The sequence below is a fragment of the Taudactylus pleione genome, unplaced genomic scaffold (assembly GCF_031769625.1).
Source record: "Taudactylus pleione unplaced genomic scaffold, aTauple2 ptg000256l, whole genome shotgun sequence".
In the NCBI taxonomy this organism is placed as follows: domain Eukaryota; kingdom Metazoa; phylum Chordata; class Amphibia; order Anura; family Myobatrachidae; genus Taudactylus; species Taudactylus pleione.
The window spans coordinates 12,417,415-12,489,461 of NW_028284658.1; the positions used below are offsets into that span (position 1 = coordinate 12,417,415).

The 72,047-nt window shown below is 44.1% G+C and overlaps 1 protein-coding gene across 1 annotated transcript; it reads right to left on the minus strand.

Annotated features, from left to right (window-relative positions):
• Positions 1–34,482: 34,482 nt before the first annotated feature.
• Positions 34,483–53,734, minus strand: PIGT (phosphatidylinositol glycan anchor biosynthesis class T). The gene is made up of 12 exons (XM_088480657.1): positions 53,495–53,734; positions 47,406–47,583; positions 46,515–46,642; positions 43,925–44,025; positions 43,741–43,827; positions 43,381–43,468; positions 42,657–42,754; positions 41,861–42,029; positions 41,215–41,415; positions 40,733–40,898; positions 40,360–40,443; positions 34,483–35,947 (listed from the first exon to the last, which is right to left on the minus strand). The coding sequence occupies exons 1-12, from the start codon at positions 53,679–53,681 to the stop codon at positions 35,695–35,697; spliced, it is 1,740 nt and encodes a 579-aa protein (XP_088336783.1). The 5' UTR covers positions 53,682–53,734; the 3' UTR covers positions 34,483–35,694.
• Positions 53,735–72,047: the final 18,313 nt, after the last annotated feature.

Consider the following 72,047-nt stretch of genomic DNA (forward strand, 5'->3'; position numbering starts at 1 on the left):
CACTGTGTATTTGCAGATTTCCGGTACCATTGGTGAGAAGATCGCAACATGTGTCTGCAAACTATGGACCATAGAGAGTTAAACATTGAAATGTACTCTGTAATGTAGCCAGCTTAGATTTATTATGCAGCGGAAAAAAGGACACAAAGGGCTGTTGGAGGCTGGATTGTGTTCATACGAACTGACCTATGAACTATACTGTAACAGAAGAACCAGGAAGAAGAACCAATGGAATCATGCCAAACTGTTCTATTGTATTGCCTATCTGTGTAAGAGTATATATGTGGGCTCTCTAAACCTGGATGCCAGTCTGCTTGCTTTGCTGCTGACGGAAGTTTCTACTTTGATGCCGGTACCTGGGTCCAGAGCGCATGCGTATGTAACAACTGTACCTTGGGTCTGTATAATTTATTTGCGCTAATTGTATTTAGAACACAGTGTGTAACCATCTGTGTTTATATTGAATAACTTTTTGTGCTTTGGAACCACACTCAAAGTCTGAAAGCATTTATTTCTTGTGCGACTCATAACGCTAAATAGCGACAATTTTAGAAGGTATAGACAGGCAGGAATCGATAATTATCTACCACCATGTAGTTTTTCAAAACTTATTGCTGATTTCATTCTGAGTGCTGGGGGATTACTTTTTGTTGTGTCTTGTATAGAATAACCCCTCCCTTCCATGCACCTGAGTGGTGTTACTGAAGTGATCTCTCTTTCTCTCCCCCCCCCCCCAAAAAAAGTGCAATTTATTGTAAACAAATATTTTCACCATCATTCCATATTGGAATATTTTATACTTATCAGCTTGGATAGAAACATCATAATGGTATAGAGGTCCTATATTCCGCAAATGTTACCAAGAGAGGGATTCCAAAGGCACATGTGCAGTCTAGCTGATCGTGCATGCGCAGTAGTGAGTACAAACCTGAAAGTGTAGTGCAGGGGTCAGGGAACTTTTTTACCTTTTACCCCAAAATATATTTAGACACGCCGACGTTACCCCCTTGATTTGAAAGGAAGGAAATCATATAGTAGTGCCCCCATAGTTATGCCCCTGTAGTAGTGCCCCCAAATAATGCCCCTGTAGTGCCACTTGTACAAAAAAAACCCACTTACCTTAAACCCCGCTCCTGCATCCGCCGCCGTCTTGGCTGCTCCTCAGAACTTTGGGAGAAACATCATGACGTCTCTCCCATAGTACGCATGGAGAGAGCCAGAAGCTGGAGTTCAGAAGCGAACTCCAGCCTCCGGCTAACTCGGCGCTGCAGGGAAGGAGCCGGGCACCAGCTGATAATAACATCTAAGTGAGCATCCGGCTTAGAGCCTCCCTGCGGCACAGCCGGGCATGCATATGAATCATTCTATATTATAGAATGATTCATATGCATGCCCGGCTCTCCGTCCATTACCCATAGGAGTGTCATTTTTACCCCATGTGGGGTAATTTACCCCTTTTCCCTGACCACTGGTGTAGTGATCACATTAGCGATTACCTCTTACACATCTCAGGAATGGGCTCCTTTCGGATTTATTATTGTCATGACTCGGTCCCGATGATTGACGAATAGGGCCCTAGGAGTGCTAACAGTGTACTAATGCACAATGGGAAGCAATCGGGAAGCCGACTGCCTATATACCGGCAGCCGGCTTCCCGGCTGTCTTATCCCGGCAAGGGTGAAATGCCGGGCGTCTAGATGAAGACGCCCGCATTTCCCCGACGCCGGGAGACCGGCGCCCGGCATCACGATCGTAGTGATGGCGGGTGCCGCGAGCGGACAGCCGCGGGGGGGAGGGTTAGGTTTAGGGCTCCCGGGGGGACTTAGGGTTAGGCCCCCCCCCCGGGAGGGTTAGGCTAGGGGGAGGGAGGGTTAGGCACACCCGGGGGGGACTTAGGGTTAGGCACCCCCCAGGGGGACTTAGGTTTAGGTAGCGGGGAAGGGGGTGGTTAGGGTTAGGCACTTGGGGGGGGGGAGTTAGGGTTAGGCACCCCTAAGGAGGGTTAGGTTAGTGGATACTTACCTATCCACGATCGGGATTTCCAGCGCTGTCGGGCTTCCGCTGCGTCGCACTCTGCTCCTGTCAGGCTGCCGCTGACGGGAATCGAACCGGTATATCATACCCATTCCTGCACAATATGGGATTTGTTAAAAAAGATCAATCTTTAAAAATAAGCTATTAAGGCTAACTGGAGAGTTTCCTGGGTACCAGTCAGCAGCATTCCCAATGTCAATTACTAGAAGATTAAGCAGGTTGGGGACAAATCCTCCCAGACATAGCCCAATACGATGGTATTTCAAATGGCAAAATGTAAAAAGACAAATCATACTTTTAGTAAAGTCCAAGCTTTGCTTTATGTCTATCCCTTTAGATAGCCCCTTCCAGCAGCTGTGGTCCAAAATGTTTAACTCTAAGTATAGAAAACAGCAGAAGCCAAATGGCAACATGTGTGTAAAAAAAATTAAATACCTTTTAATAAGAACAATAATATAGAGGGGTCTTATTTGGGGTAAGTAGTTGGAAGTATATTGTAATCTGGATCGCAGGCAGAACAAGTAGGTTTTTTCTGACATCAAATATGTGGTTTTATATTGTATTTGTAATCTATTTGTGTTATAAGATACTGTATGTGTGCCACATAGACTATATTATTTGTGACTCTATAATAGGCCCTTATAAATGGGTGGTGGGCCATGTGTATCCAGGTTTTACTCAGCGAAAAAGTACAAAATATATACTAGATGTGAAAAGTGATTCAACAGAGTTAATAAAGAGTTAATATAGCATCTGTAATAACCGTCTCTGCAGTGCATAGCATTCCAAGAAATAGTTTTGAGATAAATTCTAGTTATGTATGGGCACAAACTGCAGGGGTGTGAGGTACAAACTCATTTTTAGTACTTTTTCTATGGTTGTGTTACGTTTGGATTGGAATTAACATGACATGCACTGGAAGCTAAACAAAAAGAGCAGCTGCATCATTTCAGCAGTCTCAATTTCCATAACAGCTGCATTTCAGCACCAGGATACTTCCCAGCTGTGGCCATGGGTGGCATATATCTTTGTTTCTGGTCTTGACCTGGCTAAATAAGTGAGATTCAGCTGGAAAAGGTGACCACTCTGCATTGAAATTTGGAGGTAATGTGCTGCCACAAGACAATTTCCCAGAATACTTTGGGTCTTTTTTCGTAACCATCTCTGTTAATATATATTATAGCTAAGACTATACTTTTTATAACCATTACAAATATTTATGGGGCACATTCTGGAAAGAAATGTATAATAAGTTATGAAGTTACTATGGCTATTCCAAAATGATCTCCTTAGTCCTTGAAGCAAAATTTGCTACATGTTTGTTGGTATGATTGAGTGAGCCATTAAATTGTTTCATGGCCAAATATATGCTGTATAAAGTGAGTGCACTGATTGAAAAACTAAAAAAGCCAATACTCTTCTCAGCGCTATCTACAAATAAAAGTGCAGTCTGGTAATCTGTACCCCTCATGCATAGTCTTTTCTTATAATGAATTAAAATATAGGTACTGCAACTGCAGAACTACTTGAGGATTAGGGATGGATGATCGGACAGTCCGATCTTTTAGATCGATACTTGCAAATCAATAAGGTGTGAATATCATTGGGGGAAAAACAATCTTTGTTGGGAACTTGGGACAAACAGCTAATTTACACATGCACACTGGAAACCGTCATTGAAGGTATGCAGTAAAACAATAGTAGTAGCAATGGAAACAGTGAAAGCAGGGCAATCATCAATCTGGATGTTATATCGCACTGGCTGCAGTGGAGTCACTGGGGCGCACAATAGATCCCCTGTTCAAAAAGGTGGCATGGTCTCGTTGGGAGGGCATGGCCTTGTGGCACACCCCCTGTTTCATCACTCTGGGGGCATGTCCAGAACTCCCAGAGATGCCAGACTGACCCCAGAGACTTTTCCTGCACTGCCGACTGCTCCTCAGTAACTGGGAGCCTGGCGCTGTAATGTGTTGTTAGTGGGCAGCACCCGGCTCCCTGTCACTCAGGAGGAGCCAACATTTTGATGTCACTACCTCGGAGGGTGACACTTGGTGCGGTCCGCACCCTTGCACCCATTTAGTGACGCCACTGACTGGTGGCATCAATTGGACTTCAGACCAAGATTGAAAACTAAATACTGAATTTCCGATATTCGGAGCCCATCCCTAAAATTGATAGATATTTGATATCAAATTATTGTATTGATCTGTTATACAGAACAGACAATAACAGATGTGCACAGCTGCCAGAAGATTTGCTGGTCCCAGGGGTGGGGGTTAAATTGTGTCAGAATCCAATTATTATATCACTATGTTTATGAAGTGTGTGAAAAAGCCATAGAATACAGAGGAAACAGAAGCAAACACATGGAGAACCAGTGGCGCCTGCCGGGGAAGGGGGTTCTGAGTGCCAAGAAACTCCACTTAATAGACCAATTTATTTTCTTAGATGGGGCAGTAGTTTCTCTGGGCCTGATTTAGAGATGGACGCAAATCCCGTTGCGGCTGCAATCCTGTACGTAGAGGTTGTACAAAAATATGCAAATGTCGCAACCGCTGGGATTTGTAATGAGACTCCCCTAGCTGCATCTCAAGTCCACTGCTTGTGTATACAGACACACCATCATCCACAACATCAATATTCTAAGCAACCTTACGATTGCTCACAATGTCTGTCGGAAGTAAGCCACCGAAGCCTTAACCACTGAGTAAAAAAAGGTAGCGATACACCTGCGTTTGAGTCGTTACTCCCCCGTTACCTCCCACAAATGCTCCCTGATTGTCAATCACTCTGCATCCAAGTCCTCATTGCAAATGCTGTTGGTAATGAAACTTAGCACATGCGCAGTCCGACTCTTATGCATGCCCAGTACAAAAATAATTGCTAGTCACCACAAACATCAGCTTTGCATCCACCTCTGAATCAGGCCATCTGTCTTTAGACTAGCCGCGCACTAGAATCGCATAATTTTGAACCCACCTTCTCCCCATAGACCTGCGTATTGTGGCATTACACTATGGGGGGGACTAATGTTCTAGTCTAGTGGACGGTTCTCTAACTATTTACTACAGGAGCAACTTCCTGCTTGTGACCTGTGCAGGAAGTTCCGGGTTCCTCCTCCCTGCACCCGGAAGATTAAGAGGACCCAGGAGGGCCACGGGCTGGCAACCAGGAGACTGAGGTGAGTGGAGCTAGTGCTGGGCGACAGCGGGGCGGTGAGGCGTCACATAGGCAAACGCAGGGGGAGTTTCCGTCTGCCTGGAAACCCCCCTCCCCAGCACACACATGACCACAGTACAAATAGTAATATAATTAATTTTTCTAGTGTTGCATGTTCTTCTCAGTATCACAAATGAAATAATTAGCACCAACTGTGGATCTTTTAACATGTATCAGACAGTAATAAATAACCTGTGCACCATCTAGGAGATCTGGAAAACATGCACTGTTAGGGATGCACTGCTATAGAGCCCAATATGTACATATATGTCCAGGGCAGTGCTAGGTTCTTCTTCTGCTCCTCCAGGCTCCCAGACTTGCTCCAATAGTCTGGAATGGTGCCCACCAGGGGCAGAACTATGGGAGACAATGGAGGCGCCTGCCGCCGGGCTCCAGCTCTGAAGGGGCACCTTCTCCATTGTCCACAACACATTCACCCCACTTAGTGCTGTAACTATGTACCTAGAGTGTACTGTCATGGCCGCCCAATACATGGCACCCCTTCCCGGCAGCTGAGAAGCCAGCATACACTAGTGGAGAGCTCAATGTTAGACCATCAGCTGCTGCCTCCTATCTATGGCCTGTCTGCATGCGAATTGCTACATTACAGTGTCAGCGGCTGTGAAGGGGGGCACCAAATTATAACTTACCTCCGGGCGTCTTGAATGAACTTACGCCACTGGTGCCCACCTCTAAAATAAAAACATCCAGCTCAGGCAGGATGGCCCTACTGGCGCATCTAATGGCTTACTGTGATCGCTGGTCCTGTATATGCTGGAATTATGATACACAATACACTTTGTGTGACGCATAATGAAACTGGTTGAGTACTAATTCTGCCCTCTTCATGGACTGGCCACATTCGCTCTAAAATCAAGCATTTGGAACCCCCCACTCTAGAAATCCTGCATTTGCCACTGCGTCAGGAGCATGATGCAGTACGAAACCCATAGGCTTCTATAGGGTAACGCCAGGTTTTCACTCTTGTGATTGTCTGTCTGGTATTTTGCTTTAATGCTATGCTCACTGCTGAAAACTGTAATTTCCCAGGTTGCACCAAAATACCCAATTTGATGATATTAATAGCATTTGGTGGCTGTCATAATGGTCCAAGGAGCATCCCCTATAAATGCTTACATGGACATCACAGAACATAATTATTTACATTATAAAAAAATGTAAATGAACCACTATATTCATAAGAATATCAATTTAAAGGACTTGATTTTGGTAAAGTATCCTTGCAGTTATGTGAATTCTAACACCTGCAAATTCAAGTTATTCCTGAGATAATATCCTAGGTTGTAAGCTTCTAGGAGCAGGGTCCTCCTCCCTACTGTCCTAGAGCTCTCTTCTCTAGCTCTTCAATGACAGCCTTCACCTTCCCAGCTGTACTGTGTATGGAGAATTGTGGTGCTAATTGTTACTTGTGATCTGTTTATGTTTTGGTTACTGTATTGTAATTTTCTGTGTACACTGTACTGTCCTACTATTAATGTATGTACGGCGCAGCGGACCACTTGTGGCGCCCTATAAATAAAATGTAAATAATAATATTAGCAAGGCTGCATTCAAATAGTAATTTAGGGAATAACATTGTATCCCAGAACTTGTTTGAGTACAGTGATAAGGAGTCACATCAGTCTGTCCCAATAGGGTGGAGACACATTCACCTCACAGGGTTTCACAGATTTCACCTAACAGGGTGACACCCATTTCTCCCTTCATATTTTTTGTCTTTCTTTTTTTGTTCCCACTTAAAAATGTGAAAACCTGATCCTATACTAATAGCCCTTGGGCTCATTATATGAATTGTCTTATATTGTTGTTGTATGCTTCTTTATTTGTACTTGATCTGTTGTTTTATCTTGCCCTTTGTACTGGCATGTGAATTTGCATGTACATGTATGGATCTTCAATAACATAAAAAAATAAACAAAAAGAAGTTAGAAGAGAACGGCATTGAACTAATAGCTAAAAGGTAAAACAAAGTGAATGTAAACCTGAAGGCAAAGACTGGGTACATAAAAAGTCAGCACAAAGTTTACATTTGTTGGATAATGTTATATGTGTGGATTCAAATATCAAACACAACCTGAATTTTCCTTAATATTTAAGACACAATCAGTTCTCACACTCATATTTCCATATGGTTAGATTGTTCTTTGTCTTGCACTTGTGGTTTGTGGATATGGATTATTTTTCAGTCATGGTTCCCACATCTAAAGAATGAGAATAGTGTCATTTCCGGATGCATGTTAATCTTTTCACGGTTGGAGTGCCATGCCATCATCAACATCTAAATGCCTGGAATGTTACTTACCACCCTTCGGACATATCCCTATTACTAAGTAGTCTAAAGTTATGCCCACAGCACTGTATTATTCGTTTAGGAGATTTCAGGGCCCCTGATTACAATAAGAACATGATAAAGTACAGTAAATGCAACTGAGGTAGACCTGGCCATGGCCACATATGCATATATATCTGTCGGAAGCAGCATTTCTTGCAGGTGCTGGAGGGCTGGTGAAATAATACACAATGATGGTGATGAGTGATGGCGTTAACGCCTGAACAGACGCCTTATAAGACTCAGGCACTCTTTATAACAAAGCAGCCAGAGGCCACTAATGACACATTTAATTATAATAAGAATTAAAGTAATTGAAAGATATTGCAAAAGCAAGCATATTTCTGCACATAAGATTGCAAGTTGCATTTGCATTGGCAGTATATGTGGCTATTTTCCGACAATGTGTATCATTAGTGCCTACTTGCATCTCAGTGTAGTAGGTGCAAAAAGTTTAGCTCCTAACCGGTGCATTTGCAAATATTTGCAGATCTGGAAGGTCTCACTATCTCACTAAACTTTGCCTATGTGAGAATACGGCTCAGGATAGCGACATTTGTGTAAGCCCGTTTCCTGAGCATGGGCAATGCAAATGCAGATATGGTGATAATCATATTACTTGTTCAGCTGGTATGCGTTTCCTACCGTGGTGCATATGAACCCGCTATCTTCATCGTGGCAGCTGCTGGCTGCTTCTGGGTAGGCAATTACTTCGCATCACTCCCTTTGCTGCTGTGTCTCTACGCATTTCACCTAATTAGAGCTTCATCAGGACATGTCCTGACAAAGTCCTAATTGGGTGAAATGCGTAGACAGATGGCAGGGAACACAGCTGGTGCGCTGCAGCAACGTCCAAAAAAATCACCAAGCTACAGCAAATGTAGAAAGGCACATCCACTAAAAAATTTAGCTGCAGTAAGCGGCAAAATATGCAACCACAGCAAGTGGTAAAAGATGCAGCTGCAACGAGTGGTAAAAGACGCAGCACTGCACTACCCAGACCGCCGTAAGGTGGGAAGAACAAAGCAGACATCACTCCATTATCGTACATATACTGTATCTCCAATACCCCAGACTGAGGTTCCACTTCAAAGAGTCAGGAGACTCACAACAGGTACCCTATATTATCTTGCTAGCACCTGTACATATAGCTTATGTTTTAGATCCGCATGACTGGTTATACTGGGAAGTCACTTGTTTGAATGTTGATATGTATTAAAGTATATTTTCCAGTTTCTGCCAATTTTCCTACAGTGTCCATGAGACAAAAGGAGAGTTATAGTAAAACTTACCCTTGTTAACTCGCTTTCTTCGAAGTCCATAGGGTCCACAGAAAGACAATGGGGTGTAGGTGGGACTAGGAGAACTGGACACCAACAGCAAAGCTTTTCAATCCCAGGATGCGCCGGTCCTTCCTCCTATACCCCCCCCACAGCCTGAGGGCAACTCAGTTTTGTTAACAAGCCCAAGGCAGGAGCTGGATAGGAGAGAAGGAAGACTGGTACACTAAAGAATCACACTCTCACACAGAGAAGGAAACAAGTGACCAAGAGAAGAAACCCATAGAAGCCAGGTGCGTCAGGGTGGGTGCCCTGTGGATCCTATGAACTTCGAAGAGAGTTAAAAAGGGTAAGTTATACCATAACTCTCCTTTTCTTCTTCTTCAGGGTCCATATGGCTCCACAGGGAAACAATGGGGATGTCCCAAAGCAGTTGTTCAAAGGCAGGGATGCTGCTGAGCTGACAGGAGAACTCTGCACCTGAAGGAAGCATCCTGAGAGGCAAATGTATCAAAGGCATAGAACCTAAGAAAGGTGTGGACAGTAGACCACGTAGCCGCCTTGCATATTTGTTCAGCAGAGGTGCCACGCTGGGCTGCCCACGAGGGACCCATAGAACGAGTAGAATGAGCAGATACTGTAGCTGGCACAGGAAGGCCAGTCTGCGCGTAAGCCTGTGAAATAGTCATGCAAATCCTTCTGGCTAGAGTCTGTTTGTTAGCTTGTCATCCCTTCTTATGGAATCCATATAAGATGAAGAGGGAGTCCGATTTCCTGAGGGAACTAGTGCGGTCCACGTGGATCTTTAGCGCACGGACCACATCCAAAGAGGCCTCACCTGCTGAGAGGGCTGGTGATTGAAAGGCCAGAACCTCAATTTCCTCATTAATGCGGAAATGAGAAACCACTTTGGGAAGGAAGCCCGGGCGCATTCTAAGAACATCCCTGTCGTGATGGAAGATTAAAGAGGGAGAGCGACAAGAAAGCGCCCCTGAATCCAATACCCTTAAGGAATCTGTATTTGAACCTCTATACACTCCTTCCTATACCTTCTAATATCCTGCCTATACCTTCTAAGGATGACGCTAATTTGCCTACGCAGTCATACAGTAAATAAAGACTTCAGACCTGGAATCTGTGGTTTCAAAGCACCAGTATTATTCAAGTAAAAGTACAGTCAGTTACACGCTATTGAATCAGACACAATTCGGCGCAAAGGAACTATACAGACCCAAGTACAGTATACATACGCAGCGCTTCTGGACCAGATGTTAGGCATCAGCAAGAAACTCCTCGTCTATCAGCATTCAGCACGAAGACTAAAATCCCATCGTTTGAGCACACATTTTTATACCCCCCAGGGATAGACAAAATAATAGAGACGTTTGTTGCTGATGCCATTGGTTCCCAAGGGGGATACATCTGTTACAGAGCGTTTAACAGGCTGATTCAAATAGACCCACCCTAGCCTCTAACAACTGAGGGTCTCTGGATTCCCGCCACATGCAACATCCTAACAGTTATTCATATCATATACATTTTGTTGCTTGAAGTCTCTGCGGTCCATAAGTCGAGAATGCATGATGCGATCTCTACACTGATAATACCGGAATTCTAATTGAAAGAGTACGCATCAGTACAAAACCAAACACGGCTTACTTAGCATGTATAAAACCTTAGTTACCAAATTATCTTTATTTAACAGCATTTATACTAAGTGAACAAACTTAAATCTTATACCTTAAAGCTTATGGAACCTTGTATGTGAATATGTAATGTGTGAGTATACGGGGTTTGATATAAAGACGCTAGTTAACTGGGGACAGATGCGTGCGCATTTAGCTACTAAACAGCGTTTTCATATAGGATCTTATGCATTCGCTAATATGCGACTAGTTAACAGCGCAATTGTGCGTATTACTGTGTATATGACAAATGATGAAAGATGCAATCGCATGGTGCTAATAGTAATATCGCCATATGTACTTAATTGTGAGTTTATCTAAAATGGCGCTTGGGTGGCCATTCGCAAAATGGCGTCTTGTGATTTCATTTCCAAGATGGCGTCTTGCGGCCAGTCGCAAGATGGCGTCGCCGCGATTCAATTTTAAACTGATCTTGTCTCAGCCAATTATCCAGCTTCGACAGTCCACCCTTTGATAGCGAATAACATGCTATCACAATCTACTCTTTGAATTTAATTTAGGCTTACATTGACATATTATTTAGTGTTATTGTGGGATGGCACAAGGTGGTTCTTAATCCATCAATAATGTGGCTCTGGGTGGGGACATAAAACTACTATTATACGCACACCGCGGATCTTGGAAGATCATGTGAAAGGTGTGGGAATGCACCAGTCTTATAAAAGCAGTCTTGAAGGGGAATTGAGACTTTACATTATCTAAGGTGTTTTAAAAAATAACATTTCAATAATACATTCTATGCATGTCTAAATATAATACATTAAATGATGGTATTTCCTAGTTCAGGGTTGTAATGCAGTTCTATATTTACCTCGGTATTCATATTGTCATTACTGACCACCATCATAGTTTCGTTCTTGCTTTTTACTCTATTTTTAAATTTTCCACACTTCAATACAATAGGAACACACCTTACGCATATGCCAATTATTATGATGACAATTAGTATAAGGATCAAGAATTTGCCTATGCTGGCGATCACTTCCTGGACCCATTCCCCTAGACCTGAGAACCATTTTACTGGGTTCAGCCATGAAACCCATCCTTCTATCTTTTCCCCTACTTCAGCCACTGAAGCGTTATGGTTCTTATGAAACTCCCATTTTAGCTGCAGAATTTAATCCATCTTTCGGTCTATCACCTCCTTGGGGTCGCTAGTATCATTGGTGACGTAGGTGCAACATTTTACTCCAAACTGGGTGGCTAACGTTACGCAATACCCTCCAGTAACAGCAGTTAAATAATTCAACACTAGCCTGTGTTGCACCAGTTCTTTCTTGTACGCTTGCAATTCTCTCCCTGTATACCTGAATGTGTCATCGTACATCTCGGTGATATTATCTATCAATTTAGCAAGTTCCTGAATATACCTAAAATTTAATGTACCCCGAGCAATCCTGGTGGGATCCAATGCGACTAAAACTTGAAAGCCAGTTGTCTCACTGATTAACTGAGTGGCTTTATGCACGTCACTAGGTATCATATTTATTTTGCCTCTGTGTTCATATTGTGTGTGAAGATATGGTGACGGTGTGTTTTTATGTATACCAAGCATTTCAACATGTGTGAAGGTCATAACTTCTGGGACTACTCTTCCCAGGTAACACAAACCTTCGGAACTCGGGGAGAGCCACTTATACGCTTTTCTTCCACATATAAAATATAAATTTTCAGGGAGAACATAAGGGATGGTATGCATCATTATCATTAAGCACATTTCTCTTGCAAACAATCCCATTTCTGGGTCTTCCATCTGGGTCATGCAAGTCTCTGGCTGTATTATTTCAGCACAATAAACATCTGGCACCTTACCAATAATTTCTTTGGTGGAACTCAATGTATACCGATACCTAAAATGTTTCCCACCAGATTTAATTGAGCGTAACAGATCATGGTTTATAGACTCATTATCAGCTCTTTGTGAGAAGGTCATCGTCTGATTATTCCCCGTCACTTCCCAACTCCCGGGTTTATTGGGGTTGGTTATGTTTAAACACAAAAGTGATCTATCTACATGGAATTGATAGAGTTTGAAATGAGGTGGTTTGGATGAGAGGAACTTTCCATCCAATGTTTTCCCTTTCTGTAATTCTAAAATTTCCGTGATATTCAGCGGAAATGGCACCAACCCTACGTTATGCTGTCCCTGTGGCACGTGTGAACTAGGGATGTGCGCCGGACCATTTTTGCCGGATTTGGATTTGGTTCTAATTCGTCGTCCGGCTTTGGATTTGCCAAACTGCGGTGACTGGCTTTGGATTTGGATTTTTTTACAAAAATTGACAAAAAAAGCTAAAATCACATAAATTGGTCTTTTTTTTCTTCCTAGAGTATTATTAACCTCAATAACATTAATTTCCAGTCAATTTAGACCATATCACAGCTTATAATATTGTTTTCAACATTATTGGCCAAAGGTTGCAGTGAGCTGACTGGTTACTAAGCGACAAAGCAGCGGCACAACGACACAGACACCACAGTATAAAGCACATCTATGACACATTGCCACACAGCAGTGGCAGAAATGAAAAGTAGTGCACCCACCCAGTGGGGTACGGCCAGCAGAGTCACAGTACTTGTTTACAAAGTGGGCTACGGCCCTAGGAGTCACAGTGCACAATCTTATTAGCATTACACCGCACATAGGGCCTGATTCACATTACACCATAAAGTAGTGTCTCTTATTTATGTTACGACACACAGTAGTGCCCCTTTTACACAATGCCCACAGTAGTGACCCTTTTACACAATGCCCACAGTAGCGGTGTCCCTTACACAATGTCCCCCAGCAGTGGTGCCCCCTATGCAGTCCCCTTAGTAGTAGGGTCCACTATGCCCCCAGTAGAATGCCCCCCAGTAGTATGCCCCCCATTGGCAGGCCCCCCCAGTAGTATGCCCCCCATTAGCATGCCACCCAGCAGTATGCCCCCCATTAGCAGGCCCCCCCAGTAGTATGCCCCCCATTAGCATGCCACCCAGCAGTATGCCCCCCATTAGCAGGCCCCCCCAGTAGTATGCCCCCCATTAGCATGCCACCCAGTAGTATGCCCCCCCCCAGTAGTATGGCCCCCCCAGTAGTAGGCTGCCCCAGTAGCAGGCCCCCCCCAGTAGTAGGCAGCCCCAGTAGTAGCCCCCCTGTAGTATGGGCCCCCCTGTAGTAGGCTGCCCCAGTAGCAGCCCCCCCCCAGTAGTAGTAAGCCCCCCCAGTAGTATGGCCCCCCCCAGTAGCAGGCCCCTCAGTAGTATGGCCCCCCCAGTAGCAGACCCCCCCCAGTAGTATAGCCCCCCCCAGTAGCAGGCCCCTCTGTAGTATGGCCCCCCCAGTAGCAGACCCCCCCAGTAGTGCAGACCCCCCCCAGTAGTATAGCCCCCCCAGTAGCAGGCCCCTCTGTAGTATGGCCCCCCCAGTAGCAGACCCCCCCCAGTAGTGCAGAGCCCCCCCAGTAGCAGACCCCCCCCAGTAGCAGACCCCCCCAGTAGTATAGCCCCCCCCAGTAGCAGGCCCCTCTGTAGTATGGCCCCCCCAGTAGAATAGCCCCCCCCAGTAGCAGACTGCCCCCCAGTAGTGCAGACCCCCCCCAGTAGTATAGCCCCCCCCAGTAGCAGGCCCCTCTGTAGTATGGCCCCCCCAGTAGTATAGCCCCCCCCTGTAGCAGACCCCCCCCCAGTAGTGCCCCCGGCCCTTGCACAAATAAAAAAATAAAAACTTACCTGTATCCCCGCTCCCGCGCCGTCCGCTCTGTCACACGCTGAGGAGGGAGCCGGAAGACGGAGCTCATGTGTGAGCTCCAGCCGGCTCCCTCCGTGCAGCAGCCAATGAGAGTCTGTGTGACTCTCATTGGCTGCTGTAACAAACACACAGCTGCCGCTGGCGGCTGTGTGTCTGTGTAGGGCAGAGCGCTATCACTGCGCTCTGCCCTACACGCGAGGAGACCTGATGTCAGATTCTCTAGTGAGAATCCGACATCAGGCGGCCGCCGTTCGGCCCCGAACGGGGATCCGAGTCAGGCGGTGAACACCCGAACAGGGTTCGGGTGGACTCGGATCCCCAATGTTCCACAGAATCCGAACCGCTCATCTCTAGTGTGAACACACCCAGCAATCAGTTTGATTTAACACTTTGCCTACCATGCTATGATAATCCTCTAAAGGATACCCACTTCAGTACGGGTTATATTTAGGTTGGCACCGTTGGATACAATTCTCATCAACTAGGGACCCACATAGTTCACAAATACAGGAATCTTCAGATGATAAACCTCCACACCGTCCGAGAGTATCCGGAATAACAGCTCTCTTAACAATAACAGTACTAAGATTGGTCAGACACTCCCCTGATTGGCATTGCACTCCTCCTGACTCCACTCCATCAGCACTGCCATCAACTCCCATTTCCTCAATCGGTCTCCCATCACAGAAACTGGATATTCCCGAACCAGCCAGGATGGTGAACACTCTAAAAGAAAATATGAAAATGAACACAGCAGGCCCGTCCATTGTCACAACAAGACCTGCAAATTTCTCTTAGTTCAGGTATCTTACTACGACCTTTTCAATCCTCCCGGGAACAAGCTCGCAAGCGACAGGTCCACGCTATCAGCCTTGTCTCCGACTTGTTTCTCCACCGGTTGATTGACCTTTTTGCAGTGAGTGGAATGGACCCAGGTATCTCTCTCGGCCACCTTCAAAGATGTAGTACTCGTCAGCAGCACCTGGTACAGACCTTCCCACCGATCAGTCAAACAACCTGAACGCAAGAAATTTCTGATCATCACATATTCTCCTGGTTCAACATCATGACAGTTAGTTTCAGGCATATCATTAGACAACAATTTCAGTTTCTGCTGCTGTTGCTTTAACTGCCTACTCAGTGATATAAGATACTTTACAGTTACCTCGTTGTTACCCTTCAGGTCTTCCTGTGGACTTATAATCAAATGAGGTTGTCTACCGAACAGTATTTCAAATGGGGACAGATTTAGAGGGGGTCTAGGAGTGGTCCTTATGCTATGTAGGACCAAAGGTAACGCTTCTGGCCATCCTAGTCAAGTCTCTGTCATAATTTTACTTAACTTATTTTTAATAGTCCCGTTCATCCTCTCTACCTTGGCACTGGCTTGCGGTCGGTAGGGGGTGTGAAGTCGGCTATTAATACCTATCAGCTTACACATATTTTGAAAAACATCACCTGTGAAATGACTACCCCTGTCACTCTCAATGATTTTAGGGATACCGACCCTGCATACAAATTCCTGAACTATTTTCTTGGCAGTAAACGCAGCAGTAATAGTGGCCGCTGGGTAGGCCTCAACCCAATTAGAAAATACATCCGTGCACACTAATACATATTTAAGGTTCCTGCGGGGTGGTAATTGGATGAAATCAATTTGTATTATCTGGAAAGGTCCATCAGTCGGTGGAATGTAGGACTGTTCGGTAGGGATTGATTTCCCTATGTTCTTCCTCAAGCAGGTCAGACAGGACATTGCTATCTTCTCTGCTTGTGAAGAAAAACCTGGTGCACACCAGTATGCTCTCACCAACTTGCACATACCTTGTTTTCCCAGATGAGTCAGACCGTGTGCTGCCTCAGCCAGGCTGGGGTAATATGCCTTGGGGGCTACTGGCTTACCTTGTCCATCCCTCCAGAGCCCGGAGAACTCTTGCCCACATCCCTTGGACTTCCAAATGGATTTTTCCTGAATTGAACACAAATTTTGCATCTCAGTTAATTTCAGCATATCAATTGTTTGGAAAGACATAATTTTTTCAGTTGGAGAAAACATTTTTAACCCTGCTGCCCATTTTGCAGCTTCATCGGCTCTGTTGTTGCCCAGTGACACCGGATCATCCTCACATGTATGGGCTTTACATTTAATTACTGCCACCGCTTTGGGCAGTTGGATTGCTTCTCAAAGATGTTTTATGTGTCGGGAATGTGCAACTGGTGTTCCTGCTGCTGTCATAAAATTTCTCAGACGCCATAGAGCCCCGAAATCGTGCACCACCCCGAACGCATACCTTGAGTCAGTGTAAAAGTTAGCAGATTTGCCTGCTGCCAGTTCACACGCTCTAGTTAGTGCTACTAACTCTGCCACCTGGGCTGAGTGAGGAGGACCAAGAGGCTTAGCTTCTATGATGTCTGTCATTTACAACAGCATAACCTGTACATAATTCACCTGTGTCTGTTTGTCTATGACAACTCCCATCCGTATAAAAAGTCACATCCACATTCTCTAAAGGTGTGTCATGTATGTCAGGTCTAGCAGTAAAGGTCTGATTCAGATATGTCATACAATCGTGCGTATCATTATGTCTGCTGAACTCACCTCCCGCCAGCAACTCCTGTCCTTCCACCCTTTGTACATCATGTTGTACATATGGTAAATACGTTGCTGGATTCAGCGTGCTGCAACGTTTAACAGTGATGTTTGCGGGTGCGATTAGAGCTAGTTCCCATTTGGTAAACCTAGCTGAACAGACGTGTCTGGTTTGAGCTGAGTTCAACAGAGCAGATACAGCATGGGGAGTGTAGACAATCATATCATGACCCAGTACCACGTCCTCACTTTTATTCACCAATAGGGCGGTAGCTGCTACACTTCTCAAACAAGTGGGGAGTGATCTTGCTACAGTGTCCAATTGGGCACTGTAGTATGCTACGGGCCAACTGGCATCACCATGTTTTTGTGTAAGGACACCTGCAGCACAACCATCGGCTTCCGTACAATACAAATCAAAAGGTTTTTCATAATCAGGTATTCCCAATGCAGGAGCTTTTGTCAGACTATCCTTAAGATTAAGGAAAGCCTGCTCTGATTCCTCTGTGTGTATGACACGATCGGGCTTTGAGGAAGAGACTAATTCCTGTAAAGGCAAGGCCAAAATAGAAAAACCTGGGATCCACATTCTACAATATCCACACATTCCCAAGAAGGTACGAATTTGCTGTTGATTCTGCGGCAGTGTCATGTTTTGTATGGCCTGGATTCTATCATTTGTTAGATGTCGTAACCCCTGGGTTAGGCAGTATCCCAAATATTTTACTCTGGATTGGCACGGCTGTAGTTTGTCCTTAGCCACCTTGTGTCCTGTATGCGAGAGATGAAGTAACAAAAGTTTAGTATCATTCAAACATGACATAAACGAGTCAGAACATAGCAATAAATCGTCCACATATTGAATTAGAACAGATCCATTTGCAGGTTGAAAGGATTGTAAACAGTTGTGTAATGCCTGGGAAAAGATACTGGGGCTGTCTATGAAACCTTGGGGTAACCGTGTCCATGTATATTGTACACCTCTGTATGTAAATGCGAATAGATACTGACAGTCAGGGTGGAGAGGCACAGAGAAGAAAGCAGAACAGAGGTCAATGACAGTGAAATGGGTTGCATTTGGTGGGATTTGCATCAGGATGACAGCTGGATTTGGCACTACAGGGAATTGGCTCTCTACTACCTTATTAACACCTCTAAGATCTTGTACCAGCCTATAACCCCTCCCACCACTCTTCTTCACTGGAAAGATGGGACTGTTGGCTACACTAGCTGTACCAACTAAAATTCCCTGTTGCAATAATCGCTCAATTATTGGAAAAATCCCTAATTCTACCTCCTGTTTTAGTGGGTACTGGGGAATTTTTGGAGCTTGCCTACCGCTTTTTAAATTTACCATTACAGGGCTTAGGTTTGCCATTAATCCAGTGTCCTGTCCATCCTTAGTCCAAAGGGAAACAGGAATTTGGGACATTTCATCTACTTGAGATGGATTTTCATTTAAACTTGTAGAGTGATACATTATCTTTTGGGGAGTGTCCAATATATCCCGCACCTTGTGTGCAACTCTCTCTGGGATATCTAAAAATATACCATCAGGGGTGCAATATATAACACATCCCATCTTACATAACAAGTCTCTACCCAGCAGGTTAGTAGGAGCCGCAGCAGTCAGAAGGAAAGAATGTCTGGTTTGCAACGGCCCAATAGTAACCTCTGTGGACTTTGTTAAAGGATAATGTTCCACTTTACCTGTTACACCCATTGTTGGTACTGTCTCGTTGGTCACCTGTAAATTAACGGGAGATTTTTATCACTGACCTGGTCGCCCCTGTGTCTACAAGAAAAGGATATTCAGTACCAGCTACATCAACCATCATGACCGGTTCTTCCCTAGTACTTCCTGTTAACCTGACTATCTGTAGACTACAGGTATGACCTGACCCCTAGCGTTGGCTACCATTCTGCAATAAAGCATTTACGGCCACAATTGGAGCTGGTGCCTGCTGAACATTTGCTGTTCTCTGTGCATATCCCTTATGGGGATATCTAGGTCTTCCCTGATTTGGGGTTCCTAATCTTTTTACTGTACAGTGTCTACTTAAGTGTCCTGTTTGTTTACAATTATAACATGTCCGTGGATCGGATAATATGTGTTCTTGTGGGGTTTGAGCAGAGGGTAAAGGTGGTGGATATGGGTAAGGATAGGGAGGGTAAGGGTATTGTGGGGGATATGAGTATGGGACCTGTGGTTGTATTGGGTTAGTGGAATAGAGCTGTGTTTGTCGTTGCGTAGGGTTAGTGAGGGCATATAATTGTTCAGGTGTAAGTGTGTGTGCAGGTGCGAGTGTGTCTGTTGGCTGTGATGTTACCGTCTTTCCCTCCAGAGCTTGGATACTGACAGCCATTAGTTTTTCGCTCTGGGTCTCTCTCTTTTTTGAGATATTTTTATCATGTTCTATGGCAGATTCTATGAGGGTATCTATTGGGAGTCCCCTCCAGCCAGGCTGTGAGGTCTGAACCCGAGCCTTTAAATTCTCTTTCAGACCATCCATTAGTACCGTGACTATCATTCCCCTGTGGTGAGTGCTATCTTTAATATCTTCTATCCCAGTGTACTGGGTGATAGCCTGCAGAGCCCGATCGCAATAATCTTCTGCAGTTTCACTCTCTTTTTGCTTAATGGTGAAAATTTTATTCCAGTTAACTACTACTGGAAAATATATACCCAATTGAGTTACAATGCGTGAAATGTTACCTTGGTTTACTTGGTCTGTTAAGGGAACATCACCATCCAATACACAATCCGTGATAAATTTTGTCACGTCGGTATTGCGTGGTAGACAGGCCCTTAACACCACACGCCAATCTTTATTAGTGGGCTCATGTGAACTACCCAAATTTCTCAAAAATCTTTGACATTTGGCTAGTTCATTTTTGGGATCGGGGAAATCATTTATGATGGAATTTAGTTCTGCTCTTGTCCAAGGACAATGCATTACCACTTCCGTCGTGGGCACTCTACCGTTCGCATCTGCATTTCCATTTGGAACAGTTATTGTCCGAATGGGATGCAGACCGGTAGCGCTGCTACCTTTGACCTGGTTACCTGGCTGGGGGTTTAATCTGCTGCTGCTACGTATGGTATGAACAACTTCCTCTATGGGTGCAGTGGGTGTTAGCACTTCCCTTGCTGTTACCGATGGAGATGGCAACACCACTCGTGATTGTGGTGATGCAGCATCTATCATTTGTACAGCATGGGAAATGGCAGACATTACAATAGGCTCATCATCCACATCATAAACATATGGTTGCTTAAGAGAGGGTACAAATTGCTGGTTACATTTTTATGAGTATTTTTGGTAACTGTACTTGCACCTTCATCCACATAAGGTGGGGGAGGTGAGCGTGAACTGCTGGCAATACTCTCCACAACGCTACCTTGCCACACGTGCGCACCATTTTGTGGCTCGCCCGTATTGCAATTTAGCGTTGCGGATGTATTCTCTGGCAATGTGCTCTCGACGCTAGTTTGCGTCGCTTGCACATTTTAAGCCACGCATCCCCTTCATGCTGCCACAGTTTTAAACATTCATAATATTTTACCTTTTTTTCTCGGGAGCGCATCAGACTGATGTGATCCCGGACATTATCCAATACATCTTTATCAAAACTACCAATTCTGGGAAATGGTCTAACACTCTTCATCGTCATTTTAAACCATACATCACAATACCTTATCGCATAAGTACCGTACTTCGTATGCATAATACGACGAGCCAATCCGATCGGCACCTCCATTAGCTGCACATCATTGTCTAACATCTCTACTGTTTGCGCGGCTCCCATTCTGAAACAAAATCCTACGCTTTTCAATGAAGATTTAAACTGGTGAAAGACAAATCAAGATACTTTCACTTACCTGTGGACGATTTAAGTCGGCGGCGCCCACACACCTGGATAAGATTTGAAAAAGGCAACTTCCACACCCGGATAAGATTTAGTAAGGCAACTTCTACACCTATGGAAGTTTGTATGTCGGCTACTTCCATGCACCTCTCTGCAACAAAGACAACATGTACACCTGCTACTGTGTATAGAACGGTAAAGCTACTTACCGAGCGGCTAGACTAACCCTTGCACCTAGCCCTTAAGGATCATATGATACCCTTATCTGTAGGGAACAAGTTACCCCTACCAACACATACTCACTGTTACACACTTTTTCCTGCGCAGAAAAATACACGTTAACCCAGATATTGATAACAATTGAAAAATGTAAACCTCAACGGCTTTATTTAAACATGTGGCAGCATGATCGGAAGTACGTATACGCTATTGTGCGACCAGTCGCATACACAATAATGCGACTAACACACAACCGTATGACAACTTTTAGCTGCGTACACAAAAGTGCGTCTTTACTGTGCGCAAAACTGCGTACTCAATACTGCGGCACCCCTCTAAACGTTAGGTTCTATCAACAAAGGAAAACAAACTTTTCCCTCTCTGGTCCCTGGATTCTAGTCAGCTTCCTTGGCTCACATGGAAATGGATAGCGATCTTTCAGAACAAAGCGGTTGCAGGTAAACCCTGCATGTGGCCACTCCACCCTTTGCTGAAATATCGATAGCCGTATGTACCGTGTGAGTAGGTAAGTGACTTCGCTACGAGCCCCCAACTAAGGAATCTGTATTTGAACCTCTATACACTACTTGTTATACCTTCTAATATCCTGCCTATACCTTCTAAGGATGACGGTAATTTGCCTACGCAGTCATACAGTAAATAAAGACTTCAGACCTGGAATCTGTGGTTCCAAAGTATTATTCAAGTAAAAGTACAGTCAGTTACACGCTATTGATCCAGACACAATTCGGCGCAAAGGAATTATACAGACCCAAGTACAGTATACATACGCAGTGTCAAGGCCAGGGTATTTCAGCATGGCGCTAGGCGAGTGTTACCTGTGAGGTCATTGTGGCGCGGGCTGTCTGGTGGCAGAGCTGGTGTCTGGCGGGGGGCTTTGGCTGCATGCGTTGTTGTGCGGGCCTGTTGTCACTCTGCGCTGGTAAGGCCTGGCGGCGTCTCCATTCCGTTTGGCATGGGCGCTGCCATCTTGCCTTCTGGCCATGTGATGCGGCTGGCCAATCCTGGTGAGTCACATGTTCCCTCCAGCCAGTAACAGCACGGCATGGGGTATTTAGGAAGGGTCAGTGCCTTCCTTCTTTGCCAGTGCAACGTGTATCTCAGCCTAGCTGAGAGGGAGTTCTCTGTGCTTTCCTGTTCCTGTGAATCCGCTGTCTGCCAGTCTGCCTGTCAGCTCCTAGTTCCCACTGGACTACCCCGCTACCTCCATCACCCTTGCCCATACCTGAGTGCCTGAGCCTGCTGACATCCTGCACTTCAGTTCACTATCTGCAAACCTGGCTTGTTTATTTTCAGTTTCACTACCTGCACAGCTGGACTGCTCTAATTGTTTCTACCTGGACATTAACCCTTTTGCTCCCACCACAGAACTCTTGTGCACATTTATATTTTCCTGGACTTTTATTTACTGCCACATTATATGTCCACTCGAGCACTTATTAAAAATCCTAGTTTTATTTACAAATCTGCTTCTGTGATCGCTCCTGCTACCACCCCGGGTCCACAAATAACCCAGAACGTAACACGCAGTGCTTCTGGACCAGATGTTAGGCATCAGCAAGAAACCCCTCGTCTATCAGCATTCAGCACGAAGACTAAAAACCCAGCGTTTGAGCACACATTTTTATACCCCCCAGGGATAGACAAAACAATAGAGACGTTTGTTGCTGATGCCATTGGTTCCCAAGGGGGATACATCTGTTACAGAGCGTTTAACAGGCTGATTCAAATAGACCCACCCTAGCCTCTAACAACTGGGGGGTCCCTGGATTCCCGCCACATGCAACATCCTAACAGTTATTCATATCATATACATTTTGTTGCTTGAAGTCTCTGCGGTCCATAAGTCGAGAATGCATGATGCGATCTCCACACCGATAATACCGGAATTCTGTTGAAAGAGTACGCATCAGTACCAAACCAAACACGGCTTACTTAGCATGTATAAAACCTTAGTTACCAAATTATCTTTATTTCACAGCATTTATACTAAGTGAACAAACTTAAATCTTATACCTTAAAGCTTATGGAACCTTGTATGTGAATATGTAATGTGTGAGTATACGGGGTTTGATATAGACGCTAGTTAACTGGGGACAGATGCGTGCGCATTTAGCTACTAAACAGCGTTTTCATATAGGATCTTATGCATTCGCTAATATGCGACTAGTTAACAGCGCAATTGTGCGTATTACTGTGTATATGAGAAATTATGAAAATGCAATCGCATGGTGCGAATAGTAATATCGCCATATGTACTTAATTGTGAGTTTATCTAAAATGGCGCTTGGGCGGCCATTCGCAAAATGGCACCTTGCGATTTCATTTCCAAGATGGCGTCGCCGCGATTCAATTTTAAACTGATCTGGTCTCAGCCAACTATCCAGCTTCGACACCCTACAGGCAGATCATATTCATCTTTATAATGAGTGCAAGGTGTGCTTATAGTTAAAATTATACTTACCTCTCCACAGATTCCGAAGTGCTGCTCCGCAGCACCAGACCGGCACTGCAGAGCAGCAAATATTCAGTGGGAAAATGGCAGCGGACATTTTCCCAGTGATCTGTACATGCGCAGAAAAGATGCCCCAGGGAAAGTAGGCGCAGGTGCCATTTTCCCGGAGACCCATGCATGCGCAGTAGATTCTGGCATGAAGCCAGAATTTACAGTGCTCGGTGCACGGACAGAGAAGAGGGGACAAAAACGGAGGGTGCACATGGGCCCCCTTCTCTTTTAAAAATGCCTCTGAGGCATATGCTATAGCCAGAAAAAACAGAGTCTTCGCAGTAAGCCACTTGACATCCACTGATTCCAAGGGTTCGTATGGAGGTTCCTGAAGTGCGTGGAGAACCATTGACAAATCCCACGGAGCCACAGGAGGCACAATGGGAGATTGTATACGTAGAACACCCTGCAGGAAGGTGTGAACATCCGGTAGAGGAGCAATTCTGTGCTGGAACCAGATAGACGTGCACTTTCAGAGATGATAGTCGGAGTCCAAGATTCAATCCTGCCTGAAGAAAGGCAAGTATTCTAGAAACTTTAAAAACCTGAGGGTCATAGTTTCTAGGGGCACACCACTGGAAATATGTATGCCATACCCAGTGATAAATACTGGCAGAGGCTGGTCTATGAGCTCTGATCATGGTCTGGACCACAGAGCTACAAAATCCCTTAGACCTTATTAGGGATGTTTCAAGAGTCAAGCCGTTAAAGACAGGCGGGCCAGGTCCGGATGTAGACAGGGACCCTGAGACAACAGGTCTGGTCGTAGAGGAAGTTGAAGAGGAACGTCTATGGAGAGACTTTGAAGGTCGAGTACCAATACCGTCTGGGCCAAGCTGGAGCCACCAACAGGACAGTGCCCCCTTTCTGTTTGAATTTCCAAAGAACTCGAGGAAGAAGGGATATTGGAGGGAAGAGGTATGGCAACTGGAAAGTCCACCTCACAGATAATGCATCCATGAAGGCCACGGTGGGGTCCCTTGTCCTGGCTCCATACACTGGAAGGTTGTGTCTTGAGGCGAGATCCAAATCTGGTAGACCCCATTTTTTCACCAGAAGCTGAAAGACTTCTGGATGTAGAGACCACTCTCCTGCATGCACATCATGATGGCTGAGGAAATCTGCTTCCCAATTGAGAATTCCTGGGATGAACACTGCGCAGATGGCTGGGAGATATCGTTCGGTCCATGTGAGAATGCGGGACACTTCTGCCATTGCTGCATGACCTCGAGTGCCTCCTTGGTGATTTGAGGTAGGCCACTGCCGTGGCGCTGTCAAACTGTACTTGTACTGGCCTGCTCTGAAGTATATCCTGATCCAGAGTGAGAGCTCTCTAGATGGCTTGGAGTTCTAGGACGTTGAATGATAAGACCACCTTGGCTGGAGTCCAGTGGCCCTGGAAGGAGTGCTGGCTGGTCACCGCGCCCCACCCACAGAGGCTTGCATCCACGGTTAGGAGTACCCAGTCCGGGATCCAAAAGGGGCGTCCCTTCTTCAAGTGGGACGTTTGTAGTCACCAGGCTAGGGACAGGCTAGCCTCTGGGGAGACACTCATCATCTGGGATCTGAGCAGATGAAGCAGCCCGTTCCACCTGGAGAGGATCAGGTGTTGTAGGGGCCTGGAGTGAAACTGAGCAAACTCCACCATGTTCGAAGGTGGACACCATGAATCCCAGGGTCTGCATTGCAGATTGAATTGACCCCCGGCGACTGTGTAGTAGTCTGCGCACCCAGTGCTGTAATACCGAGATTTATTCTGTTGTCAGGAAGATTCTCTGAACCTGAGAGTCCAGGAAGGCTCCCGGATGTACCATTCTTTGAGATGTCAAGGAAGACTATTTCCAGTTGATCAGCCAACTGTGCGTTTGTAGAAAGGCAATGGTTATCTGTAGATGGTGGTGAAAGATTCTCTGGGGAGCTGGCCAACAGCGAGAGATCGTCTAAATATGGGAGCAGTCTAATCCCTTGACGATGCAGATAGGCTGCCATGATCTTGATAAAGATCTGAGGAGCCATTCAAAGGCCAAAAGGCAGAGCCTAAATTTGGTAATGTTGCTGTAGTATAGCAAACTGGAGATATTGTTGATGAGAAGGCGCCATTAGGTACATGTAGGCAAGCGTCCTGAATTTCCTGAGACACCATAAAGTCCACAGGCTCCATGGCCAGGATAATAGAGCGGAGGGTTTCCATACGAAACCTGGGCACCCTAATAAACTTGTTCAGTGAGGTTGAGGATAGACGATGAGACCCGTTGGGCTTCTGAACTAATAAAGGGGTAGAATAATAGCCCTTCCTTTGCTGTGCGGAGGGGACTGGAATCATTACTCCTGAGAGCAGTAAGGATTGAATGGCCTTTTGGAGCAGCATGGCCTTGCGTGGGTCCAATGGAGGGCCTGTGCAGTAGAACTCCTGCGGGGTTGCTTCAGGAAGGATCGGGCATATCTGTTGGAGACCACTTCTCTTACCCAGGCGTCTGTTGTGGTCTGACGCCATAACAGGGTGAATTGAAAAAGTCGGCCTCCCACCCTGGGAGCCCCCAGGGAGAGGCCCGCCCAGTCACGTTTGTCTTCAGATATGGTAGGTGGACATCTAGTAGCCCAGGTCGGTTTGGTCCTAGGCTTGGAAGCCTTAGTTAATACTTGATGCCTTGAAAAGGACTGACCTTTAGCTTTTCCATTAGGACGAAAGGACCAAAAAGGATGACGTCCAAGGCTTCGCATTATATGCAGAGGGCAGGAACGGCGCCTTGGAAGCTGCCAAGGTAGTCACAATTTTGTCAAATTCTGGGCCAAACAGGATATCTCCAGAATAAGGCAGATACTCCAAAGCTTTTTTTAGAGTCCGCAAATCGCCTTCCATGAGCGGAGCCAAACAATACGGCAGGTAATTACAGAAGGGGCAGATCCCTTGGAGAGCTGTATCCATAGCTGTTTCACCCAAATAGGAGGCTGCATCTCTAATGTGAGATATACAGGGCAGCTGCCCAACTCTCAATGGTCTTAGCCACTCAGGTCGTAGCCCTAGCAGGACGAGCAATAGCTCCGTAGTCTCCTTCAAGGAGGTTGCTGTATGGATAGTTAAGGTAGCATTTTTGACCAGACGTGTCACGTGGGAATCCACAGCTGGGGAACTTCCCAGTTAGTGCAATCAGTAGCGGAAAGAGGATAAAAGCAACTTAAATGCTTAGGCAGCTGAAATCTTTTACTGGGCATATTCCATGCCTCATTCATATGATCATATAGCTGACCAGAGTCAGCAAATTCTGGTCAAATTACCTTCTGTCGTTTAAAGGATGGCTTTTGGCCTTAGGAGCAAGTTCTGTCTCTTCTATTTGAAGAATAGATTTTACAGCTCTTACAAGTGCAAGTATATTCAGTTTAGAAGGGGGTTCCTAGTCTCCCGAAGGGAAGTCGGAGTGAGAGAGGTCTGCATCTTCTGCCTCCCCAGATTATAAATTACAATCTGATCACTGGATGGACTGGGAAGAGAACACAGCACGCTTAGTATGTTTACTAGGTAAGGGTCTCTCTTTTGCAGCATTTGCTGAAAAGCTGTTGAGGTATCCGCCAGACTCTGCATCTAAAGATTATCTGTCCAACCAGCTAACTAGTTGATTGTTTGGAATGAAAATCTGGTAACGTATGGGAGTAAATGTTGATCATCAATTTTGCTCCAAAATGCCAGAAAACAGATGAAAATGGTCGTTCAGACAAGTTTGTTAAATGTTTGATCTTAAAAATTTGTACAAACAATAGTTTTTGTCCATTTTCCGGCGTTTGGGAGCAAATTGCTGATTGTCATTTGCTTTCATACCTTACCAGATTTTCATTCCAACCAATCAACCAGTTGGCTGGTTGGACAGATAATCTTTAGATGTGTGACCAGCTTAAGAGTACAACGCAGAATAGACCAGAAATTTGCAAGTGGATCCTGCATGTTTTTGCACTGTGCATGGTCCGTAGCCAAGCGCACGGATCTACGGGTGATTCAACTCAAGATAAATCTTCGTTTACTGCTGAAGGGGTGTAATGAGGTGTTCACACATAGCTTAAATTTAGTAATGTCTTGTCGATAGATTTGTGAGCTATACAGAGTTGTACATATACAGAGAACCATTTGTTTTTTAACAGGTTACCTGCACTGAAGATAGGGCTGGTGCATGTGCACACTGATAAATTCAAAGGAAATCTGAAGAAAAAAAAACAAAACACTTCATGGAAAGGGTAGCAGACCCTCCAACATGCTCTTTCCTGGACTGTTCCCCTCTTAATTTATGATGGCAGACACCTGTGGTGAAACACCTTTCTCATCAATTACCTAGTTCAACACAGGTGACAGCAATTATTAATTAGGTGGGAAGTCCAGGAGCAGAGCATTTTGTACCTAATGGAAGGGGTCATGTTGGAGGGTAGGAGGTAGTAGATAAGTAGAATAGCCTCCCATCAGAGGTTGTAGAGGCTAATGGTGCATACACACGGTCAGATATGTCAGATGAACGATTTTACCAACGATGTGAACGATTGCAGTCAGATTTGGACAATTCCATTCATTTTAATACTGTCTGAAAACACATCAGATGTCAGATATCGTTATCTGTCAAACAGGAACTCGCATCGTTCATCGTTGCAGTCACACACGACAGATTTTCTTTCAGATATGAATGATTTTTACAATCGTTATCGTTCAGATCTGACAGAAAATCTGACCGTGTGTATGCACCATAAGACAGTAGAGCAAGTTTTTGCTTGGGATAGGCATAAGAATATCCTTACAAGGAACTAAGGATCCCATACGGTTGAGGTTACCAAAAGGTTAAAAAAAAAAAAGGGGCAGACTAGATGGGCCAAGTGGTTCTTATCTGCTGTCAAATTCTGTGTTTCTATGGTAATGGTGACAGCTATGAAACCACGTGTGTGGATAGAGGTGATGTAGTCGCATTGTATTATGTATTTTGTATGTGTGTGACTATCCACAATTTTTTTTGTGAGTGCAATTGTGGCTAATTTGTGTTCAAATCTGCATTGGCCCCTAATTGCTCACAATCATTTTTCCTCTTAACATAATGCTTGGTTTATTCTCATAAAATGTTTGTATTAATCACAAGTTTATGACTACAGGTGGCACTATTGCCACATTACACTTTGTTTTAAGTAAAGACATTAAAACCTTATTTAGTTTAGCATAGCTGTAATCCGTGACTGCCACCTAGTGGATGACTGGACAGCACTGGTGAAAAGTATATTAGTTCCTTTATACTCATTAATATTCCTGCTTTTTTTTTCTTTTCTGAGGCACCTTTTGGACACTACCTGCTCTGCTTGTTTGCAATAGCTCCAGTTTATTGTACACAGTTGCTACCACCTTGAAATAAAAAACACCTAATTAACAGAATGGACTATGTGTGCCCCGATTCATTACGGATCGCTATTGCGATTACGCACGCAGACCGTAGATTGTTGTGTACTGCGCATGGGCAGCACTGCGATCGCAGAGACCATGCAGACCCATCACAGAGTGGTTCACGTGGTGAGCGTTTGGGGGTGGTGACTGGGTGCTGGTTGGCGAAACATATGCATGCCAGCCCATTTGAAAGCCGGTGCAGGGGAGTGCATAAATTAGCCATTGCGATGGCATACGCAGCTTGTGTACTCACTGCGTGCGATTACATTAGCAATTTCTGAGTAAGGTCAGACCTGTTGGAATTGTGTGTGAGGGGCAGATGTTACTCGATGTATACACAGGATTGCAAAGTATTACGGATGTGCGAGTGGTAGTGGACGTCTCTATAATAGCTTTACAATTGCAGCCATTACCATATTTTCGCAACAGTCCTGTGTGCGTAATCACAGCTGCGATCGCAATAGCGACCCATAATGAATCAGGCCCTAACTGAGACAGTTATCTCTTGGAGCAAATGGAAGGCGTTTCAACTTCGTAAATATTTGTTCATCTTCAGTATACAGCATGAGGTTAGCCCATTGTTGTCTATGTGATATCAAGTGTAGCAGCCGAGGAAACAGTAATTTTTATACCTGCACTCATGTCTACATTACATTCACAAAAATCCTCCCATGAAGAATAAGAACATTTTACAGTACACACATTTTATTATGAGGAAATCTAACATCGTATTGCACCATGCACTCTGATATACAGGGGAGAATTTACGAAGCAGCGGCTTCTGTAAGTCGCTGCTTCCCGGGGGGGTTGCAAGTGAGTATTTTAAACAGCACCCGGAGTCCATGTTAAGCACGCCAGGCTTTACACTGACTGCGGGTGCAGATTTAAAATATAGATCCGCAACCCGCTGGGAAGCAGCGACTTACAGAAGCCGTTGATTCGTAAATTCTCCCAACAGAGTTAATTGAAAACCAAGTTCCCTCTCTTATATCCTGTAACAGGTCAGCATAATCAGTATATTGCCTGATCCTCTAGGGGATGTGCACAGTCATCTACCGCAGCAGGCCAGGGTCTGCGAGAGAAAGATTAAAAGCTCTCTCTCCTGTACCTGGAGCCTCCATAAGCTTACAGCAGTTTACATAATCTGAAGATGGTGTAAACTACCGGGGCCAAACTCTGAAATGCTTCACTTTTTGAAGTCTGGTACATAGGGGTCAGATCATAGTCCACATTGATAACAATAGGGACTGCAATCTGCAGCGCTAATTAACACTTTGCTGGAGATTTTTGTGAAATCTCCTTCATTGTGCTATTAGTACATAGGAACAATACATAAAATTAGGCAAAAACTGTAGTTTGTGCATAATTTTATGTAACATAGACCCCAAAAAGACACCTTGAGACAGTGGCGGAACTCCCGGAGACAATGGAGTCATTTGTTCCAGGCACTGCTGAGGAGGAGCTGCATGGAGAAGGAGCACCGCTAATCGGCACTCCTTCTCTCCGCTCTCTCCTCTCTCCCTTCCCTCTCCCCCGGCACTAGCCGCAGCCCACTCCTGAGCTCCAGCTTCCGGGTCCCGCAGTGCACTATGGGAGTGACGTCATTAACATAGTTCCGAGGAGCGGGTGCCGGGGATGGATGCAGGCAGGCACTGGAGCGGTAAGGTAAATGTGTGTGTGCGTGCGGGGGGGGGGCTTACTACTGGGGGCACTACTACAGGGGCCTTACTACTGGGGGCACTACTACAGGGGCCTTACTACTGGGGGCACTTCAAGGGCATTACAACAAGAGGCAATACTGGGGCCTTTACTACTGGGGTCACTGCAGGGGGCAGTACTACAGGGGGCATTATTTTTAGGGGCAGTACTACAGGGGGCATTATTACTACTGGGGGCACTGCATAGGGGATCTCTACTGAGGGCACTGTATAAAAGGAACTGCATAGGGGGGCAGCAGCAGCTGAGGCTGGCACAGGTGCCGGGGGTGGTAAATTTTAATTTGGGGGGGGGGGGGGCACCAACATTTATCTTACCTCCGGGCACATGGGATGAATTTACGCCCCTGCCTTGAGGATACACATATATCTTACATATGTCAAAAAATGTAGTTCATGCTCCTGTGGAGAGTAAGGCATAAATCCATATGAATAGTGCCAAGTTTGCACTTGGACAAACCATTTGTGATGCAAATGCAATTGTTTCTACATGCAGAAATAATGCCTGCTTTTGCATATAGCACAAATACTAGATGATTATATTTACACTGCAATTAAAAATGCATCTGTGCTCCACATTTGAAATGTACCTAATCCCTTGTAATCTCCATCGGTAGTTACTCTTATATGTAAAAGAGGCCCTACCATCTATCATGGGTGTAGAGTGCAGACAATTTTCTTGGGAAAAGCTTCTCTACTGCTGTTCTCAGTCCTTACGTTGGTTGCCTGGATTTTTACCAAATCCAATATAAATAACTTGTACTAATTTACAGACCCATTTATAAAACTGCACCAACATACATCTCCCTTTTCTCAAAAACACCTCCCATCTTGATATCTCAGCTCTACAAATAAAATCTGCGATGTCAGCCACTTTCATTGGCTGGTATCCTATTAGCCACGTAAAGTTTTCTTGCCAAAAAACAAACAAACTGTCGTTTAATGCAGTTTTTGCCTGATTGGTCATTATCGGGCTATCCAATTACATCCTGTTTTTGTCAAATAAAAATTACCTGTTTTTGTCTGAAAACATATTGGGTCCATGACCCCGGTGTGTTTGCATGATCGTGGCAATGAAAACGGGGCAGATTTTAGAGATTTTTTTTTTCGTCTGCCTGAGGCAGGTGAAGCGCAATCCTTGATCAGCACAGACTATCGGGGCTAACTGGATAGCCCCCGCCAGATAAATTAGCCGCAGCTCATAGGATACAGACCAAAATCTGTTCCTTTCCTGATCACGACATTTTAAGCTGCGGCTGAATAGGGGATTTATTTTCTTTCCATACTCAAGAGAAGTTACTGATTCTCCAACCAACAATGCTGGGCGACCACAGTTGGTCACTAAAGTCCCTCCAGGAACTTTTTACCTATTGCAATCTCACAGGACCAATAGTTTATTTGGCACTTAACTTCATTCATCAAACTTATATTTTCCTGTAGAATGTAAGGCAGTACCAAAGATTCTTTGTCCATTTGTTAATACCCAGTCTTGTTTTATTACTGTGGGCGGTACCAATTATAAAGTACTGCAGAATATGATGGCACTATAATAACAAATAATATACATACCAAAAAAAAAAATAATGCACATCAAGCAAAAAGAGAATTCCTCCCAAAGGTCAGTAAATGTCACCTTGAATTACATTAGACAGTTAATGTTAGGAACTGTAATGTCAGATTGAGGAGCAGTAGAGTAGATAAATCATTATTATTTTTGAAGTGTACCTAATATTAAATTACAAAAACCAAAAACATTTTTTTCATTTTAGTAAGGACCCTGCTTTTCTGTATGGAAACAATTTTTTTTTGGTCATAACATTTGTCACGAAAAGTCTGGTACCAGTAATATCTCTTAGTGCTGAAATTCGAACCTTTTATTGTACCAAAATCAGGATTCCATAGGCTATAGAGCAAAGATGGGGAACCTCAGGCCCAGGGGCCGTATAAGGCCCATGGAATCATTTGGTCCGGCCCTATGAGCTTTTTTTTTTTCTGCTAACCTCATCTGGCTAGCAGAATGCCTAGAATGGCACCATGCATCCAGAATCTATGCAGCAGTGCCAGCTGGAGCATCCTTAGTACGCTTCAGACAGTCACACCGCTGCCCTTACAGTTCCCCGTAGCATCCTCAGGATGCTCCGGGCATTGCTGTAATAACCGACGATTGATGTCACATGGAGGGGGCATGGCCTGCAAAAAAATAATAATAATAAATATATATATATATATATATATATATATATATTATTCTCAAAATGGCCCTCAGCAGAAAAATGGTTCCCCACCCCTGCTATAGAGGCTAGGCCAAGCCATTCCTGACTGAAGACATGGTTTTCTTTTACTGTGCAAATCTGTAGAGCATGCCATCTATAAAATGTGCTTTTGGAACAGCAGACATTTTAAAGTAAAGTACACAGCCTACAAAGATGGTGCTCCTCTACCTTGGATCACTCTGGAGTAGTAGAACTGGGCCTTGTAGGAGCCAGGTCTGAGTAACAAGCTTACAGTTTCAACAAAAATGCTCTGTACTAAATGGTGAGCTCAGAGAGGAATGAGCAGTCACATATCAGAAGGTCTAATTATTACCACATCTGCACCACTTTGTGACAGGATGGTTCTCTGTAACCATATTTATGGTTTTAAAGGATGTATCCATTTTGCACAAAATCATTTTTATTCCATCTATGTGGCTTTTATATTGCCAATGGTAAAGTGTACTTATCTTAAAATATGACATAGGGAAAAATGCAAAAACCAGGGAAAGAAGGGTGTAGTTACTTTTATGAAAGGAGACCGACCCAAAATATTTGTCCGGTAATATAATCAGCTACTGAAGCTCTCCACAATATAGGGATACTAAATAGTTGTGCTTTCTACAAGATCTGACACCTTTATCAGGACTGGGAACAAGGTATGGATTTGATTTCTTTAACCATTATTCACTGTAACATCTGCACATGGATACAATGTTTATATTGTAGCTTAATCCAGGGTGGGACTATATTAGGGTAAACTCAATGTTCATGCAGATGGTCACGCACAATGACTAATATGGTTCTCTAAAGTCAGGAATACTCTCCCAATTTAGGTCTGTTATCTGCTGAAACCAAGAGAACAGGCATACTACAGGTGATCTTAATGTGGTTATTCATTTCTAAAGGGGCCCATACACTAGCTACGGACCGCCGCGTTCCTGCAACACGTCATCTCTGGATCGGTGAAATCCAACATGTTGGAGTTCACCAATTTACTGATCACGATGAAAATATGATAGTGATTAGCAAATTGGTGAAATTTAACATGGAGAAGTACACCGAACCTCCGATGGATCACGGAACATCGACGGCCACCAGTCGGCATTTCCGACCAGCGTATTGGAGTTTCTGATCTGATCGCAGGATTGCGCAACCTGTCGGTAGGTGTATGGGGGCCTTAAGTCTTTGCCCAATTATTTATTACCAGTTATTTATATAGCACACACATATTCCGCAGCGCTTTACAGAGAATATTTGGCCATTCACATCAGTCCCTGCCCCAGTTGAGCTAAATCTATATTCCCTACCACATGCTCACACACGAGGGTTAATTTTGTTGAGAGCCAATTAGCCTACCTGTGCATCTTTGGAGTGTGTGAGGAAACCGGAGTACCCGGAGGAAACCCACGCAAACTCAGGGAGAATATACAAACTCCACACAGTTAGGGCCATAGTGGGAATTGAACCCACGACCTCAGTGCTGTGAGGCAGTAACGCTAACCATTACACCGTCTGTGCTGCCCAATTACATTTTGTTTGGGAGCCCCATTTACACTAACATTCGATTAGTAAGGCAAACAGCACACTTCACCAAACAAATTATTTATTTACAAAACCATAAGTTACCCAACCAAAGAATGAATGGAGATCTAGAGTGATTCTTATTTATGAGAAAACAAAGTCTTGGGAAAAGTCTTCATTATAATTATGACAAACTTGCATAAAGTCATCATGGAACCATCTTGTGTCCACAGCCTGTCCCTGAGCTTTCAGGCATATCTAAAACTAAAAAAGCACTTGGAAGTTAAACTTGAAGTGCACCTGTTGTCTACATGATGGCTGACAGATGGGGCGATAAGGGTGCATCATGCAGCCCATTTTCCTGCTATTCACATTTAACAGTTGGGCACATCAGTAGTATTACATATTTTTTTGGCATGGTTAGCAAGATGCAATCAGACACATCCCCCGCAGTGTGGGATCAGCTATTTCATGACATTTATCCCAGAACAAAAACCTTGCTCCACCTGTATGAGAGCGCACAGTATCATTCCACTGTGAGCTAGTCACCGACAGAGAATGCAGACTAGAAGTACAGGAGGCATGAGTGGTGGCTGCCTCACTGGTTTCTGGGGAAAGGAAGAGATGCACCCTCATGAATACAGATCTAGCTCCACTTTGTGCAACAAGTGGGTAATATCTAAAACGTAAGGGATTCCGTAAACAGGTAGGACTTTCATTTACACTTTATATAAATGAAAGACATTCTCACATGTGCTAAAACAAAAAAAGTATATGTATGTCTTCCTAGAACATACACATTCCTACCACTCGTATCCATACACATTGTATTGGATCTCCAACATGCAGATTGCCGGATACCAGAACCGGTGGAGAGTAGTATTCACAGCACCATAAGCCAGATCAAATCTTAACATATTTAAAAAAGATTCTACCAAATCCATCTATATATCTTATGGAGGCAAATTTGAGCAAGTATAAAACTTTAGGGTCATGTAACAAATTAAATGGACAAGAAATAACCAGCAAATAAGCAACCAATAAATAAAGCCCAGTCTACCCAAGATTCACAATAGAGGTGCTTGCTTTTTTGGTAGAATCCTTTTCCACAGAAGATTAAATACAAAACAAGATCAATTCTGGCACAGCCACTCCATGAGGAACTGGTGCATGACATGTGGTGGATGGTCATCTCAGTAACAGATCGGCACAGTATCTGTTCCTCAGCAATTATACATACATTTGTAGAACTGTATGAAAAAAGTCCTGCCATAGTATCACAGAGAGGGGACCCCACGTAACCTGCGGATTATGTTGGCTATCTTCTTTGCCAGTCCACCCTGCTGACTGTCCTCCACTTGAAAGGTCCTTGTGAGAAGGTTGAAGAAAGAGCCATAGCCAACAGCCATCACAGTACAAGTCAGACAGATGACATTATAGGGCATACTGAAATCAGGTGTGGGCAGATTCACCAGTAGGGGCTCAGTGTACAGCCGTATGAAGTAACTGGATCCATCTGATGACGGGAACCTGGGAAGCAGAGAGAGGAACATGTTCTATTGAAATATGGACATTGGGAAACACAGTATATAAGTTCATATAATAAGCCATTATTGTACACTAACTTGTATGGATATATGACCATATAGATTTATAATCAGCAAGAAAAAAAAAAAAGTGTTAGGAAGTAGGCACATGGACTTCTTAGAGAGACAAAAACCTGACCTTTGCTACAATTCAATTGGTGTGAAACTAAAACTTGAAATGTGTAAAAATAGAGGGTTTTTGGTATTCACTTTATCCCAGAGTCCATCCGGGGACACGGCTACTATTGTGTTGTGATGAAGGTGCAGGAGCTAGGCACTTAAGAGGCAAATTTTCTCTGAAGCTCTCCCCCAACCCTTCCTTAGTTTCAATTTACAAAGTCCCGAAGGATAGGATGTAAACAATTAAAATATAAGAACAATGCATAACTCCAGAGTGGGAGGAAATGCAGTAGACACAGATTGACTGAGAAATGGATTTAATGGCAAGCACCAAAAATCCTCTTTACTCCTTCATCCAGTCTAGGGGACACTGCTACCATGATGAAGGTCCGACGCTGCCCCCAAGGGAGGGCACAAGGACTTGACTGCTAGCTTATTTGGGTGTGAATGCCGGAAAACAAAAAATGTATAGTAAATGTGTGGACAGGGGACCAATAGGCTGCTCAGCAGCAGCTTCAAACATTACCGCTCTGGAAGGGCCAGCAGATCTGGGCAAATGAGCTGAAATTTGAGTTAGGACTGGTCTCCCAGCTCCTGAATATATCTGCCGAATAGTGGACCTGATCCACCTGGTTATCGTCTGTTTAGACATTGGTCCACTCTTCTGTCCATTATAGAGAACAAGCAAGCCGTCCATCTTACCAAGACTGGCAGTTCTATGCACATAAATCCGTAGTACTCTAATGACATCCAGAAGAGCAAAATTGACCTTGCTCAGGGAAGGAGCCAGCTCCTCCAAAGAAGGAAAGACAACCTCATGATTAAGGTAGAAACCAGACACCACTTTAGGCTGAAAAGACACTACCCTAACACAATGAAAAATTTTAAAGAAATTGTGCTTGTGCAATATACATACCAAAAGGTACCCAATTGCCTGAATAGACAAAAGATTGGCCTGTCTCAATATATGGACGAACTGCCCCGAGTTCTAGCATACGAATAGGAAGCAGTGCGTCTGTATTGGACCAAGTCCTTGTAAGCAAAAATGCAGGTCTACCATCCTCCATCCCTGAAGGCTTCCATCTGTTGTCAAAACTGTCCAGTTGAAGATGAACAATGGCCAGACCCTGCCAAGTTTGCAATCAACAGCCATCAGAGATGATAGAGCAAAGACAGTAGAGCAATTCAAACATGCATGGGATAGACAGAAGCATATCCTTCAGAAGTAGTAAGGATCAATAAGGGTTGAGGTAACAATAGGTTTAAAAATGGGGCAGACTAGATTGGCAAAGTGGTTCTTCTCTGTTGTCAAATTCTATGTTTCTACTTCAGAGGCTGGTGCATCTCCTGTGACGACCTTATGAGCTATTTAGCCAACAGGTGATAGGACCTCAACCATCTCCTGAGATTTCCTGGCTTAGGGAACCACTTTGAAAAACAAGACTATTTTCCCCTAAAGTTTCATGCAGAGGGGAACAGAAGGATTCTGGGTGCAGGCACCCTGTAGGATTCTGATCTTGTCTGGCAACAGAAAACCCTCTGCAGTCTTGTAACTTAGATTAAACCCACAAACTGCATTTGCTGACTGGGAACTAGGTTGAAATTGTGGCCATTCAAAAGCCACCCATGCAATTCTAGATGGTTTGACTTCACTAAGGACGCTGATTCAGCCTGGAGAAGTTGAGCATCTATGAAAGTGGCCCTTTGAGATCTTAACAGGGCTGCCACAGCCTTCATGAAGACTAGTGGATAGGCAAAGGCAGAGCACTGAACTGGAAATGAAGATCCATGACACAAATCTAAGAAGACAGTGGCGTCCTTCCCAGATTGGAACAAGGAGATATGCATCCTTTATGTCTATGGACGCTAAGACTGTCAGCATCCATGCCATTGACCCAATCTTAATGGCTCTATTTGAACTTGTTCACTAATAGTCTGGTGTTCAAGATGGTCCGAAACGTCTTGTCCAGCTTCAGGATAAGGAAAAGCTTTATGTAGAAAACCTGGGTTCTCTGTTCCAGTGGAATGGGAGAAATAACTCCTGAAGAAAAGTAGTAAAGCTATGCTTTTCTCTGTCTTTCAGAAGGCCTGTGTAAATATATCTTAAGAGTGGAAAACTTCTGAGATCAAGGACATAACATCCTTATATGTACTGTGCTTAAGCACTTCATGTCTAGGTACCCAAGATAGTCTACCCCTTTGTCAGCCTCCTTGGCAAGAAGAAAACTTGTCAAAATGGGTCACGATTGGACCATATACCTTACACAAGAAGCTTCATTACTTTGAGGCTAGGTTAGAGTTCAGCACCTGAGGCTACGTATACGGTCTTCAAAATGCTCTTGCATTTCCGATCTGTTCCATAATTGAGAGACCGCTCTTGAAATAGGGAGAGTGGGAGACCACTGGAAACATGGTAAAATATGGGGGGTGTTAGGTTATGCACTCCCCCGGGAGGTGAGGGTTAGGCTAAGGGGAGGGAGGGTTAGGCACCCCCCCCGGGGGACTTAGGTTTAGGTGGCGGGGATGGTTAGGGTTAGGCACCCCTAAGGGAGGGTTAGGGGGTAGAATAGGTTAGTGAATACTTACCTGGGGACAATCAGGATTTTCATCCTTGTCGGGCTGCCGCTGTCGGGATTTGAAACGCCAGGCATGGGTCCGGCGGTAAATCATACTACACCCCCCCAACAATTGAGAATATTGGACCAAAGAAGGAAAATAAATACTTTTCTATCTTAATTTATTTTCTCTAGAAGTTTGAAGATCCTCGACAGCCGACAGGTCTAAAGCCTGACAGACTGCTATTAGCAGATCAATGCCTTGGCCATCATCTTCATTTATATAGGAGACTGAGGGGTCTATGTACTAAGCCTTGGCGGGGGGAGGGAGAGTAACAACCAATCAGCACCCGTCACTTTACAGGCTGTGTTTCAAAAATGAGTTAGTTCACAGCTCAGTACATAGAGCAGAGTCCTTTAGACTCAGAATATCATGCCAAATGGACCGGACCTACCTGCTTTCACCTGAGCAGAAGTAGTCCTGATGCCACAGAAGAACTGAATGGAGAGCAGGCCCCTCCTGACCAAACTTTGCTCTCTGGCCAAACTTGGAAAACTCCTCTCATTGACATGGCAACAGACTGAGCAAAAAAGGACTGAAACCTAGCCGGCTCCTCCACTGCCTGCTGCATCCACACAGGCCGGTCCTGTGTTATGAACCTCCCCCTTTAAGGAATGCTGGTCTGACTGTCCGCTAAGTAATTAACACTGGCAACTAGAGAAGGTGAAATATAAAATGGACTTATAGGCAGGAATTAGAACTCTAATCCGCCGATTCCTTTTTGCAGTAATCACCAGCTCTACACTGGCGGTAAGCTCAGCGTGAGCAATACAAGCAGGCTTTTCTTTCCCTCTAGAACAGGGGTTACTGACCATGGTCCTCAAGGCACACTAACAGTCCAGGTTTTAGGGATAGCCATACTTGATCAAAGATGACTTAATTAGTACCTCAGTTATTTTGATTTAACCATCTGTGCACAATCATGGATATAACTAAAACCAGGACAGTTAGTGTGCCTTGAGGACAGAGGTTGGAAATCACTGCTCTAGAACACACTCAGGAAGCAACCATTTTAAAAACGGAATGGCAACCTTTGTTAAATTTACTGGTAAATGGAAGACCTTGTTCCCGGTCTCCCAGCTTGAACTGCCTCAGCCCTTCAAAGATGGGTGCCATTGGGTCACTGAAATTGCTCTAAACCTAGGCTGGCTTTCATCAGTCAGGCTGGAGCACCTTGCAGCTCACATCCTGTACAGAGGTAGAATGGCCTGGTCCGACTGACCATCTTCTCAGCTCTACTGCTTTTCTCTTGCTTTCACCCATGATGCGGCAGCTATCTTATTAAAAAAAATCTGGACAGCGGAGCCTCAAACTCTAGGGACCCCTCCTTGCTAGACAGAGCGGGATCTCCCATGGAAGAAGCTTTAATGGTACTCATTCTTAACCAAACAGCACCTTTAAAGTGCCCAGCTCCTGCACCCTCACTATAACTCAATGGTAGCAGTGTCCCACAGACTTGATGAAGGATAAAGCATAATGTCATATTACATTTAGAGTTTGTATTTAGTAGTTCCGTAAGGTGTTTTGGTGGCAGAGATCCTTTGTGTTGCCCTCTGAATAAAATCATATAGTATCCTAGTATCTAGCTGTAATGCACATGTCCAAAGAGAGAAAACTTACAGAGTGGAAAATAGTGGGCTTTCCTCCATCTCATCTGTCCGCATGTTTAGAACACTGGGGATTAGGACACTCAGTACTGAGGGACTATACAAAGAGGAGAAAAGAAGTTAAAATCATTCAGAAGTTGTCCAAAAAATGCTGCAATATGTCTAAAATGATCAACTATAAAATGTTCTATTTTGTAGGAATGTATCCCACAGCGGGTTGTTTCAAATCCTCTCTCTGCATTTGTCTGGTCCCTTTGTTACTTAATTGTGTGAAGTTTTCAGTATTTTATATTTTATTGCTTGAATAGGAAACAGGTGGTGGAGGGGGTTGTATCAACATTTTGTAGTACATGCTACTGATAAGGGGGAGCTCCTGGGTGTTTCACCTGATGTAGAAGCCGTGATTGGGATCAGGTGGGTATTCCGTCCATTTCAGCAGTGCCCTCTCAAATTGTATGCTAATCTTGGTGATGGAGTTAGGAGGCAGCTGAATTAACATCTCTAACAAATGCGGGCGCTGGCGATCCTTTGCTGGAACATAATGGATATAACCTACAAATAAAAGAGGAAGGCATATATCAGAGAAAAAATAAATTACAGTAGTTTCACATGGTAACATTTAAAATTAAGTTTCCAGGAGAGATACATTTAGGTCTCATGGGCAGATTACTGTTATTCTAGCTGCAGTTTCTCTATAGACCATTTTAATTCATAAGAAACTAAATATCCAAGAACTGCACCTGTCAATCACCAATGAGGAATCTTATCTATTACTTTGACTAACATGAACAGTTCTGTTCAATAAAGCAGTAGCATCAGATATTGTAGGTGGTTACTCCAGAGTTCAGACAGCCTCTTACACACTCACTGGGTTTGTTTTCTTTGCCCTTGGTGATGATGGTCAGAGTGTGGACATACAGGCGGAGGTACCAGGGAACAGTTTCCAGGAGCATGACTGGGAAGGCTCTGTATGGATGGTTGTTATAAATCATGGTGTTAATAACTCCAGTCTGAAGACCATAGCCACTAACATAGCGTTCAGCATGGAAAACAGGAGACCGGGGCTGACCTAGCAGAGACAGACAGAGTCAGTGCAGAATATATAGAATCGAGAAAGCACTTTTTTTTTTTTTAAACAAAAGTACTTTAAACCCCAAATAATTTGCTTCCGTTGAATTTCGTTCATGGTATGTAAATAAGTGCTTGTTTCTAGCAAACCTGTATAGTGTTATGAGGAACTCTAGGTACATATACATACCATACTCAGGATATATATCAATGCACCAATGGCTATTAACCTAGCTATACCCATAACAATTGTTGCTCAGTTACCTAGTGCCATCTAATAGCAATAAACTGTGGAAAAGTTGAGGGGGTACACATTTATAAAAGGTTTGGGTAACTATACGTAATGAATACTGTAAGACACAGATTTCCTCATAACTTCATTAGACAGTAGTTTTTTTTTTTTTTTTTTTTAAATCTTGAACCCTGAGTTTTATATACATGCTCACCTGAATCAGCTGAACCACCTTTCCACTTCAGTGCCACATTTAGGTTTCTAGAAGTATTGAAGAGCTCTGGTTCTAGAAGGTCATACAGCGTATATACTCTCTGATCACCATGGATGGGTACTTCAACGTCCAAAGATGAGGGAGGTGTCACCTCAAACAGGTCCACTTCCTGTTGTGTGGAGAGTGAAAGTCATGCAGTCTGCTTCACAAACCAAACAAAAGCCACAGTAAAGCAGCCAGATAAAATGTCCCACTATTTAACGGTTTTAATAATTTGGAAAAGTGTGTTCTTTTCAGCCCATATTGTAATTGCTAGCCAGTGAAACTTAACCATTTAAATACAACCTATTAAGCGTAAAATAGCGTTATTGCTCTACTGTTTGAATCATTGTATAGGGGGCGGTAACCAGGTTATATTACAGTCCCTGGTCCATATCCTCGAATATAGTGTTTCCCAGGCACTCATTACTTCAGGGTCAGGTTCGATCTAGGGGGATCATAGACACTCCTGCTCTTTAGACTGTGTTAGAGATAGACAACACATTACTGAGGGGCAGGAGAGATGTGGTTCTAATTCATCCTGCACATGTGTGGGTGCCCAGTGCATGTGTACACACACACACGAAGAAAAAAGTTGAATAAACAAAATGTATATAAAAGCTTACATATGGCTTATTTAAAATACTGTATGATGGTCTGAATTAGAACAGTGCCCCCACTGGCCATTTTGCTAACTATAATTAGGTAGCAAAATGCACAAAATACCCCTTCTAAGTATTTTTCTGGTGTGGTCTACCTGGTCATATCCAGACGAGTCCACATAGATTTTACTTTGGGTTGCAAGTGGACAAGGCTCTGTTATTGTTCGAGTAAACATCTTAAATAGTGACCAATCTGAAAAACAAACACGTATGCCATCAATTCACACAGTGAGTAGGACCTAGGTGGGTACACACACTGCTGGCATATAATATAGACCAGTTAATTACCTGCAATAATAGGAGTTTATCACGCTATATGCATGGTATTCAACAAATATGCAAACAGTAAAAGGTATCAGAAGATTTGTCTTCCATTAATCAGGAATGGGAGTTTTATATGCAGATTGCTTGTGACACCCGTGTGTGTGAAGTCAGACTTTAGAAACCATTTGGTGTGTAATTTCCCGTAAACTGAGCGTGTACTTTTTTGAAGCCTTTACATTTTGAAGGCAAGATATGGGGAAATTGCTATGTATAGGGGGAAAGTGAGACAATATCTGGATTAAACGGGAACATTAAACACTGCCAGGACAAAACCTCTTCGGGTTGGGTACGGGATTCCGGCCGCTCGGGATCCCAGCGGTCAGAATCCTGTGCCAGCATCCCGACAGAGTTAGGATACCGACACCTGTCGGTAAGTATCCTAACCCTCCCCTTCTAGTGCCTAACCCTCCCCCATCTAAATGTACACAATACCTTTACCTCCAAGTCACACATTTAAGATTCACTACTTGGCTCACAAAGTGTAGTAAATATTACCTCTCTTTCCCATTCCATTGGTATACATATCGAACACCACTGTTAGCGTTTGTCTCAACTCCCAGGAAACTTTTGAACAATTTACATCCTGAAACAAAACCAGAAAAAAAAAAAAAAAAACACACCAGGAGATGATAGAAGACCTGGAAGATTACACACGCTAAACTTTCATAAAATGTGTACAAATATCTAATACATTGTGATTTGTATAAAGATCTCACGGTGAATACACTTTATTTTTTCACTTTTGGTAGAAGAAGAATATGAAAACATGATATTGAAAGCTAAAGTACTATTCTTGGTGTATATGCCCGAATTAGCACATCTGGCAGGACTCCACTAAACAAAGTTTTTACTTACCCTACAAACGGGTCTTATGTGCACAGACTGGGAGTGGTAACTACTGTAATACAGACGTTCTGCCTCTAGTAGGGAAGCCAGACCCACCTGAGCAAAGAGAGATTAAAAAAAAAAAAAAAAAAAAAGTAAAAAAAGCATTTTGGACCAGAATAACCAGTATGCAGGAGTATGTGTAAGAGGTTACCTTGGAACCACAGGGCAGCAGCTTCTTCCAGGGAGTGAGATTTTCTGTGCATACAATCTCTCTAGGCAAAGTGGCATATCTTAAGAAATAATGATCTGTAACTGTGGGATGTGAATAAGAGCAGAGCATTAATCCATATTTAGCTACTGGTGGAGAGCCCATTACAAATTGCAGTATTAGCCATCTTCTGTATTTTTTCTCTAAACAGCAATATATAAAATAGATTTTTTTTTTGTTATTCCAGAAAGCTTACGTAGCACTCTTCACAGCAGTGTCTGAGACTGTCCTATAAGCCACAACTCTGTCCTGATAAGCTTCCTGACTGGAAGATGCCTTATGGGCTGTCAGCATTCCTCAATAACGGAAGGAAAGAAGCTTGTACATTAATGTGTACTGATTGATAGGCTATCCTTCTGATAATTTGGTTATTGTTTAGTGTGGCGACACTTCTATATGATGTCCTATTGTCTGTCAGTACTATGAACTGCTGACTCTCACCAACAACTCGTAGGTTACACAGTGATTCAAATAGATTTAATGGATTTTAGCATATTAAATGGTTGATCTAGGTCCTATGCAAAAAATGTAAATAAATAAAGATCACAAATTAAATTTGAGCTTTTTGACAATTAAATTGTTAATAGGAAAATTGGCTAACAATCCCTGGAAAGACTCATGAAGTTATCATTTCAACCTAGAGAACATGTGGAGCTTTCTAAAAAGCTCAATGGCAAAAAAACTTGTACATTGTGCTGTTCCTGGGCTTTCACTTCGAGGAAGGATCAGGCCAGTGATAATGGAACATATATCTGGGATTGTTGCCCTAACAAGGTGCAGATTGCATAAATTATCAAATGAAACTGCAATATTCAATTACCACCTTTCAGTACACAGTTATTTGTATGGAGACAGAAAGATTCAACAAAAGTCTAAGCACCAGACTCTGGGTAGGTGTACTAAATCTTGGATGAGAGATTAAGTACCAACCAATCAGCTTCTTTGCAAATACAGCCTGTAAAGTGACAGTTAGGAGCCGATTGGTTGGTATTATATATCTCTCTCCAAGGCTTAGTACATCTCATCAATCGTTACTTAATATGCAGTCAGCTCACTATAGATGTATAAAGCCTTGGGGCTCTATTTACTACAATCCGCATATTGAATGCGGATTGTAGTGTGATATTACCGAGTGAATTCGCATTGCGAATTCAGGTAATATCACAGGGATTTACTATAAATCCTTTGCAGGGACAGAGCTTGCGATAAAGCTCTGTCCCTGCGGATCCCATCCGCACTCTAGTCGCGGTATTTTCGGAAAAAATACCGCGACTAAGAGCACGCGCATGCGCCGACCGACCACCGCTACTACCCCCCCACCGACGCTAAGCCCCGCCCCCCGCAATCGCGGACCCCCGCAACCCCCATCGCGACCCCCCCCCGCGACCCCCCCTCCCTTCATTACACTTACCTGCATTCTCCTGGCCTCCGGTGGTCTTCTCCGGGCTTCCCGATCAGGTGATCTCCCATACTGCACTGGGGCCCGATCACCTGATGACCGGGCCCCAGTGCACTGTGGGAGACCAGTTGACCGGAGAGGAGCCATCACCGGAGGCCCGATCACCGGTCCCTGGATTCAGGTAAGTGAAAAAAAAAATGTTTAATTTTTTTTTTCTTTTTTTTACAGCAATCAGCTTGCGGTCTCTTTAGACCACACAGCTGATTACTGGTACCGGCTCCCGCCTCTGCTCTCCCCGTTAGAGCAGAGTGGGAGCCCGGTAACCGGGGGAGACCCTGGATAACGCCACCTCCAGGTGGCGTTATTATCACAGGGCTTCCCCCGGTATTTTTTTACAATTTATTTTTAGTAACTTGCACACAGATCACATTTCCCATTACAATTATGGGAAATGCGATCTGCTTTACTAAAAATAAGTGATACTGGGGGTTGGAGTAGAATTTTACTAATTCTACTCCAATTGCCCTGTAATAAATACAGGTGAAACTAAAATAATGTGAAAAGGGTGTGAAAACACCCTTTTTCACTTTATTTTAGTAAAAATAATGTTAATAAATAGAGCCCTTGGAGAGAGATAAAATTGATAAGTTGCCCAAAGCAACCAATCCACTTCTGTCATTTCATAGACTGTGCTAGAAAAGTGATAGCTAGAAGCTGATTTGTTGCAATGGTCAACTTCTACACTTTTTCTATCGCTAAGGCTTGATACATTTCCCCCCAAACCTTTTCCCACCTTGCTAAAAGGGACTAACCATTTTTTGACAACCCCAGATTAATATAACCTGCTCTCTATGAAGCCAATATTTGGGTGCCCTCCTGTAAACACCTACCTAAGGCCAGTGGTCATGCCACATAATATACATATGTATATTGCTTTAGTGTGGAGTCTAGACATCTCCAACAGAGCTCTACTGAGGAAGTGCCCTGTGCTTGTGGAGCAAGCAAACTCAGCAAGAGTTGGCGAAAAGTGCAGCCCCTTTAAATAGGTTTACTAGTATCAAAAACAAATAGTTAGTAGAAGAGGTCATATAGTTCTATAATAGAGGGAGATAATGGTAATATTCCTATACCCACCATTAGCTAATCCCAAAGGTTTGAAGGATGCAGTTGGAGTCACAGTGTTAGTGGAGTCAATGAAGTTTAGCGAGGCACAGAAGATTCCTGACAAGATGTTTGTCAGTTCCTTCCAACTTTTGTCAACACTAGAATGAAGAAAGCTCTAGTTACAATAGTTGCATGCTAAAATGGCAGTCAATGCTACATATTTTGTTTCCTAGTTACAAATCTCACTTGGAACTGTCCATTATTAATTTTCCATACAGCAGCCAGAGCAAAATGATCTATAGTAAGGCTGTTCAACAGTCTGACATCCAGCTTCAGTGATACTTTTTTCATACACAGTGTAATTATTTTCTAAAGAAGTTCCCATCACCTATACACAATGGAGACAGCCATTTAGTTGGATGAAAATGGAACCCATCAATTCACCAAACACTAGTGACATAGCAATTATATTTTATCTTATACTATTGCTGTTGGAATGAAACAAAACAGAAATTCCTCTTTACCCCAATAAGTGAAAGCTCATCTGGGTCTTTGTCAGATCCAGCAGCTCTCCCTCTGGCAGATGGGAGCCAGGGTTTACCCAAATCTAGGGGCCTGCACATAAAACACAAGAGTAGAGGTTCCCAAACACCGCCATTACAGTCCAGGTTTTAAAGGATATCCATACTGGAGTCCAGATGGTTAAATCAAATTTGGCGAGGTACTAATTAAGTCACCTGTGCTCAAGCATGGATATCCTTAAAACATGGACTGTAATGGCAGAGTTTGGGAACCTATGCACTTGGTACTAGTGATCATGGAACCAGGGACTGATAGAGCTTCCCTGGCTGTTTTAAACATGCAACCCAGTCCCACACACAGTAGTATGTAACTATAAGATTCACAAGCATCAACACTTACTCTGTGACAGAATCCTGAAACCAGACCCAAAGTTCAGCTCCAGCAGGGGCCTGCAGTAGAGGCGGACCCCACGACCTTGTGCGCCAGAATCCCTGAGTGAAGGATAGATGCAGCTCCTGAATGGAGTATTTTGAAATCACCTGGCCCAGAACTTTGGGAAATAATCTATAGTGAGAAACTGAGAGAAAGAAAAATAAGGTGATCAAAGCAGACTAAATACATCATGTAGAAATCACAAAAGTGCAACAGCAGCATAATGTTCTTTTGTTACCTAAACTACACAGGAAAGCACATGGCTTTGCAGACAAAAATGGTGGCATCACACTGGTGATGATTGTGCCTACCTTGGCAAAAGTTCAGTTCTACGAGTGGGTTGGAGTTTAAACTGTTTTTACCCTACGTATTGAATGGATCATTCCCCAAACTGCAAAACCAGGCGCACAATGGTATTATGGGTGCGTGAAATGCGCTTGGCAACAAATAGGCGCACTTGCACACATACACAAGCATTGTGGTTCAGTAGTATTTATGGTTCATCATTTAAATATCTTTGGCTACCGGAATATTGCCCCTGTGAGGTAATGAGTATGTCAGGTGTCCAAACATAAGTAAATAAATAAGGCCCAGTATAGATAGAAAGGTAAAATAAATACTTATTTTTTAATTGCATATGTTTTTCCTTGTAGGTCATAAAAAGTATGCAGTGTTAAATATTAATGTTGTGCAATATTTTGAGGCTACACTAAGCTTCATAATAAGTTATAGGAAGCCTGGGAGCCAGGGTAGAACTAATGACAGTGACCAGACAAGTATTGGGCCTGGGCCTGACTCAGTTTAGGATGGAATTGCAAAGCTGCACGCAAGTAGCTTAATTATGGTAATGCAGCAGGAGGCATCACAGCTCCTACATGCATTACTTATCTGAGCTGCGTTGTACTATGCAGCATCGGATAATCTTGGAAGACATTGGTTGGCTAAGGGACCCATGGGGTCACACAAGCCATCCGCCGCAGATAAGAAAAGGAGGCTAGGAAATCTCCATCAGCCGACGGAGATCCTGGCCTCTTCCCTCCTCTAACCCCCCGCCCCCCCCCCCCACCAACAGCGGTGACACGCCTCAGTTTTGGGAAACTGAGGCCATTGCCGCCCCATCCCACCCACAAACGGCAGCAAACTGTCAATCACTGACAGCCTGCTGCTGCTCTGCGTGCGAACACTCAGGACCCATACTGCTCATGTGGAGTACGTGTCAGGCACCTGCGCAGATTACCGAACATCAGGACTCTGCGTTCAGCAGTGCTGAATCAGGCCAATAGTCCGCATGTAAAAAAGGTCCTACTATATGCCTGCTGGCCTAGGAGCAGCAGCAGGACTATTTGCAATGTCATGTAATTGCCCCTTTGGCTGCCAAATCTAACAGTACTGTGCTCACACCAGGCTGGAGATTTAGCAGTATTCATATTCCTCGCTAGTTGCCTTTAATGCTGGGTACACACTGACAGATACATTGGCCGATCAATTGATCGGCTAATGTATCTTCTGCCCGTCAGCCAATGTGTACCCGCGATGTCGGTGAATGTCGTCGTTCGCCGACATATCGCATTGGCTGTGCTGCATAGCCGATGGACAGATATCAGTGTTCTCCCCAGAAATTTTTTCCAGCCGGGTGGCATCCAAAAGTAGCCGGGTGGGGGCCTTCGCAATTATGCGCGCGCCGGGACAAAAAGGGATCTCCCAGACCAATCCAGCCCGACATGTCTCAGGCTGCTCCCCCACTGGCTCTCAGTGAAAAGTGCCCATTATGCAGTGCCCCCTATAGTTTTCTCCCTTATACATTGCTCCTTGTAGTTTAGCTTTGCCCTTATGCAGTGCGCCCTGGCTGAAGTAGTGCCCCAGACTGGTCCCTTATGTAGTGCCCCCAGGCTGGCCCCTTATGCAGTGCCCCCAGGTTTAAATAGTGCCCCCAGGGTGGCCCCTTTATGCAGTGACCCCAGGCTGGCCCCTTTATGCAGTGACCCCAGGCTGGCCCCTTTATGCAGTGACCCCAGGCTTAAATAGTTCCCCCAGGCTGGCCCCTTTGTGCAGTGCCCCCAGACTGGCCCCTTTGTGCAGTGCCCCCAGACTGGCTCCTTTGTGCAGTGCCCCCAGACTGGCTCCTTCGTGCAGTGCCCCCAGACTGGCTCCTTCGTGCAGTGCCCCCAGACTGGTCCCGGTCCCGGTCCCAGCACTTACCTTTACTTGCTGGCCGGTCTCCCGCTCGCCGCTGCTGCCGCGCACTGACTGGATCTAACTAGATCCAGCAGGCGCGCGGGGAAGTCTCCTCACGTCGCGGGTGACGTCACCCGCGCAGTGCATCACTGGGAACGCTGGCCTCTGTAGTGATCGGAGGCTTCTTTAGCCTTCGGTCACTTCAGAGGCCAGTGTTCCACAGCGGGGGTCGGCGGGGAAAAGTGCCGGGCGGCAGGCTGTTTCTGCCGGGCGATGCGCCCACAGAAAACAGCCTGGGGAGAACACTGGATGTCTGCAGACATATCTGTCCATCGGCAAGTGTGTACGGGCAGTCTGCAGACCGCCGTACACACACAGCGGCAGCCGCGAGGAGGGGGGGGGGCGGGACACGCCCACCGGGTCCCACCCCCCAGCCGCCGGGACCCGAGGGCACAAGCAGAAGATGGCGTTCAGTGTGTATGAACGACCATCATCTGCAGATGACTCGATCTGCAGATATATCTGTCAGGTGTGTACCCACCTTAATGGTGCATACACAGGGTCAGATTTTCTGTCAGATTTGAATGATAACTATTTTAAAAATCATTCATATCTGACATGGGAGCCTGTAACGATTATCGATGCGCGTTCCCGATTGTCAGATAACGATAGCTGACATCTGATGTGTTTGCAGTCAGATTTGGTCGATTTCATTCATTTTAATACAGTCAAAAATCGTTAGTTTGTAAAATCGTTCAAATCATTGGTAAAAATCGTTAAATCGTTCATCTGACAAGTCTTTTTGTCACCAATAACGCACTAAGTTTAGATAATTGCCCCACATTTCTATACATCCTATATCTTGATGCCAGTTATTCTATGCATCGCCTGGATGTTCTATTCATCTGTTGGCATATAAGGGACACATGGAGGAGACTGATGGCATATAAGGAACACGTGGAGATTTAATTTATGACGGGACCAAAAAAAGTGAGGTAGCACTTTATCCTATGAAGAGTTCAACGGACTGACAAAAAGAAAAACAGCGACAGCATCTGCGTTTAAGTGGCCCAACATTTAAGTCTTAGCTGGCAGGAGTGTTAAAAAAAAAAAAAAAAAAAAAAAAAAGGGCCCAAATTTTATTTTGCACTATGAAAATCTCTAAAGCGTCAGGGGTCTAGACAGCCACCAGCTATTTACTTCAATAACACAATATTGTTTATGTGCATATAATATTCATCTCAATCATATTAATGTTTTACCTTGCTCCCACGTTTTTCTAACTCTGCGTTCCAGTTTATTTTTGCATGATTATTAATATAAGATTTCTAAAGAACAGGTTTCAAGGGATGCCATTTTTAAAATTTACCCTGTGCACCATTTTCCCTAGTTACTCCTCTGTAAACAAGCGAACAGAATGGGACCACCAAGTGCTGAAGCACCTAAAAATAATGTGACCCAGATTCATCGATTGGTCTGGGTCCCTTGGTTTCAGTCAAAGGAAATCTTACATTCTAGAGAATTGTGTGCTTCCAAGTTTGTGGTAAAAGTTTAGGGAAAATTTCACCAAGACAGTGGCCCCTAAGACAGAGCTAGGTCCACAATAATAAAATGGTTTGGTATGGAATAATTCAACTGAGCCCTGAACTCAACCCCATCAAACCCATTTGGGCTGAATTGGAAAGCCAGCTGGAAGCCAGCACTTATTGTCCAGCTTCCAGACCTCATGGATGCGAGTCCCCTTGAGATGGCGTTAGGTTGCTCAGAAAAGATAAGAAGCTTAGCTTCTCTCATCTATATAAATACCATTCATGAAGAGTCCCCATCCACAGCTATGGTTGCTACAGGACCAGAATGGAGAAATGATAAGGAGGAGAAATCAGTGATTTTTCTGCACTTTTCATGTAAATTAAAAAAAAAATAAAAAAAAAAAATGAAAAATTAATGTTTTTTCCAACTAAAATGCTGAATTTTTTTTTATTTTTATCAAATGGATCCCTAAATTGTAGAACATATAAAATAAAAACAAAATTATAACCTGTATCCAGAACAGCAGAAGCTGCACAGCACAATTTTTCAGTATTAGAACAAACAAAGGATGAATGTACTTGTACTAAGGCAGTGGTCAGGGTACAGGAGTAAATTACCCCACATGCGGTAAAAATCTAATTCCTGGGGGTAATGGACGGGCAGCCGGGCATGCATATGAATCATTCTATAATATAGAATGATTCATATGCATGCCCGGGCCGTGCTGCAGGTAGGCTTTAAGCCGGACGCCCGCTGAGCTGTTATTACTAGCGGGCGCCCGGCTCCTTCCCTGCAGCGCCACGTTAGCCGGAGTTCTCTTCTGAATTCCAGCTTCCGCCTCCCTCCATGCACACTATGGGAGAGACGTCATGACGTCTCCCCCAGAGTTCCAAAGAGCAGCCGGGCGGACAGGACAGCAGCGGATGCAGGAGCAGGGATTAAGGTGTTTTTTTTTTTTTTTTGTACAAGCGGCACTACAGGGGCATTATATGGGGGCACTACTATATGATTTCCTTCTTTTCAAATCAAGGGGGTAACATCGGCGTATCTAAATATATTTTGGGGTGAAAAGGTAACAAAAAAGTTCCCTGACCCCTGTACTAAGGTGTTGATTCAGCATTGCACTGCTGAACGCAGATTCCAGATTATTGGGAATCTGCGTGTGTACAGGACCCATTCTGCACATGTGCACAAGGGGTCCTGCGTGATCGCACGCAGTCCCTGCCTGATTGACAGATGGAGGCATTTTCAGGGCGGTGCGGGAACGGTCAGCGTTCCCAAAAACGGGGGTGTGTGGCGCCGGATTCCGGGAATGGCAAGGCCAGGATTTGCATCCACAGACACAGTTTCCTGGCCTCACAAGCCATCGTCTGCGAAGCTGAGGCTGGTCGGCGCTGTCCACAATCACCATGGGTATCCCAGCCTGCGACCTCTGGCGCAGTGCTGGGATCGCAAATGCAGCAGGGGCTGTCAGACACCTCTTGCTGCATTTGCATATTTGCTAGGATGTAATAACAAAGCTGCTTGTGGGTGGCTTTGCAATTCTGTCTTGTACTGAATCAGTCCCTAAGCCTTGGAGAGAGATAAAGGACAGATCAATCAGCTCCTGTCACTTTTCAAACACAGGGTTCTACTTACTTGGCCTTGGATGGAGATAAAAGTCGACAGAGATAAGGTGCCAGCCAACCAGCTCCTAACTGTCATTTTTCAAACACAGCCTGTGACATGGCAGTTAGGAGCTGATTGGATGGTACCTTATATCCATTCACTTTATCTCCATCCAAGGCTTAGTAAATAGACCTTACAGTCTGCCTGTAAAATGACTGTTAGGTGCTGATTGGTTGGTAGTTTATCAGTCAACTTTATTTCTCACCAAGGTTGCGGCTAAATCCCCTTCAGCTACAGGACTCCGACATCATCAGTTTTTATCCACGTGGACTAGCAACCTGTGGCAAGCAGAGAGAGCCTGTGGCGGTACACATTTCTATTAGTGGCCAGATACTAGAGTTGAGACAAACTGACAGAGCTGTCAGGGCATGGAACCATACTTTCGCCTTCACTCAGCACCACGTCTGTCCTTTAGTTGAAGAGGAATTAGGATCAATCCTTTCTCCACGGATTAGTACATAGACCCCAAAGACTCAAAACATGGGCACTGTCCATTTATAGACTGGTCAGTTGTCAGCAATAGAATATTCAATTAAAAGAAGCCGGGAGTGACTGATCTACTAGTGCAATCTGCTGTACGGACAGGTAGGTATAGGAGAGAGGACACTGCGATGTGCTCGGTCTCTTCCCTAACCCCTCTGCTGCGCTCTTGTACCCCACAAGGGGCCTCCTCCTGCTGTCACCTTTCTCTCGCCGCAGGTCGAAATCCAGGCGCGTCCGGAACTGGAAGGTGGCGGCGATGTCTCCGGAACGCAGCGGGGTGAGAAGCAACTCTTCTCGGAACGAGTCTCCATAAGGCAATCCTGCGGTATTCCCACAGTGAGATGCGAGGAGCACAGAGACCACAAGCAACAGCCACACACCATCCATCTTTCACCAGCTCATTCTCTTCCGGTTTCCCCCTACCAACCCCTGAAACTGGCCAATCAGGTTCAGCCTGCGTCACGATAGCCAATGAAGACAAGGATGTGGTTGACATACGCCACCAATCAATGGTTATATCATACTGTCAAATCAATACCCGGAATTATTTGCCCAATCACAGCATGGCAGAGCCGTCCAAACAGAAACAGTTTGTGGTTACTGGGCGGTGACTTCTACATGTCAGTAACAGGCGGAAGAATAGAGCACTGAGCACAGATATCTAGTTGGATTCAGCCACGCGCATGCGCAGTGAAGTCATGCTACATGTACCGCAACGGGGAGGTTCCCAATCCCAATATGAAAAGCTTGTTTTCCCCCGTCTCTCGTTTGTAAATAACCTCATGATCTCCCAGCAGCATTTCTGTTGTTAGAATGGTGACCTAAAATGCTAATTCTTGCATCATCTGAAAACGGCTGCTAGCAACTGGTTTTACATTGTTAGTTTTTTTTTTTTTTAAATGTAAGTGCACGTGTAGCTGGAGAAGGCATCTACTGCGCCTATTATACAAAGCATTGGTTCATGATACCTCCCAGAGTCCCAGATATCCTGATGTGGGCGCTTTGAGAGCTCTGTCCCGATGTAAATGTTGGGAATAGGCTACTTATCACACACTTATGAAAATCATGTCAGGGATACCCGTGTGCTGTGTACGGGCGCGTCCACTGTGCTGCTTCACCGCCAAGGGCCAATTCATGTTGCCCAGAATATTATTGGGCAACATCGTATGATTTTTTATCAAATTTTATGTAAAGTATTCAGCATTTTCTAGTGCAGGGACAGCGGTTGCGGTAACACGACTTTGATGTTGCAGAAGGCATCGTTTGTGGAATTCTGTAAACAATGCCTTCTGCGCATGCTCGGTAACGCGCGTCCGAACAGTATCCGTCCCTGCTTTGCAGTGACCATTGACGGATAAATCCAACAAGAGCCTGTCAAAACTGTCCAAATTGATTGACATATGTACACAGAGTATATGTTAGTCTGTATACATTATATTTATGTGCTATTTACATATAACATTTATATTTTAAATATAAAAGCACATAAATATATACAGATTAATATAAAGCCTGTGTACACATGTCAATCAATTTAGGCAGTTTTGATAGGCTGGAGATGTACTTACTTTTGGCAGTCACCGCAAAGCAGGCACGGAGACTCGGCGGAGTTTCAAGATCCTGCAGGGACTTATGGAAAATTTCTTTCTGTCCCTGCAGTTTTCGGGATATTTAAGGATTTTCTTCATATAACGCTATTCTGAGATGGCGTTATATAAAGTAAATATTTTTTGAGTGATTTAACGCTTTTTGCTTTGCTGAATAGCAAAAAGCATTAAAGCACTGTAGAGATCAATGGCATGATCCCTACAGTACGGTACTCTGCGAGATAGGAATTAATGGAGAAGATAATTGCGTTATCTTCTCCATTAACCCATTGCTGAATAGTGGATTTACTTAGAAAATGTGGAAATTATAGTTTCCGCACATTTTATGTAAAAAAATCATTGCTGAATAGACCCCTTTATATCACATCTGTAGGTTACTATAGATTTTGTTTATTATTTTATATGTGTTTTGTTTATATATTTGTTTGTATATATCACCAAAATATATCAGAAGTCTTTTGTAATACAGCATATTTGCTAAACTTATTGCTAGACTTGCAAATTTAGGGAAAAATATTGTACTGTAAAACAAAGACTAAAAGGGATCCCAAAGAGAAAAAGGAAAATATAAACGGTATACAGTATAGGTAGTTTTATTTCAGTGTGTTATTCACCATTCATTGGTGAGGCAATCAGAGTTCTAGTCATGGGGCTGCCAAATAATGGGGCTTGGACTCCACAATGGCCGACTTATGCTGCACTGTTGGGCGTCTTTATGTTGTAACATCATCCACCAGTCATCACACAGCTTCATCAAATTTGTGGTGTCTGATGTGCAGTTCAATGATACACCAGCTCCTCTCAAATCTGGCATCTTTGTCTAACCTCCCAAGGTAATGAGAGATCTCCCAATATTCCAGGAACCCACCAATCATTCCGGGAGGGTGGCAAGTATGATGTTGGGAGGTATATCATGTTTACTATGTATAGCAGTAGGTGAGCAGGTGGTGCACACGGAATCGGTATGAAATACCGATGGCTGAATAGCCACCGGTTCTCATACCGACGCCGGAAGCCTGATTACAACATATTCCGACGGCACGTAAGTACCCTAACCCTCCCCTCTCACCCCCCACTTCACCCTAACCCTCCCTTAGTGGTGCCTAACCTCCCTGGAGGGTGCCTAACCCCCCCCCCCGTGGTGCCTAACCTTAACCCCCTCTTCACGTACCCTAAACCTAACCCTCCCTGGGGAGTGCCTCACCCTGACCTCCCCCGGGGTACCTAACCATAACCCCCCCTCCCCCTAGCCAAATCCTCCCGGGGGGTCCCCATACACGGTTCGATCTGCACTTTGCGTCGCGATGGGGGATCCGACGGTCGACATATCGGGCGGACCCCACACACGGTGTGATCGGATGGCCAACCGGCCGATATGCCGGCAGCCCCCCCCCCTCCACATAGCGCTGCAAGGGATCGCACATCGCAACCCCACATGAAATGAACCTGCAGTAAGATCTGGTGGTGCGATGTACGACCCCATGGGAGCGCGCTCTGTCCGATATCATGCCCATACACGGTACGATATAGCAGCAATATAGTACCAATCCGTCGGATCACACCGTGTATGGGCACCTATACTCTAAGTCCACACGTGAATGCCTAAACCTAACCCTCCCCCTCGCAGCTAAGAGCTAACTATCCCCGCTTACCTTCGTTCGGGATGCCTGCCGTCGGGATATCGTCATTGGGCTAAAGATAGGCGTCAGGATTCCGACGCCTATCTTTAGTCCCTGGTCGGCCTTCCACTGTCGGGATTCCGGCGGCCGGCATTCCGGGCGGCGGTAATGTCACTACAGCCAGTGCATACACCTGCGTTGATGTGCATTGCATTCAAAGATTGCATTTAGTGGATGGGAACAGCAATGGGTATGTCAAGTGTTGGAACTTTTACATATTACCCTCTGTGACATGTGGACACTGCCCCTTCTTGTGCACAAGCAGTGACTTGTATAAGTTTGCCCCGCTTTGTCCTTTAAAAAGTTGGGAGCTATGTTGTTCCGTAAGGTTAGGACTTCTATACGTTTGGAGGGACACCCATGTGACATGAAGCTTGCACACAGAGCTGTAACTAGACTTTTTGGTGCCCTGTGCCAGAAAGAGCATTGGCACCCCCATCTTATTTTTCAAATAGGGACATAAGACGTGCACCCGGAAAAGGGCCATGGCCTCATGGGGAAGTGCCAGGGAATTGATAGGAGAGGACAGGAGATGCTGGGGATAAAAGAAGAGGAAGCTACAAATGAGAAAAATAATCAACAGGAAATTGACAGGCCCGAAGAGCGCTCCCTGCCCTGCGCCATGGCACAGGTCGTACTACCCTAGTTACAGTCCTGCTTGCACAAAGGCTAGAATACTTCTACTACAATTTTTGATTGCAAAATGAAGTTCAATAGTTACATGGATCAGAGAGGTCAAAGGGAAAATAACCATTTTGAGACGGCGATAACCAAAGAAGGACTGTAAGTTGTACTGCTGTAATCTTTGTTAAATAGGCTTCCTCATGCTTCGCTTTGGGATTGTTTTACATAATTTTTTTACTCTTTCAGGGACCCTAAAATAGTTGGGGAGAAGACCTATATTTGCCATAACACCTGGTTTTGCCGGAAGTAGGATTTTTCTTATACTTGTCTGTTCTTCTGGTAAGTTCGGGACTCTGAATTTCAAGGATTTATGGACTTCCAGGTGAGTATACCACCCTCCCAGATTCCATTAACTGTCCCGCTAAAGTGGTCAGGCCGTGATGATTTATTTTTGCAGTGAAGTTGTAACACAAATCACCAAATATGGCTTTTCTCCATTTCACACATAGGCTATCAAATGAGGGAAAAAATAGTGTCAGATAAAAATCGTAGGTGGAATAAAAGGGGAATATCATAGGGAAATCAGACTGTATGGGGGACCTAGCTGTGTCATGTATTTGTGCAAGTGGTGATAAAGTCTTTGATGGCCGGACTAAAGCTCAAATGCACCAAATATATGGGTCAGTGGATAGATTTGCAGGTAAAGATGGGAGTGCAAATCCTTGGGAGGAGTTGGCCAGTCTAGGGCTTTTCTTGCTGAGTCTTCCTTTTGCACCCACATGGAAAATGTTTTATTATTTAAAAAAAAAAAATAAATCTATGCATTAAAAGTTATAAAAGTATTCAAACAGAAAAATGTCCATCAATTCTCATAAATAAGGCTAAACTGACCTGTATTTTAATAAGAAAAAAAAGTTTTACATTATTTAAACTTACATTTCAGCAAGGACACACCACTCCCTCAATCTAATTCTCCCTGCACTTTTTTAACCTGCCTCAACTGCAGTGCAAGATTGTTTTGTGCAGAGTTATTACTCTCTTTTTGATTTTCTCCCAAATCTGAATCACTGGCGGAAGTTTAAACAGCGCATCAAAACATAAAATAAAAATAGGTGCATGTGGTGAGTTCTGCTTTGCATATGTAGAGGTCGGGTTAGCATATGGTGAGGCTTGGGTGGCATGTCAGGAAATTATGAATGACATGTAGGGAGTTTTAGAGTACATGTGAGATCTGATGGCATGTGAGGGCATTTTGTTGGAAGTGGGGGGTGTATGAGTGCTTGTGTGCAGGGCCGGATTAACAATGGGGCGGGTGGAGCTACAGCTCCAGGCCTCCCATTGAAAATAGGCCCACACAGACTGCAGTGCAGGCAGGAAAAAAAAAGTGTTTGTTTTTTTCCTGTAAACACTAAGGAACAGCTCAATCAGCTCTCTCACCTAATGGCTACCGAAAACAACTTAGTCTATTGTGACCTCCCCACCTGTTCTCCTCCTCTTGGAGGATCGACTGGCCAGGCCAAAGCCCCGCCCACCCTAAGCCCGCTGAAGCCCCATCCACCTCAGAAGCCCCGCCCCATTATGCCGAGGCTCTGCCCCGTGAACCGTCCTACTACAAAGCAGTGTCAAGCGCCTAAGTTGAGGGAAGGCAGCTCAGCCCAGCATGTCAGGATTAACTTCACTCAGGTCAGTGTAATGTCTGGCCAGGCTCTGTCTGTCTCATGTCTGTCTATCTATCTCATATCTGTCTGTCTCATGTCTGTCTATCTCATGTATGTCTGTCTATCTCATATCTATCTATCTATCTATCTATCTATCTATCTATCTATCTATCTATCTATCTATCTATCTATCTCATGTCTGTCTATCTCATGTCTGTTTATCTAACTCATGTCTGTCTGTCTAACTATCTCATGTCTATCTGTCTATCTATCTCATGTCTGTCTGTCTATCTCATGTCTGTCTATCTATCTCATGTCTGTCTGTCTATCTCATGTCTGTCTGTCTGTTTATCTATCTCATGTCTGTCTATCTCATGTCATGTCTGTCTGTCTGTTTATCTATCTCATGTCTGTCTGTCTATCTCATGTCTGTCTGTCTATCTATCTCATGTCTGTCTATCTATCTATCTACCTCATGTCTGTCTGTCTGTTTATCTATCTAATGTCTGTCTGTCTATCTATCTCATGTCTGTCTGTCTGTCTATCTCATGTCTGTCTATCTATGTCATGTCTGTCTGTCTGTTTATCTATCTCATGTCTGTCTGTCTGTCTATCTCTCTCATGTCTGTCTGTCTATCATGTCTGTCTGTCTATCATGTCTGTCTATCTATCATTCAAACTAGGTAGGTATAAGTACATATATATATATATATATATATATATATATATATATATATATATATACATACACACACACACAAGCACTTAAGTACGTGCATATATATACGTGTGTGTATACATACAGTACATATACACACACATACTGTGTATATATATATATATATATACTGTATATATATATACAAATGTATGTGTGTGTGTATATATATACATACACACATGCACACATACAGTATATATATACAGTATATATATATATATATATATATATATATGCACATGTGTGTATGTATGTATATACTGTATATATGTGTACTATGTATGTATGTATATATACATACACACACGTTGGTAAATAGGGATGGTACAGGAGCTTCAGGCACATTTAAGGGGACTAAAGCAGGTGTGGAATGATGTGTAAACATTAATCATGTTGATAGGAGAATGTTAACATGGTCATAATGTTGAAGTTGTCCGTGTCGACATTCATGTGGACAGTGATGGAAAGTCGACATATCATCCCTGTTGGCCCAGTCCTCACTGACCTGCTCTTGATGGCTGCAGTGACTCCAGCACGGCTTCCAGGTCCCAGCGGTCATGACCACTGCGGCTCCAGTCTTCCAGTGAGTATCCCCCCTAACCCTAATGCCTACCCCTAACTTATAGTGCCTTTCCCTAACCTCCTCCCCCCACAGTCTAACTATAACCTCCCAGCTAGTGCCTAACCCTATCCTCCTCCCCCCGTAGCCTAACCCTAACCTTCCCCTAGTGCCTAACCCCCGCATGTAGCTTAACCCTAATGTTGACATTTGCATGACTATCAACATATAACACCACACCTGCTTCGGTCCCCGAAAGGGAGCCTCAAACACTTGTACCATCTCAATTTAAGTGTGTATGTGGGTATGTTGATAACTTAAATGGATTTTAATGTGTTTTATACAAGCCGTCCAGAGTGCCGCCCATTCGACTGCTACATGGTTCCCTCCCTTCACAGGCAGAGGTAATTAGGAGGGTACCAGACGCCATAGCACTATCCTTTGCACAGGAGTGCTGGTCTACACATGCACAGTCAGTGGCATAGCAGGGCTAACTCCTGAGCAGCACGGTGCCGCTTAAGTGTGTAACGTCATGCCATTGAGTAGTGGTACTGAGGCCGCCGGCACCTGAAAATGCAGCAGTGCTCGGAGCATCCAGGGAAAATGCTGCACTGGCCACATCCCTATGTAAACCACAACCACACCGCACTGGTCATGACCCCACATTACCAGTCACACTGCTACGGCACTTGTCACACCCCCTGCGTGGCATACAATAGGCCCATCATAAATTTCAGCTCCAGGCCCATGTGGACATTAATCTGGCACTGCTTGTGTGGGTGTTTTATAATATTTGGAGGAATGTTGGATCAATTGAGGGATATATGGGATCATCTGCATCTGATATTACAGTCTTATGCATATATGAGTGTATGCGTCTATTTATTAAAGGCAGAAATCCTATTCAGGACTTCTCCCTTTCTATAACAATGTTACTGTTGGCGCTGCCCTTGCATGGTGTTACCAGAGATACTCGGTGAAACTTTCTCCAGCAGGGTATCAGTGAAGTTCACTTTGTTTTGCTTGTCCGTTTCATCGTAGGAACCCCAAGGTTTCCCTTCTATAATGTCCCCAGCCCAGCCTGTCATATCCTGTCAAACTATATTAAACCGATTTTCATGAAAACGGCATCATTTTATAGTGGAAACTCTCAGAAATAGCATGTATTTTGTTTCATCTCGATCCGTCAAGTTAAAGCTGAGCAATAGCAAAAACAAAATGTATTGACATCATCAATCAAGAGATAGGTAAGGCACCATGCGCGCAGCCAGTAAGGGGAGGGGGGAGATGTGTTTTGAGAACGCATTCACTAGAATAGGATAGGCTACATAGCAGTTTGTGCACAGGGCACACAGCGACGTTGGTGTGAGTGGTGGGTAAAGGCGCTGCTGTCACCAGTCGGCCACTCCCGTGAGTTGTGGGTAAAGGCGCTGCTGGTCATGTGGGCCACTCCAGCGACAGGGCCCCTATACATAGCAATACAAATATAACACCTCAAATAAAAAAATATTGGCAGAAGCGATACCACCGGGGGGCAGTATGGTCCACTATTGTCACTATAGTAGGACCGAAGCCATCAAAAGGGAAGTTTCAATTCAATTAGTGTGAGGTTCCATTGCTGCATATTAGAGTAACAAAACCTTTGCTTACTTTTCTTATGCTCCATAGCGGTGCAGCAAAAAGAAGCAAGGTTTTTGAATCTTGCCTGAAGTCTTCCTATTTTTAATCCAGGGGCATTGTGATGAGTAAGGCAATACAAAATTCAGTTTAATGGACCTTTACTTTTAAGTTTTAATGGATTATTAAATATATATTATTGCACAATCTTTTTGTTGTTTATGATTTTTAGTTGAGTGAAATCTACCGATTTGTATAGTTTATACTAACTTTCAGAAAAGAGCTTTTTATTATTATGTAAGGTTTTTTATGAGTGAAACAGATATGGTGCTATTTTACGCAAGTGAGTATTTCCTGTTATTTCTTTTAAAACAGTATATTAAGCAATACAGCTTATGTCATAATTGAACACAACGATGTAGAAAATACAATTCTCTGCACAATACGTTATTAATAAGTTTTTCAATTAAAACAAGTTTGTATAATATATTTTAAAACATTGAATTTGCTCATTTAGAAGTCATGTAAATGAATTTATAAATTCTTTTAATCCATTGTGATGAACATCTGCATGTAATTTGTATTCATAAAGCTTTCCAAGAAGTTGTTTGAGATATTGAAGAGATAGGGCCCAATAGGGACCAGGTGGTACTTATGATACCCCTTTAGGAGTGAGCTATTAGAAAGGAGATAATGTGGACTGGAGTGGACACACGAGACTGGGACACTGATGGTATATCAAGAACTCCAAGGGAACACAGGACGATGTGTAGATACTGAAATGATGAACAAAGGGAAGAGGCGCAAAGCACCATGAGAAGAACTGAAGCTGTAGAGGTTTGGACTAAGCTGGAAGCACTGGGAACACTAGGAGAAGGCTAGGTACTCTGAAATACCAGGAAGCTGAGACTTATGAGTTAGAAAACTAAATACAAAAAGGATTATATAAGTTCTGAAAAAAAATTGCTAGCACTGTGGGGTTTAAATAGGGCACCTAAATCTAAAAGTCCCAGTGATTGTCTATGATTGATTTCCAGAGGAGGATTGGCCGGCAGCTCCCTGGAAGAGAAATCAAGATGATGGCCCGTATGTACCAGATCGGCACCATCGGATCAAGCAGAGAGGAAGTCAGAAACATGCTGCACTACAGAGAAGAGACAGCTCCCGAATGGAGAATCGGTGCCTGCCTGCCCCACTGCCCCCCGTAAGCTGTGTCAGGTGTGAGACAGTAACTTCCCACCTTTTGAAGGTAGCCAGTGGACAACCAATTGGAGGCTTTTTGGGAAACTGGTATTAGATAGAGAGAGAGGAAGAAGTGTTAAAGGAATTGGAGATCTTTAAATAAGGCAGTCGGAGTTTGTAGACTTGAAGAATGGGGAAAGGTGTAAAGTAGCAAGGGGAAAAGTTAATCAATGGAACTCTTAGCCAAATACTGACTCAAGAAATCGTGACAGGACAGGGGCTTAAGAGAATCAGCAGCAACAGCCAGAGGTGAAGATGCCTGATTTGCTAAATTGACCTGGAGAGCATGCATACGTATAGTGCATGAGCTGAACTTGGGTCGATTCCTGCTTTTCCAGTCTTCCTGCCAGGAACTGAACTGGATCATTGTACTTGCAGGATCCATTTTTCGTGCACAACTTGCTGTGATGCTGCACAGAGAATTGGTAGATCCTGAACTGATCTAACCTGATTTGGCACAACTAGCCTGTAGGCACAAATTGTAATGAATTCCCTGGTGTTCACCAAGAACCGCTGCGAGGCAGGATGGACTTCGCTGCCTGGAGTCCTCCAAGTTAGCACAGGGCGAGCCCACATGTGCCAGATCACAGTGCTACCAGAAAATGCAGATGGGGAAACCAGCAAAATGATGCACTACAGAGAGTAAACAGCGACCAGCTGGAGAACCGAGGGAGCCTGTCTGCAGTCAGGTATGAGACATTAGTTACATATACGTCAATAAATGTATGCTATATCTTTTTGTTTAGAAAACTTAGCATAAGTTTCAGTGAGCGAATGAGGATAAAAATACCAATGCTTAAAAGAAGCATATATAAAATACAAAGTAGACAAGAGCTATAAAATAATTTGTCTATAGATCAATAATATAAAACATGTATTTGTATACATAAATCATAATAAATGAATGTGACAATTGCATATAACATACTAATATCTCAAAGGATCACGCACAAATGTCAGTAAATTAATACAGGAACACAATCCTTAATATATGTGCTGTTATAATGTAAAATAAATAATGAGGGGGGGTTACTTATTACCCAGGCCTGGGCTTACTGGAGGGGCCCGTCTCTGCCGCTCCCTTCACCCATTCTAGTCTGTCAACGGCAGCAGCACAGTGAGTACAGGGAGGCTGCTGCTCCTGAGCAGTCTCCTCTGCCTGCACCTGATAGGAGAGCGTTCTCACCCCCCACACACACACACCCGTATCTGCCCCTGGCTGAGGGGTACAACGGGGCCCCCACCGCCTGTGGAACGCAGATACTGTTTTTTTTTAGGAAGTGTGGCCATGCTTCTTGACATTAGACCACGCCTGCTTGCCACCTCGGACAGGCTCTCTCTAAAGCCCTGTATATAATGTATATAGTAACACCTAGATCTTTCATGCACTAATATTAAAGAAGCTCCACATAATGATTTAGGAACAAAAGCCCCACAGAAAGTCTCAAGATGAAAAAGATCACACTTGGTACTTATGAGTATTTAGGAACAGATGTCTCTAATAGTGAAATATAGATCCGCACTTCAAATAACACAAATCTACATATGGCATAGATGAATGCAGTGATAGCAGTTCATTCATATACTGAAAGTGGTCCTAGTCTAAACCTGTCCCGGCAATGGGCCCGGCATCAGGGAGGGACTAAGGGGACACCCGTACCGGGCCCCGAGGTCCAGACAGGCACAACACGGGGCCGCGGACGGCGGACTCACTGTTCCAGCCGCAGCCGCCGGGACCTATAACCACTGCCCAGCTCCAGGTCCCTTGTAGCCTGGCCCGGGCAGCACTGAGCTCTGTCAGGTGGCTTAGCTGCGGCCCGGGTCAGGCATGACCTTTAACTCTTCAACACGGCGGCTTGACATCATAGGTCACGTCGCCGCACGTCTTCCCTGCCTGGGCGGAAGTGGACTGATCCCGGGCGGCCGCACCACTGCGGTGGTAAGGAGTTGCAGCTGTCGTTAGGGATGGGGCTGGGGACGGATAAAGGTGACGGGCTGCATGCTGAGGAAAGTGAAGGAGGCTTAGGGCAGAGGAAGGTGATGGGGCCTGGGGCAGAAGGTGACAGGCTGGAAGCAGAGGAAGGTGAAGGGGGCAGAGAAAGATGAGGGAGGCTGGAGGCAGAAGAAGGTGATATGGGCTGGGGCAGAAGGTGACGGGCTGGAAGCAGAGGTAGGTATTGATTGGTGCCTGGAGACGGAGGAAGGTGATGGGGGCTGGGGCAGAAGGTGACGGGCTGGATACATGAGGAAGGTGATGGGAGCTGGGGATGGAGGAAGGTAATGGGGGGATTGGAGCAGAAGGTGATAGGGACTGAGGATGGGGCTGGGGACGGAGAAAGGTGATGGGCTTCTGGGCTGAGGATGTTGAGAGGCTGAATTTGAGAAAGGTGATGAGAGGCTGAGGATGGCTGGCTGCAGACACCATCCCTCCTACCCCTGAGGCATCCACAGCACTGTCCACAGCACTGTCATCAAGAAGACCTTGCAAGAGACGGAAGACAAGAACTACAGCTTGCATCGAAAGCGACAGAGAGACAGTGTGGTAAGCCATAGTGCATTTTTATTTTATTTAAAGGCTGGCATATCTTTCAGTTAACATTATCATGCTTCACATATCACACATGCAGGGGAGGGATGTGTGGGATAGGGGGTGTTGGTGAGAAGGTGGGGCCCCCAGATACATCAGTGTACCGGACCCCGAGATTTCTGTTGCTGGCCCTGCCCGGCAATAATGTGCACATGAAGAGAATAAAGTTATAACGTTTTGTTATAGGTTATAACTTCGTCAGAGATATTCACCAAAGTGTTCATTAAATAGATTAAATAAACACATTCTGAATCCCAATACGTTTAGAGTGGTCAGGGCTGGATTAAGGCTTGTGGGGGCAACTAAGTAGTGGAGGCCCCCTCCAAGCCACTCGGGGCCTGTGTTTACCCCCCTCCCCCCCAAGCCACACAGCGCCTGTGCTTACATCCCGTCCCCCCCTCCAGCCCGATACGGAGCCTCTCCCACCTGATGTGTCCCGGCCGGCAGAGCTACTCCTGGGTTCCCTCCTAAGCATCACGGACATGTGTCACATTACACTGATGAGGGGACTTGGGAGCCGCTCTGAGTCTGTGCTGCATGCACTGACAGTGCTGCAGCATGCAATAGAAAAGCAGCTGCTTCTGAGCCCGGCCTCCATCTGTGAACAGGTGCCGCTGGACACCTGTTCTTAGCAGGGTCACATCGACCCTGCATGGGGGCCCCAGATCGATCGTCCCCCCCCCCAATCTGGCCCTGGGAGTGGTACAGTTGCTTTACGCAAACTTGGCTCTCTATGGCTGTTATAGTGATGATTTGTTTTTATTTTAGATGATCACAATTCTGCACGAGACTTTGTATTTTTTTTCTGAAGACTAACAATTACAGTTTACACATACTTACCACAGTAGATTTATTCAGTGTCTGGATGTGGCTGTTTCAGTACAAGGGGATATGGTATATATCTTCCATAAAACGGTGGACGTTAATAAGGATCTACATTATAAAACTTGTCATTATAAAGCTTTGGAAGAGGAATATGCATAATGGAAAATTATGATGAGACATAGGACCAAATGTAATAGGGTGAGAGTTTAGAAAAGTGAGAGTTTCTGACACTTTTTAAACTTTACCAATGTAATAGAGTCCAAAAACAAAGTAACAGAGTGAACTTGCATGTTTTTTTAGACTTAAAAAACTCTCACGATTTAAAATCTAATTCGGATGTTTTCCCATTTTGAAGATAAAACTCAACCAATGTGAGAGTTTACTGCTAAACTCTCACATTTTCTAAACTCTCACCCTATTACATTTGGCCCATAATGTTCTTTGATCAACATGTTTAATATACAGTTGCTATAGATGTTTTGAAGAGAGAGGGTATCTAGTGGATTTATTACAAGCATCTTACCAAAAAGCTAAACTAATTGATAGGGAGTCTCTCTTGCTAAAGGATAACTGAAATAGAGATGAAAAGTAAGCAGAGAACTTGTATAATATTATAATATGAATTTTATTAGTACGGTAAGTACAATTGTTGCTCTTACAAGAAGATAATCAGGAAACATTATCAGTTACTTAAGACATCTCCTTAAGAAACCTCTTTAAATACACTGTTAATCATTTATAGTAAGTCAAAAAATTGAGGAATGTGTTAATCTATAGTGTTTTTAAGTTTAAGAATACTGTAGTAATATAAATGAGAAAGGAGGTGACCCATTTATTACCAGACCCATGACTTGATAACTGTCAGGCTGCTGTAAGTGTGGGATGTTGAAATGCATTACCTGTAAGTACATAGGCAATAAGTTGACAGTAGTGTCATCTGTGAACATGAACTTTACAAATTTAATTAACTGTGATACAGAAATTATTTACCATTTACAGTGCAGTTGAAACTTGCAATACATAGGACACACTGCTAGAAAACTAAAAAGTAGATCCACAGAACAGAAAAAGCCATAACCATAAGATTAAAGACATAACATATAACATTAGTGTCTCTAGGCACTTGGAACAAATTCATAATTCTGATCTGACTCTTTCGGAAGTGTTTGGAATTGAACATTGAGAATAGGTAGACATTACTCTGTAGACAGGAAGCCGACTGCATCTGCTGCATCTAACAGTTTGGCTTATTACATCCGGATGGTTTTAATGAGACCATTGATTTAAATAGTATTATGTAATCTTGTCTTGATAGTCATTTACTAGAGTTTCTAATGGTGCATACACACGGTCAGATTTGTTGTCAGATATGAACGATAACGATTTTAAAAATCATTCAATCGTTCATATCTGAAAGAAAAGCTGACATGTGGGTCTGCAACGATGAATGATTCGCGTTCCCGCATGTCAGATAACTATATTTGATATCGTCTGTGTTTGCAGTCAGATTTTGATGATTTAATATATTTTAATACTGTCTGAAATCGTTCAAATCGTTGGTAAAATCGTTCAATCGTTCATCGTTCATCTGACAGATCTGACCGTGTGTATGCACCATTACTGTCTGTGTTATGGAATTGCTATTAATTGTACAAGTTTGTTGGCTGTTTTTTTCTTATTTGTCACAACATCAGAGTAATTAATACAATGTATAAACCAGTTATTGAGATATTAGTGGTTTCAATGAGATTATTTCTTAAACTGTATGATAAATAATACAATAGAGTATGATTAAGGCAAATGAATTACTACTAAATTACTGACATTTGTGCATAATTATGATCCTTTTCGCTTAGTTATGTTTTTTAGTAGTGCCATATTATTTTATTATGATTTATGTATACTATTAAATGTATTTTATTTGTATTATTGATACACAGAGAAATAATTTTATAGTTTTAATACATTATTGATTTAGGTGCTGGTCATTTTTGTTTTTCATCTTTAGTTTATTGTTGGGATTAGCAAGTGTCATTCACTTGCAGCCTTCAGCATATTTTTTACATAAATAACATTGCTGTGAGCACCATTAGGTTATAATGGGGTCATTTTTTCCATCTGTTTTGTCAATTAGTGAATAATCTTGTTTACGAGTGTATGACAGTTTTTCCATTATTTGGCATTTGAATGGTGTATGTAGTGACCATAAACAGTATTCACTCATTTTATATATATTTTTTGTTTATTTTTATTTTTTTACATCTGTAAGTTAAAATGGATTTATTTGAGAATTTTTAGCCAACAAAATGCTCAAAACTGTCAAAGTAAAACACAACTCTAAAAGTTTTTGCTTACTTAATTACAATTAAAAAACAGATAATAATTCATAGTTAAAGATTACAGAAGGATCCATGCAGCTCTTTAGACAGGCATTACCTGCAAGGTGCCAGATTGCGGTTTTGAAGCAGTTTGCGCATTTGTAAAGTGATAGGCAATGTCTGCTTTAGTTTAGAAAGTCAACCTGCCCTTTAGTAAATTCAGTTGTTTTGATCTCTAAACCACTCCTGATCAATGGCGGATATGTTGTTTTCAAACCGATAGATAAATCGATGTTTAGTAAATTTAGCCATTTGTGATACAGCTTGAAAAACTTAAATGAGCAACAGGGGGAAGTATACTAGCATAAAGAGGTCAGAGATAAGAAGTGAGCCTATATTTTATCATGAAGGGTCCACCGGGAGAAGGCAGTGGTAGAAGCCCATGCTTAAGGGATGTGGCCAGCCACAACAGAGGCTTGCCCAACCATTATACTGTATATGACATTTCATGCAGACAACATATATACTACAGTACTACAGTGGTCTGTCCATCCATGCTTATGCTATACCAGGTAACCTGACATTAGAAGAGGAGGTGGGGCGCTCAGGCAATGGGGCCCACCGGGGATTTCCTCTGTACCCCTGAGTGTCAGTCCGACCCTGCTCCCAATATATATAGCAGGTCATAATGTGGTGAAACTCATGCACTTGCAACTGCTTACGCAGATCGGCCGATGGTGCATACTGTGCATGCGTATGCACCGCAGTGCACGTGCGCAGGTTAGCATTGTGATCGCACTGCGATCATACACACAGATAGAAAGTCATTGCAGAGTGAGTGACGGGACATCAGCGTTTGCCACTGCAACGGCATATGCAGCTTGAGTACTCACTGCGTACGACGACACTTGCAATTTCTGAGACAGGTCAGACCTATTGTAATTCTGCGTGAGGGTCCAATGTTACCAGTGTTGACTGCGATGTGAGAAATCGGTAGTGGGTGTCTCTATGCTGGCTGAAAGGTTGCAAACAGTAGCATATTTTCTCACCCACAATCGCAATAGCGATTCATGTTGAATCAGGCCCTATGTCCGCTACCGCAGTGCCACACAGTAAATGGATATAAACCTTTTTAGAAATAGTTTCCTATACATCTCTACACCTTCAGTGCATTGCCCTGTGGTTTATTCCTTTAACTCTTCCAGGGCTGCTGCAACAATTTTGTACATTTGGGGTGATCTGGGCAAACTCACTGTTTGCCTTATTCCGGTCCGAACGGGGGCAGCCAGGTTGGCACTGCAGGGGTTGTGATAGCGGCAATGGTGGGTGATGCGGGGGAGTGGCAGCGAGATTATGGCAGCGTGGCCCCACTCCCGCTATACAATTCAGAGATTTCCATCATTGTAAAGCAGGGGGTGGGGTTTCGATGATGAGATTCAGGCTTGCTCGTACCTGTAGTTCCACTGTGTAAAACAAATATTAATTCTTCATTTAACCCAACACCCCTGCATCCACCGCCACCAGGGATACAGGGAAGAGCCCTGGGCTTTTAACCTAGGGCTAGTTAATGCTCGGGAGGGGGGATCCCATTTTTTTGTGGGAGTAGGGGCACTTTCTGAGGATTGCCAGCCCTGGGCTGACCAGATTGGAACTGATTAATGCTGTGGCATTACCAGCCTGGCTGGTTCAGCCTGATGCTAGTTACTGGAAAATATGGGGAACCCCATTCCTTTTTTTTCACTTTTTAGCCTATTTTAAGCATAAGCATGCACAGATCAATGTGATATGTGCATGCTTCTCCCAAACTTGCCTGCCTCAGGCAGGTGTATTGTTTTACTGCTTTTAAAGTCGAATTTGAAGTTGATTTCAAATCCAGCTGTTAGTAAATGAGAGGATCCTGTAGTGGGATATGTGAAAGTACCAGTGTTTGGTTGATGGTCAGTTTTGGTAGAGATTTGATTTTTAAAGTCTATTTTGCTGTTTGTAAATCCCTGATTTGCAAAATCAACTTAAAATGACCTATAAATGCACCAAAAAAAACCCAAATTTACCTTTAGTAAATATACCCCATAGAACCCTGCAAAAAATGCTTTAGCGATATTAAACACCTGGCAGACTTTGCAAAAGAAGCAAAGTCTGCCAGGTAGATGGGTGATGTTTACCCTTTGGCCTTGGATTATTTGGAATATGATAAGCCATTGTGTGCCATCATTCTACCTGAAGTGATCAATGCCTAACATGTCCATGAGAGCGATGCCCCACCCAGGGCTGGTGAGTGTCCATGTTGTTTCAAATACACACTTTAATGTGTGTGTGTATATGCAGAACATGTGTCCAATATACTTGTGTATCATTCTTCCTTATTGTATAGTTCCAATGCTGTTTGTAATGTGCCTGTTAATCAGAGGCGTCACTAGGGTTGGTGTCACCCGATGCGGCAACTCATGGTGTCACCCCCCCCCCCCATCCATGGACCTCCTCTCGTATAACGCCATACAGAATCCTAAGTAATGTGTTTCATACAGGCCCTGGGATATATGTAAATGTTGCCTTTTTGGTCTCTAAAGGTCCCCACACAGGGAGCGATATAGCGGCCGATCCGACGGATTGGAATAATATCGCAGCAACATTGTTCCGTGTGTGGGTATGATATCGTTCAGTGCACGATCCCAAGGGGTCGTCCATCACTCCTCCAAGGAAAGGGATTGAAATACCGGTGGCTGTTTAGCCGCCGGTTCAAATCCCGACAGCGTATGCCCGATGGATGAAGATCCCGACTGGGGCAGGTAAGTACCCTAACTTTCCCCTGCCCCCTCCCCCTCCCTTAGTGGTGCTTAGCCCTAACATCCCCCCTAGTGCCTAACCCTAACCTCACCCCAGGGGTGCCTATCCCCCTCTTACTGCTGCCTAAACCTAACCCTCCCGGGTGGGTGCCTAACCCTAATCTCTCCCTGGGGGTGCCTAACCCTAATCTCTCCCTGGGGGTGCCTACACCTTATTTCCCCCTCAAACCTAACCCTAACCCGATAGACACCCTAAACCCCCCCCCTCCCCACGGCTAACGCTAAGGGTACCCCAGACATCTTCGTTCGGGCTGTCGTCTGGATTAACATAGCCGTAGGTATTTCGATGCCTATATTAAATCCCTTGCCCGGACTCCGCTGTCGGGATTGAGACCTCTCATAACTACATCCCCTCCCCCAGATCTTTCATGCTGCACAAGATATCTGGAGAAGCGATGAACGACCCCATGCAAGTCTATGCGGGGTGGAGAGGGGGGGAGGCGGCATATAGGGTGTTCGGGCCCCGGATTACT

Coding starts and splice junctions, on each gene's coding strand:
- PIGT (XM_088480657.1), bottom strand. CDS start 53,681: ATGGATGGTGTGTGGCTGTTGCTTGTGGTCTCTGTGCTCCTCGCATCT. Junction 46,643..47,405: donor TTTCAGGATTCTGTCACAGA/GTAAGTGTTGAT, acceptor TCTTCATTCTAG/TGTTGACAAAAGTTGGAAGG. Junction 42,030..42,656: donor ACTCGTCTGGATATGACCAG/GTAGACCACACC, acceptor TCCACACAACAG/GAAGTGGACCTGTTTGAGGT.